This window comes from Uranotaenia lowii, chromosome 1 (genome assembly GCF_029784155.1).
Source record: "Uranotaenia lowii strain MFRU-FL chromosome 1, ASM2978415v1, whole genome shotgun sequence".
NCBI classification, from domain to species: domain Eukaryota; kingdom Metazoa; phylum Arthropoda; class Insecta; order Diptera; family Culicidae; genus Uranotaenia; species Uranotaenia lowii.
This window is the reverse complement of record NC_073691.1, coordinates 110,981,107-111,053,195: the sequence shown is the minus strand read 5'-3', so window position 1 is coordinate 111,053,195 and position 72,089 is coordinate 110,981,107. Positions and strand designations below refer to the sequence as shown.

The 72,089-nt window shown below is 38.4% G+C and overlaps 1 protein-coding gene and 1 pseudogene across 2 annotated transcripts; one reads left to right on the top strand and one right to left on the bottom strand.

Annotated features, from left to right (window-relative positions):
- Window positions 1–10,078: 10,078 nt before the first annotated feature.
- LOC129738698 (ubiquitin-conjugating enzyme E2 Q2-like) lies at window positions 10,079–16,451 on the bottom strand (annotated as a pseudogene).
- A 23,334-nt stretch (window positions 16,452–39,785) lies between these two features.
- Window positions 39,786–67,095, top strand: LOC129738695 (A-kinase anchor protein 1, mitochondrial). 2 transcript variants are annotated; one of them, XM_055729951.1, is made up of 5 exons: window positions 39,786–39,984; window positions 62,036–63,264; window positions 63,536–63,923; window positions 63,994–64,130; window positions 64,506–67,095. In XM_055729951.1, exons 2-5 carry the CDS (start codon window positions 62,053–62,055, stop codon window positions 64,563–64,565), a joined length of 1,797 nt encoding a protein of 598 aa, XP_055585926.1. In that variant the 5' UTR covers window positions 39,786–39,984; window positions 62,036–62,052; the 3' UTR covers window positions 64,566–67,095. The 2 variants fall into 2 exon arrangements, with proteins under 2 accessions (XP_055585926.1, XP_055585927.1); XM_055729952.1 differs by lacking the exon at window positions 39,786–39,984 and adding an exon at window positions 43,435–43,731.
- Window positions 67,096–72,089: the final 4,994 nt, after the last annotated feature.

Genomic DNA, 72,089 nt, shown 5'->3' with positions numbered 1-72,089 from the left:
TTTTCTTTGGCCCTTATTCTGCGCCTCGAGTGACGTGACGATAGTAGAGTCACCCAAGTCACTCTATTCCAGCAGTCGGTTTAGGTGAGGAACGTCACTTCGGATGAACTTTGTGAGTTCTTACCCAATTCTCGTAGTCACCGTGGGTGAGAATCGTCGCATTCGGGTGACGATTTTAGGTGACAATTGTTGGTACCTTTTCAGGTGGTGACGAGATAGAAATTTAATCGAGAATTTATGTAAATCACAATGTAAGGCTCTAAATGGTTAATTATACTAATGAATGATAGTTTTGGAAATAAAATTAAGCATATTTATTAGCAAATATGATTTTTAAATATATTGAAACTTTTTCATTGCTATCTCAAATATGTAATTTGGATTGGAATACTGAATGGCGAATGGTATTGTATGATCTTCTAATGAAATCCAAAATTTAGATTTAATTGAAGTTTGATTTTCGAACCGTTAAAACGATGAAATGACGAAAACTTTGGAATTCAAATATTATAGTACTTTTAATTTTATTTTCACTTTTTAATAATATGCTATGCAAAGATAAATTTGAAATACAATTTTACGGTAAATTGAAAGCCGGATTTAGGTTTATGTAACCGAAATTCGTCGTTTGAATCTGATGCTGCTGCTGCTGCTATTTCGTTGGTTCCGATAAATGCTCGGCATTCTATGTTCTCCTATCTGGCAGGCGATAACAACTTCAGGCATGCCATGGGGGTAACTTCAGTTGAGGAAAATATATAAACCGGCAGCATTCGCCATTACTGAAAACGAAAAAAAAACTTAACTTCTCTTGGATGATCGAACAGTTTCAGGTACAAAACACAAATTATTTTACATACCTGATAAACCTTTGGAAATGTTTAACTAACACCGCCTTTTTGTGCGCTGGGTTTTTGGAGCAGCAGCCGTCGGCATCTGATTTTTTTCCCCGGCAATATGACCCAGATCCGAACTTAGCTTCGATGAACGAAATTTCCACTTACGTCGCACAAATCGTCCATTTTTCTTCCTCAAGCAGCTTGCTGTAACCGTACCATCCGATGATGGCCATTTTCGAACCGAAATTCTAACCCGAAATTCTAAAAACTTAGGCTGATGTCATGCTGAAACAACTAGCAACGCAACGCAACGCAACGTTCCAATAAAATTGCGTTGCATTGCATTGGTATGTCATGCAGGCGCGACCTGTCACTTTGAAATTCCCTACAAATCATCACTTCTCTACATCTGATAATGCTTTGAATCGTCTCCTTTCTTTCCGGAGCCATCAAAAACTCATCAAATCACGACCCGGATTGCAAGAATGCCGAAATTTGAACCGACAAAATTCCTTGTTTTTTTGCCGGAACTAAGAATTCATGAAATTTTTCTCGCCGATTAAGATAGTTTTTAGTTTATTATCACAAGTTCGGACAGATCTTCGTACTATTGTGCTTAAAACCCGGAATCACTGCTTCAAATCGAGAAAAAACAATGTTCCTATTGGATTTCCTACTAGTCGCGCTACTAAACACATTGGCATCAGATTGGTCGCTCTACACAAAGCGACCAGTATGACAGGTCTGCGCGATTTCCATGGAGATCAAATGAGAGCTGGTTAGTCGTGTGAACGTTGCGTTGTAGGTCGCGTTGCTAGTTGCTTCAGCATGACATCAGCCTTACTTCGGAAAATCCGAAGCGAGAGCAAAATCCAAACAACACCAGCAAAATTCTACCATTTTGACAGATGTGTTCATTCGGTCACTCACCTAGAGTGAACCTCTGTCACTTTACCCACAACGACTCCGGGAATAAGGTGACAAATCTCACGGGACTCGAGGTGAGGTGACAATCGTCACCTCATGCGCGGCGCAGAATAACGGCCTTTGGTTGAAAGAAAATTTACTTTGTTTTAAAAGACATATGCAATTGAAAAAATGTCTTTTGAATCAAAGAATTTGTTTAAAATCAAATTCCAAAATTATTCGGTTCAAAAAATTAATTCTTTCTTTCAAAAATTATTCATTTGAATCAGAACGAGAATTCATTGATTCAAAGAAAACAGGAGTTTGATTAAAAAAACTGAGTGTTTTGAATCAAAGTCAGTTTTGTTTTGTTTCAAAATCCAAGTTTTCTCTGCGTGTATAACACTCGAGGTTACTCTCAACATAAGAATGGAGATGTTATGGTCACCCTATTTTCAGAAGCGCCGCTGGTCGGCGCAGGGCGAATAAAGCTTTAGTTTGTATTTAACCATCAACAAGCTATCTTCTATCCTAGCACATCCGAACGTCCCACCCAGTTAACTCTCGGATATAAAAGTTTGAGCGCCCCCGGGTCACGCAAAGTTTCCTACGCTGGTTGCTTCCTGTGATCTCCACTAAATAGCAGTCGCCAACCTCCAGGCGGCTATGATAAGTACCATCCACTGAATCAGGACGACGGCCGTTAAAATAAGGTAACCTCTGTAAATATAGCCTGTAAGTGAAAGGGAACCAGATAGGAGCTTACTAGATCAACAATAATACATAAACAAAATCTTGCTATAAAAGGAAACAGTTCGGATATGCTTTTTTAATACGCCGATGGTTAGGCAATTCCTTGAGTGCAAGTCTTTATTGAGCGCAAGTTTCTTATTGGAAATTTTCGATTCGGAATAGTTAAGATTTTCTGCTGTACTCCTTGGAAAAACTTGACAGGGTTGTTCAAGTTTAGTTTTACTGCTTTCACTTGGTCAACCGTGGGCCAGATTAAGATAAATCGAGCCAATTAACTAAAACCCGCCCTATTTAAGAATCTGGGCCGGCATTCATACACGGTAAACAAAGTTACTCTGTTCTGTATAAAAATCTATACAGATTCGAGAAAAGTGTCTCCACATAGTTTTATGTTTGGGCGCTTTACACAGAGCGTGAGCAAAAAGCTTTTACACATTCGAAAGCTTTCAGCCAGTTAGTCAATTCTGTATATTTTGTCATGGGGATGCCCATGCGTTTTAAAAATTTCTACGCAAAAGTAAAGATTATTGAATTTCTTGAAAAAAAGGGCTTTTTTCGAAAAATAAAACTTTATTTCGTCCGAACACATTAGTACAGGCAATAATATACAGGATTTGACGTCATAGCTTAAACTTCTTAGTTCTAATATAATTTTCATCTATCTACCTTACTAAAAGCCTACATCCAAATACTAATTTATCGACCTGTCGTCTTAAGGATTGTCCCTCAGGTTTTCTCCCTTGATATGACCATCTCCGCGTCGTTCCATCTTGCTCCACTTGTGATCATACGGTCCCTGCAAGCTAATGTGCGAGCTGTGATCGAAATCAAGAAGACCAGGCTCAGCAACGGCACCGACGACACCGCGACCTCGGACCGTGTCCCGATAAGGAAAATATTCTCCGGTGCCGTTCTTTTAGCTGAACACTCAGCTTTCCCAGGTCATCTTATCGGATGCAGTAGCGACACTGAAATACAAAAAAAAAAACAAATGAGTTGTTTTCATCAGAATTGCATTGCAAATTGCAAATATTTACGTATCAATTAAAAGCAAGCAGCCGGCGTCTTGCGACAGCTTATGCAGAAAGAAATAACAGCATCTCGATTCTCCCGGTGTTTATACCTTATGCTATGCACATCGGATAGCTCCAGACAGGGGTAGTTTTGGCGCATCCTTATCCGGTTGATAAAGAGGAAGCAGCTCGTCGAATTTTGCTCCCGAAGACATATTCCCCGTAGTTAACGTATTTTACCGGTTGAATGAATGAAAATGTTATTAGCACAACAAACAAGCATTCATAATTGAGTGTACATGAGACAATTTTTAATGTTTTCAACTTTTTGTATAATTATTAGGAACATTATTTATTATCTACTTGCGCCCCCTCAAACACCCCCACCCCCCACCCACCCCAGTGAATTGCGCTCTGGACGACTGACATATTATAGATGGGAATGAGAAATTTTTAAATTCTTAATTCGGTACGTTCATGTTTCATTGTTTTGGTTCCCAACGCTTAGAAATATGAATTAGAATAAATTCGGTTATGTTCTAGAATCAATTATTTGGATGTAACAATAAATTATGTTAAAAATTATATACCTATATGCTGTATTTCTCTTTGGTTTCCAAAGCGTTAATTTCGTCGCAAAACCTTTGTCAACTCCCGGAACGTTGCAATTTCTTCTGATCATGATGATATATTTTGAATCTGCTTCAACCGCCCGAGGAAGAACAATATGAGTTTCGACATTTTAGATCTCGATGGAAAGCTGCCTGTGATCCATCGTTTACGGCCATTTGAGCTGAATCATCATCAATCAATCAAATTTTTAGAGATAGTGTTGTTTATAAAAGCGGAACTTTCCATTCCTCCAGTGCAGTCGATAACTTTTTCCAATTCTGAACAGTTATATCGGCCAAATTCTAAAATGCGATAAACTAATTAGTTATCACTTAAGTGATAATTTTTTTATTCTTCCGCAAAGCTTCTTCTTTGCCGGATGACAGAAGATTCATTTTTTTTAGTTTTACTTACCCTGTTTTCTAGTTATTTTTCGATGCAGTACTGGATTCGGCTCAAAATAAATCATTGAGCAAACGAAAGACCAATGATCCCAAATTTAATGACTTTCGTAAACGAATTGAGCAATTCAATTGAAAACTAAAATTGCTTGCGATCAACTACCAGCGGCTACCGAAAGCTTTTTGGATAAATTTTGACATCCCCGTAGATTTCCAACAACAACAAACTTTTTATACAGAGCTGCGTAATCGAATTTTAGTTCACATATGTATATTGGCAACCCAAAACTACCCAAAATTGAATTGAGGAAACACAAATTTTGAGCAACAACCGATTAGTTATAATGAAGGTGTAATCGAAATACATTTTATAAGTAACTCATTTTTTCCATGTATCTTGTGTCAGTAACCTTCCTCTTTGGAAGTGGCGCCCTATAAAAAAGTTACTGACATTGTGGGCAAGACGCATCTGTTACAATAGTTAGCCGAGGATTAATCAGATAAATGATTGAATATAAGTGGATTATTGTTGGAAATAAATACTATACTTTTTTCCGTGATATTACGGACACCCCGAATAGAATTGCACGGTGAAAAAACCATGAAGTTCACTTTCACTTTACCATGAATTGTATGGTGGAGACAATGATTTTTATGGTCTACAATACCGTGTATACCCATTGAACTTCATACTTTACGACCATACATTTAATAGTTTTGACAAAAATAACCATGAAAAAGGGGTATTGTTATGCAGCGTGACCATGAAAAAAATGGCGATTTTCCATACATTGAAAAGCCCAAAAATATGAAGTTCATGGTTAAAACAGTTTCCATTTTTTCACAATAAAACCATGGAAATACGTTTATTTCGATCGTTTTAGCGAAGATGAAAATCAAGATTAATTGAGGGTTCAAAACCATAATTTTTACTGTACAATTTCATGGTTCATACAATGAAAAATTCGCTTTCCTAAGGATTGCATTAAAATTTTATTTATTTTTATTTTTTCAAAAAAAAATCTAATTTTAACTATATGGGGATATGGGGAAGAGCTTCTTTGTCTCACTTACAGAAACTTCAAACGCTCCAGAATAGATGCTTGAAAAACATCTTAAAACTCCCTTTGTTATTCCCTACCTTTCAGCTATACTCTTTAAGAACGCATAACGTTCTTCCAATATCTGAACTCTGTGATTTGCAAACTGTTATATATATCTATGATAATCTACACTCAACTGAAAATATTCAAAACCTCCATTTTACTACGGGGTTGCGAACTCATAACACTCGCCAGTCAGATTTCTTGCAACGAAGCCGATCCACAACATCATTAGGGCAAAAAAGAATTTCGTTTATTGGACCTACTAAATACAACACCTTACCAACTGATATTAAAAACATAACCAATCGTTCCATGTTCAAAACCAAAGTGATACAGCTTTTGAAAGAAAAATTGAACCATTAAAACAGTCGATCATCAACCAGTCTTTGTTTTGCTTACCTTTTGCATATTTGTAGCGTTAATTTCTAATATTATTATTCTTTAAAAAATTGTAGTTTGTATTTTTATCTTATTAAATTATTGAACATAACTTGATAAAATTAGTAAATATAATTAGTGTAATAGTAAATATAGTATAATGAATCTCTTCAAAGGAAATTATTTTCCATTGAGATTCATATTGTTGTCAATTTAGTTAAATAATACATTTCCTCGCACGACATTAAACAATTTTGTGTTCTCAGCATGATTAAAATTTGCTCGCGTTAACTTTTATTATTCATTGCTGCCAGACATGCTGAGAACAGTAGCGTCCATTACCAGGGGGCTCAATTGAGCCTTTTGGTGTGGGGGAGTGTGGTGGGCCGCTACAAAAAAAAAAAAAAAAACTAAAAATATCATTCACTTATTTTTCACATTTTGAATACAAGTAATTTACAGCATTACCGCCGACCATTGTGGAATGTGGAACCTCCGATGGGATGCTGGCTTCTTCCCGTTGGCCACTAGCCGGGCTATTCAAGTGCCTGGTTCGCGGCAAGGTCTTTCCGATGGCATTTTTCCCGATTTCACACCGGCCCAATTTGAACAGCACATTTCCGATGGTTGCCAATGATTTTCCCGTGCCGTCTTTGCCGATCGGGGGGAATTAACCGGGAGCGTAAAAACAGCCTGCCAATCTGATGTGTGGAACAGCATCTAGAAAAACAAATCAAAATAAAAACTATAGTTCTCAAAACCATTATTAGTATAAAAAAGCAACTCACCGCATCCAAAACATTTCGATGCCCGCCACTAAAACAATTATTTTATTTATTTACATAGTATTCCGTCTCACGACATAACTTGACGAACATAATTCCTAAAATTCACTCGGTCCATGGCAACCGTTCTCCAATTTCTCGGGCACCCCACGTTCGCCAGATCACGCTCCACTTGGTCTAACCACCTCGCTCGTTGCGCCCCCGCTCGTCTTGTTCCTACCGGATTCGTAGCGAACACCTGTTTTGCAGGACAGTCGTCCGGCATTCTCGCAACATGTCTCGCCCAGCGTATCCGGCCAGCCTTCACCACCTTCTGGATACTGGGTTCGCCGTAGAGGCGCGCGAGCTCGTGGTTCATCCTTCGCCTCCACACTCCGTTCTCCTGTACGCCGCCAAAGATGGTTCTTAACACTCGTCGCTCGGATACTCCGAGTGTACGCAGGTCCTCCTCGAGCAATATCCATGTCTCGTGCCCGTAGAGAACAACCGGTCTAATAAGCGTCATATACAGGTTACACTTCGTGCGAGGGCAAAGTCTTCTCGACCGCAGTTGCTTGTGGAGTCCATAGTAGGCACGACTTCCGCTGATAATTCGCCTCCGGATCTCACGGCTGGTGTCATTGTCTGCCGTCACCAGTGAGCCGAGATAGACAAAGTCTTCGACTATCTCCAGCTCGTCGCCGTCGATCGTGACCTTGTTATTACTGGACAAGCGGGTTCGGTCGGTCTCGGATCCGCAGGCCAGCATGTACTTCGTCTTGGACGTATTAATCATCAACCCAATCCTTCCTGCTTCGCGTTTCAGTTTGCGGTAGATCTCCTCCACCGCCGCAGATGATCTGCCGACTATATCAATGTCATCGGCAAAGCAGATAAGTTGACTGGATCTGTTGAAAATCGTGCCCCGCATTTCGCCCACCGCTCGTCGAATAACACCTTCTAGCACCACGTTGAACATCATGCAGGATAGACCATCACCTTGTCGAAGCCCCCTGCGCGATTCGAATGAACTCGACAATTCACCCGAAATCCGCACATAGCACTGCGTTCCATCCATCGTCGCCTTGATCAGTCTGATCAGCTTCCCGGAAAAGCCGTTCTCGTCCATGATTTTCCATAGCTCGTTACGGTCGATCGTGTCGTATGCGGCTTTGAAGTCGATGAATAGATGATGCGTAGGGACTTGGTGTTCACGGCATTTTTGGAGGATTTGCCGTAATGTGAATATCTGGTCCGTCGTAGACCGTCCCTCCATGAAGCCGGCCTGATGACTTCCCACGAATCTGTTTGCTTGTGGCGTGAGGCGGCGGAGTAGGATTCGGGACAACACTTTGTAGGCGGCATTGAGGACAGTGATCGCTCGGTAGTTCTCACAGTCCAATTTGTCGCCCTTCTTGTAGATGGGGCATATTACCCCTTCCTTCCACTCCTCCGGTAGCTGTTCTATGTCCCAGATCCGGATTATCAACCGGTGTAGGCAATCGGCCAACCTGTCCGGGCCCATTTTGATGAGTTCAGCTGCGATGCCATCCTTCCCAGCCGACTTGTTTCTATTCAGCTGGCGAATGGCTTCCTTAACTTCACTCATCGTTGGGAGTGGCTCCTCTTCGTCGTTGGCTACGCCGGCGATATACCTTCCCCCACCGTCTTGATCTCCTGCATGTGCGCCGTTCAGGTGTTCATCGAAGTGCTGCTTCCACCTTTTGATCACCTCACGATTGTCCGTCAGGATACCCCCGTCCTTATCCCGGCACATTTCGGCTTGCGGCACGAAGCCTTTGCGGGATGCGTTGAGTTTCTGATAGAACTTTCGTGTTTCTTGGGAACGATGCAGCTGCTCCAGCTCCTCGAGCTCCTCCTCCTCCAGGCGGCGCTTTTTCTCCTGGAAAAGTCGAACTCGCTGCCTCTTCCGCTGTCGGTGATTTTCCACATTTCGACGGGTGCCTCTTTGCACTACTGCCGCCCGCGCGGCATTCTCTTCGTCCATCACCCTCCTACACTCCTCGTCGAACCAGTCGTTCCGTCGAGATCGCTCCACATAACCGATGACGTTCTCCGCAGCATCCCAACGGCCCAACAGTCCTCGAGAGGGGCTTCGTCAAGCTCGCCCTCTGCCGGCAGCGCTGCTTCGACCGATTGCGCGTAGTCTGCCGCGACCTCAGGTTGCTTCAGTCGCGCGATATTTAACCGAGGCGGGCGCCGGTTTCGCGTGTTGTTCACTACGGAGAGTTTTGGGCGCATCTTCACCATCACCAGATAATGGTCCGACTCGATGTTGGCGCCCCGACAGGATCTGACGTCGATGATGTCTGAGAAGTGCCGGCTGTCTATCAAAACGTGGTCGATCTGTGATTGAGTTTGGTACGGTGATCTCCAGGTGTACTTGTGTGGGAGGCGGTGCTGAAAAAAGGTACTACGTACGGCCATTCGTTTGGAGGCGGCGAAATCAATGAGTCTGAGGCCGTTTTCGTTGGTCAGCTGGTGCGCGCTGAACCTTCCAATTGTCGGTTTAAATTCCTCCTCCTGGCCGACCTGAGCATTGAAATCCCCGATGACGATCTTGATATCATGTTTTGGGCAACGGTCGTATTCACGCTCCAGCTGCGCGTAGAATTCGTCTTTGTCGTCACCGGTACTTCCGAGGTGAGGGCTGTGCACGTTGATGATGCTGATGTTGAAGAACCGGCCCTTGATTCTCAACCGGCACATTCGTGAGTTGATCGGCCACCACCCGATCACGCGCTTTTGCATCTTTCCCATCACTATAAAAGCTGTTCCAAGCTCGTGTGTGTTGCCGCAGCTCTGGTAGATGGCACGACCATCTGGATACGTTCGTACCGTGGAGCCCTTCCAGCATACCTCCTGCAGCGCTACGATGTCGAATTTGCGGCTCTTCAATTCGTTGGAGAGCACGTGGGTACTGCCCACAAAATTTAGAGATCGGCAGTTCCATGTTCCAAGTTTCCAATCGCTAGTCCCTTTTCGTCGCGTGGGTCTTTGCCGATTTCCATCCGAAATTTGTTGTTCGTTATTCGTTGCTTATGTTTTTTAGTAGTCACAGGCTCGCAAGGCCCGCAGCTAACCCCACTATCTCGCAGGAGGACCGTCGTGATGTTGCTGTTTTGGGTCCCGAACACCACCAGGACGTTGTTGCACTCCGCACGCCGCCCCTAACATGGAGAACAGACGCGTGCGAAGCCCCCTGTAGCGGAGCGATAACCGGCCAACGTTTAAGGAGCGGTCATCTAATATATTACCACCTTTGAGTTCGTTTTATAACTCTCCTTTTTATTAATCGTAATTGATTCTTATATATACCCTTAAAAAGAAATGAACTAAGTTCATTCTGAACAGAACTAAGTTCATTCTCTTTCTATATCTCTTTTTGGCTACTCAGTCAACACCTGTTTTTTCTTCAATTGACTTGCCAACAAGAACTTTTCTGGGCCCCGGACCCACTCGAGTTCTTGCTGACAAAGTTGAATAAAAAAACAAAGCTGATGAGTAGCAGTGTTCGCTTCTTGGTACCCTGGCCAATAACCTTTTGCAAACCTACTTTGCGTGGGAATTGGCCTCAGGTCCGTTACATCTCCCCCTACTATCTGAGTTTGAAGCTATTCTAGAAGAGTATAGCTTCAAAACAGGGGAGTGCAGGAATCTAACTTTTATCTAGCTAATTGAAGATCCAAAATGCCGACCTTGGTTGAACTCCAAGCTTGCGGTGTAGTTAACTGAATTGCTGAGTCATCCTTTATATCGTTCCTGTTGCTGCCTTGTTATTTTTCCCAATCTGTGTGTTGGCTGGGGCTTATCTGCTATGGCTGTTGTCTCTGTGCTTCCGGTCGCTGTTTGCTACTGTAAAGATTAGGATAGTGTGCTGGTTTACTGCTGTTCCGATTGCAGCTGCTTAGCCCCGTTCAATTTGCTTTTATCTGTCCTCCTTTGGCGGAGTGAACCAGCCGTTCTTCTTGTGGATTTGGACCAACGATTTGAAACTCTGCTGTGCACGCGCCAAGCTGTCCTGGCCCTATGAATGATTCTTGGTCACACCAAATTGTATTCGGGCTGTACCCTTGACTAGAGTGGCCGCTTTCTGCATTATAATCGCCTCGACCGTGTATACTGAACTTCAGCCTTGTTCCGTAAACCACTCCATACAGATTTCACCACCCACCAGTACGTAACCACCGAATGAACGACCCGAACGCACAGTGGCTCGAAAAGATGCCTCTCCTTCAAGGTGATGTTGAGCAGGATGCTGTCCTTGTCCCTCCTTCTTCTTCAGCAGGACAAGATCGTTGTGCAACGGGCGGTCCGGGTCGACCGACATCAGCCGTATGTTCCACTCGTAAATCGAAACGTTGACCAGCTCTATCGAGTATATGTTGCTCTTGCACGAATCAGACCGGTAGATGTCCCGTAGTTCCTTCATCAACCGATCGGTCGCCTGTACCGAACCTGAGAATGATCCGTTCAGATAATCTTGTCGTTGACTTCGACTTAGTCTTTCTAGAGTTGCTAGATGTTCTACTTTTATTTCGTATTTCTTGGCTATACCCCGTGCATTTCCAGATCCTCCTCGCCTTCGCTGTCCTGATCGCTTTCGCTCGACGTCACCCTCTCTGTTTTTTTTTTCGTTTCCATGCCCATTTTCCGATTTAGCTTTTTCGCTCCCTCCGTTCTTCAGCTTCGTCCATTGGCCCAGTATAGTTTCTTCCCCTCGTTGATTTCCTTCTTGTTCTCGTTAATTCCCGAGATGGCTCCATACTTTCGGATGTTGATGGCGTCATCGACAGCATTTTGGTCTTCTTCAGCGGTTTCCCTAATTCCTAATTCCTATTCAATGTAAGTGTTCGTGAAAAGAAAATATTCTAGATATATTTCAATAAAATTCTTTGACCTAACCTCTAGCAAATTCTTTAGCCTAATATCTGTTTCCCTATTTATCGATGTTGTGTTAGTAGTTTAATGGGGTTAGTAGTGGGCGATTTAGTATTTTTTTTTCGCATCTTTTTGTTGTGTGTTTTATTTTTCTTCTTGCGAGTCATAATTTTTTTTTTCGCATCTTTTTTTTTCAACTTATGGTGCTTTTTGTTCTTTTTTGCGAGTAATTTTTTTTTCGCATCCTTTTTTTTTTTTTTTTATTTTTTATTTTTTTTTAAATTGTGGTAGCAGTGGTATTTTTTTTTTTCAGTGGTGCTGGTGTTGTTGTTGGTGTTGTTGTTGATGTTGTTCCAAAGGTTGGCTGCGGTTTCCTCCCCCTTCGCCCCTCAGGTTGAAATCGGTTGGGGGTCAGTTCCACCTCGGCAGGATGGTTCCATATCGTCTGTGAATATACTCATTTGGTTTTCTTTTAAATAACCGAATATAAGAATTTTAAAATCCATATCTAAATTTCAATTTAAACAAATAATTGCACTATCTCTAAACAGTTTGTTTCTTGTATGATAGTTACTTTCAGAAAGGGTCATCTTAAATCTCAAAAAAAAATATTTTCATCATTCTAAAAGGCATTTGAAAAAAACAATCAGTCTATTTCGCAAACAAACAATCATAATGTTCTTGGATGCGGATGTAAAAAAAAAATGAAACCTTCACTTTTTGTTATATCGCACAATGATATTCCTACGAAGGCAGTGACACACGTTGTCATCAAAACGTGTGAACGACAACGTTCTGAAATTTGAAACCTCTTACGTCGCGCCAAGAATGCAGCAACTTCACAATAATGTTTTTTTTTTTTCATTCTGGGTCAATGCCTGGCGATCATATGCCTGGCCTTACCTTAAGATACATATGGGATGGGATTATATAAGTGGAATCAAATGGATATTTTTTTTTCTTATGTTATTATTCCTTGTTTCATTATGCATTTGTCTTTGATTTCTTGTTTGTCAATTTAAAATTTTCAAGTTTTTTCTTCGAGAAGTGTCCTGAGTTTCTTCATGAATTCATTGCTATTGTCCTATGTTTCCTCCAATTTAGTTTAATATAAGAGTGTCATTTGTCTTCTCCTAGTTGTTTAATTTTTTTATTTGGAGTGTCTTAAGTTTTCTCCAAGTTTAATTATTTTGAGAGCATCTTTTGTTTTCTCCACGTTTATATATTTTTGGAGTGTCTTCCGTTTTCTCCAAGTTTATTTATTTTTGGAGTGTCTTTCGTTTTCTTCAAGTTTATTTATTTTGGGAGTGTCTTTGGTTTTCTCCACTTTTATTTATTTTTGGAGTGTCTTTTGTTTTCTCCAATTTTATTCATTTTGTTTTCTTTTTGCGCTTTTAATTCTTATTGTGGTATACAGCCCTTAAGGTGATAAGAATTTATCCCTGTTTTCCAGTTCTTCGGTCTATTCAAAATTTATAATAAAAAAATTGATAAACACATTATTGTTAAACTAACTGTAGGCTGTATAGCCACCGAATTATAACGGATGGTCATTGCTATCAAGTACATGTTTTTATCGTTAAAGTGCTCTGGTTAACAGAATAGAGGAAAAGGCAAATAGCTTTGATAGTTGATTTATGTCGTTGAGTCATTGATCCATTTTTTTCGAGTCTTGTCTGGTTTATAATTATGAAATTAATTTATTGTCACCTTTAAAGCGATTTGCCATTAAAAATGCCATTCAATCATTGAATTCATGTCTCTATCATGCTTGTTTTCATCATTCATTCTAGGTCGCGATCCCTTGTTTTTATCATTCATTCTAGATTGCACGCATTTGTCAATCTTGTTTATTTTTTTTCTTCATTCATATTTCATTTCATTTCATACTTATTCCAGTACTTATTAAATGTTCCGTATTTTGTCAGTTCTATTTTGAATTCGTCAGTGTTTCTTCGATTTTCAGTATGTTCGTTTTTCGGATAAGTTTTTCCATAACGATCCGCCAACTATAACGTTGATAAAGTCGCGAATGCCATAAAGATGGTAAAACGACTATATTAGAAACAAAAAAAAACAAAAAAAAAATCCACAGCCGAAGGATAATCATTATCATTTATCCCTTGTTGTTTCAATATATCAGATTGTAGTCCACTGTTCTATATTTTTTTCATACTTTTGTTAAATCTTGGTTAATTCAACCTGCTTTGGAACGAACAGGTCACCATGAACCACCCTAAGATGCGAAATGACCCAGTAGCAACATGGCGATGCTGCGCGCATTAACGGCGGTAATGCGCGCCAAAATCATCGGTTTTCCTCGGACACGAAGAGGTTTTTTTTCCGAAGGATCGAGCCACCGTCGATCCTTGAATCGGGCTCTTTTCCCAGCCAACCACCATCGGAGACGGACCACGGTAACAAAGTCAGCGGCTTTTGGAGCCAAGTCAGAGGCCAGCATGGCCATAGTCAGAGGTCGAAAAGGGACCATAGTTTGTAATTGTAATTTAGTCTAAGTTGTTTGAAGTTATAATACAGTCCACTTAGTTTGTAATGTTTTGAATGAGTGCATTTATTGATCCATTCATTCCATTCCACAGACAAGCTACACAAAGTATTTTCTTCATTTACACGTTTACAGTCTTTACAGTGTCTTTACATACAATTGTTGATTTTTGCGCGGAAATTGGGAGGACATTTTCTAGGGCTCCGATTATTTTTTTTTTCATTCTTATGCGCACAATATACATATTTGCATGATCTATAAAACCAAATTCACTACCCCTTTATAAAAGGGGAATAATCGTTTAATGGACGAAACTTTGTCAAAAATTTTTGGTTTTGAAACTAACGAGGGCCCTGCTGTGTGAGCTTCGTGATTTGTGAACGAAGAAAATAAAAATGGAGGGACAGCGCCGCCGATTGGTAACATAACCTTAAAAATGAAATGAAAATGGAAGCGTCGTGTGCTCTCACTATAAATGCGTCTAGTTGCTGGGAAATGTTAAAATTCGTTTCGTCGCTTTCTGATCTTTGGTTTTTTCGGTGCTGTGTGGAGCCTTATAAAATATCTGGCCAATTATCCAATAACTAAGGAGACTTATAGGATTTTTTCACTGTCACTCTGAAGCGTTTTTTTAGCATACAATTTTTTTTTGTTAAGGGGTTTTTTCTTACAATTTTACGCATCCTCATTCTCCTCCTCGCCATCCTCCTCGTCTTCACCCTCACCGTCTTCTTCGTCTTCGCCATCGAGGTCTTCCTCCTCGTTGGAGTCAAACTCGCCCCCATCGTCTTCGCCTTCGTCTTTTTTCACCTTTTTTAATTTTGTGGCTTTCTCCTCGACCGGCCGCTTGACACCTTTCGTCGCTTCCTTGGTTTCCTTGGTGGTCTTTTCTTCTCCGGCGGCAACGGTTTCAATTTCATTTTTTTCCGAACTCATTTTGATGGTTTTTGGTAGGTTTGTAACTTTTTTTTTTTTTTCTTAAGTAGACTTACTGTCCGGGACTAAAGCCGCCTTTTCTGCTTGACCACTTGTTTTATAGTTAGAAGAACAGTGCCTTTTAGAGTGTGATGGCTTGCTTCAGGTACTCTCTGGAGTAGCTTTTGGCTCTGATGCGCACACAACGATGTCTACATCGATCTGATCTCACGATTCTTCTCTTTTTTCTACTTGGCACATAGAACCGAGAAAGATGTTTTTTTTTTTTCTACAATCAATCCCCTCGAGACAAATTTAATTCCAAACATTAGCCAGTTGCTGGTCCCACCACCTCATCATAAACTCCACGACAGATGATGTTTATTCTGGTTCTTATCACTCTCTTTACACGCATGCACAGCGGTGTTGATCTTGATAACGGAAGACCCCACAACACACAGGTGTCTGCAATGCCGAGTTCTAGCAGAAAAAACACACGTAACACAACACCTGAACCGACTCCAATCTACAACGGACCGATCGCGTCGACCGACTACGATGCACTTTTCCTGTTGCTGGCTTTATTAACACAGTCAAAATCGTTATTAGCTTTCACTTAAAATCACAATTTCCAACTCGGTTTATTCGTTGAATATTTCAGAATTTTTCTTGACTCTATCGATTTTAACTGCAGCCTTATAGAGTCTCACTTTTTCCCATCAAATTTAGGATATCTTCTCAAGCTGGCTTAATTAACAAAATCGTTATCAGCTTTCCCCAAAAACCACACGGTCCGACTCGAACGCACTTAATAATCTTTTTTTTCTGGGATATTCGAAGCGATCGACTTATCGTTACGAATTAAAAATCACAACTTTAATTCAACAACGCGATGCAATTAATTGCAAACACCGGCAAACGATTCCGAATACTATTTTTTTTTGTTGGTTTTAGGCACCAGTCAGAAAAAAACGCGTACCGCCACTGCTGTGACTTTTCCGCTGTCACCATAATGTAGCGGAGCGGTCATCGAAGTAAACGATCGCGTTTTAGTTCGTTTCACAACTCTCCTTTTTATTAATCGTAATTGATTCTTATATATACCCTTAAAAAGAAATGAACTAAGTTCATTCTGAACAGAACTAAGTTCATTCTCTTTCTATATCTCTTTTTGGCTACTCAGTCAACACCTGTTTTTTCTTCAATTGACTTGCCAACAAGAACTTTTCTGGGCCCCGGACCCACTCGAGTTCTTGCTGACAAAGTTGAATAAAAAAACAAAGCTGATGAGTAGCAGTGTTCGCTTCTTGGTACCCTGGCCAATAACCTTTTGCAAACCTACTTTGCGTGGGAATTGGCCTCAGGTCCGTTACACCCCTAACTCATTCTGCATGCGACCAAAGCATCCACCGGGGTTGGGTACCCGATCTCCGCTAAGGTTGCTCGCACCCCAGCTAGTACCACGGGGAGGTAGAGAATCGGAGTTGCAGACAAGAGGTGATATGACCACTACCCGAAGGTTGGGTGTATGGGGTCTCGAGTTGCACATTGTCTACTTCACTTAGCCCCCACTAAAACAAATTAACGCGAAAACTTTTGCCAAAATGGCGCGCAGTGAAAAATATATACACGATCAATTAAAAGTGTGTAAAATAACCAAAAGTTTACCATTGTTCGTTTTGGTTCGGATTTACATTTTACCATGAAGTACGCTGTAACAATAATAATTACAATAAAATTATTGTTATACCGTGTATCTGTCATTTTCGTCAACTATGAAATATTTCGAATTAACTATATACTTCACGGTGACTTAAAAATTTATGGTGATTTCATAATTAAATGTGGTTGGCAGATATTTAGATACTACGATGAAGTTAACAGTTAAATTAAAAATCATTGTTCGGTTATTTTAAAACCATGGTCTTTGCTATTCGGGACTTTAGCTTATTTTTATAAAGCGTCCAATTCATTATAAAAATACGTAGATTTCAATAATCAAACAATTAACTTTCACTTACATTGGTATAGTTTTCAGTTCCGAACCTGGCGTGGGGTTGCCGACACAAATTTTAACGAAGTGAAGTGAAAATTAGCAGATGCTGAACCCAAGAGCGAAAAAATGCATAAGCTCACAACTACATCTTAAAATAACAATATTAGTTATTATCCGCAAGAGGTGAAATGATAACGACTTGTCTAACTCATACAATGTTGTCAATGTTGTTTTTTTTTTAATTTAATGTCTAATGCTAAGAAAATATAAGGAAACTTTGTCGTACACTGTTAGAGTCCTGGATAAGGTCCAGAGACAATATTCAAAGGTTGCAAATTTTTATTCTCTTATTATACTATACTTACTAAATCATATATCATATTGTCACTGTCACTGATACGATCCTGTCATAATTTATTGAGGTAATAAAATTTTGAACATGTATAATGAAATGATACTTGGAAGATATTTCATACTGGTACTGCTACCAATATATTAAGTTAATAGTTAGTACTATATCCCCAACTGTTTTTAATTATGCGGGGTTGCATTCACTCAATGTTCACGTAGATGTGATATGAAGCTCTTCCTCCACCAATACATTCACAAAATTATCCACTTGTTTTCTTCGTAGAATCTACACTCAGAAATGAAAATAGTTTAAAAATTATTAGTTTTCAGGTATTCGGTTATTTCTCTGACGATAATAAACTGAAATCACTAAAAAATAATGACTCACGATCATTTCTAGCCAAGAAACGATCCAATGCATAAAATTGAATAACCGCGAGATATTTCTTTCCAAAACAAACGCTTTGGATTATTTGCGTACGATTTCTGCAATCAGAAGGTATTGGTTTGGCATCACTCGCCGAAGGCGGTCGCGTTTTTATCGCTGCTAGTGAAAAAAAAAACAATTTCGTCGAAAGAGTGGTTTCAAAGTTTATTTTTGAAGTGCGACTACAATAAAACCGTGGGTGCAATATTACACCGATTGGAAAAGGATTATTCCTTACCAGCAGCCGGATACATCCGAATAAAATCTCCCGCAGCGCCGGTTGGATCTTATTGGAAGCCCGAATAATTCGGACTTTGATTGCCGTTGTCGGGGAACCAACTCATCCTGGTGACCACAATTGTTGACCATCTACGTCCTGATCAAGGCGGACAGGCAGTACGGACGGACGGACATCCGATCGAAAGAAAACCACGTGGCGGTCGGCCATTGTTGACGTTAGATATTTGGACCATCGCAGACACTGAAGGAAATCGTCGTTTTCGAATTAAGAAACAAGTTTGTAACTTCTTTTTTTTTCTCTTTTCCTACCCTATCATTTTCACTATTATATTTTGAATTTTCAGTGCTTCGTTCAAATTTTGAAAACGGAAGACACTAGTGTCTCCGTTGATAAAAATGGACGAAGGCGGGGGGTTAAACGCCTCAACCGAGGACGATGAGAATTCAACCTACGAGAATGAAGAGCATTTGGAGGATACAGATGATGCTGGTCCCTCAAATGCGATCCATTCTCAGGTGGGTGGTAATTCTTCATCGCCCTCGGTTAAGAGTGGAAGAACCCGGCTCCGAAAATACACAGAGGGCTCATCTCTCACTGGACCTTGGGTGGTTTTCATCCGGCCCAAAGTAAATGGTAAGCAACTAAATGTGGTACAGATCACCAAAGATCTGGCGAGGTGGCCCTCTGTATCTAGTATTACTAAAGTACGTCCGAACAAGCTGCGCGTTGTTGTGGCTGACCGGAAAGCCGCAAATGAAATTGTAGCCAGCAATTTCATTAACCTTGAGTACCGTGTTTACATCCCCTCTCGAGACGTAGAGATCGAGGGCGTGATCACAGAGATGAGTCTCAAGGAGGAGTACATTAAATCCAACGGCGTTGGTAAGTTCAAGAGCCTTGATTCGACTTCGGTTGAAATCTTGGATTGTCGCCAACTCAGAACTACCACCGTCGTTAATGGAGATAAAAGGTACACTCCTTCAGCCTCATTTCGTGTTACCTTCGCAGGTACCGCCCTCCCTAACTACGTCTTGATTGACGGAGTTTTGAGGCTTCCTGTGCGGCTCTTTGTGCCTCGACCGATGCAATGTAAAAATTGCATAAAATTGGGACACACAGCGTCCCACTGCTACAACAAGACGCGTTGTCCCAACTGTGGGGAGACTCATGGGGAAGGAGCGTGCTCAGCAATAGAGCAGAAATGTGTCTATTGCGGGGGCTCACCCCATGATATCTCCCTGTGCGAGGCATTCAAGAGCCGCTGGGATAAACAAAGGCGCTCTTTGAAGGAACGGTCAAAACGTTCCTATGCCGCAATTTTAAAGAGCGCGGCGCCTCCGACCCAACCCCAATGCAGTAACATCTTCTCAGTGCTGTCAGTTGACAGTGAAGACACTGATTCCACTGATCAGGATAGACCAGTTATCTTCGTTGGAAACTCCCGGAAACGGGCAAAACCTGCTCCTAAAACCCCCAAAGTTCCGGAAAAAATACCCTCAGTTAGCTCTACAATAAATAATAGACAAAAACCATCAAGTTCGAGAAATGCCAAAACAGGCCCTCCTGGATTCCCCATGAAATTTGTACCCCAGAGTAAACCAGAAGTGGCAGGATCTTCGAAGTCTCCAATATCCAACGTAGTTTCGGGAGAACCAACCTCCCAAGCGGGAATTTTCAAGCTAACTGATATAGTAAATGGAATATTATCGTTTTTCAACGTATCTGAATCCATAAGAGACATTGTTTTCGCAATGCTCCCCTTGGCAAAGACATTTTTGAAGCAATTGATGCAAACCTGGCCCCTTCTTTCAGTGTTTATCTCTCTCGATGGCTAATTTACGCCGAGAGGTCGGAGATATCACTGTTCTACAGTGGAATTGTCGTAGTCTAATTCCGAAAATGGATCCGTTCAAACATCTTCTTCATGAAATAAATTGTGACATTTTTGCGTTGTCCGAAACTTGGCTTTCTTCTCAATCGAACATTTCATTCCACGATTTTAATGTTATCCGTCTGGATCGTTACGATTCTTATGGAGGGGTGCTTTTGGGGATCAATAAGCGCCACTCCTTTTACAGAATCCACCTTCCATTATCAGGCGGAATTGAAGCTGTTGCGTGTCATACAACTATAAGAGGTAAGGACTTATGTGTTGTCAGTTTGTACTGGCCTCAGAGAGTTGCAGTGGATCGAAATCACCTAGAGGACCTGTGCTCAGTGCTCCCTGAGCCAAGGTTAATCCTGGGCGATTTCAATTCGCATGGAACTGTCTGGGGAGAACAAATTGACGATAGTCGTTCTACTCTTATCTATGACATTTGTGATAGTTTCAATTTAACAGTTTTGAACACGGGAGAAAAAACACGAATACCTAAACCACCTACAAGACACAGTGCAATTGACCTCTCACTCTGCTCAAATTCACTATCATTGGATTGCCAGTGGAAGGTAATCCCTGATCCCAATGGTAGTGATCATTTGCCTATCAAAATTACAATCACCAATGGGGTCAGCTCTTCAAACACAATAAATATGACATATGACCTTACAAGACACATCGACTGGAAAAAGTACACGGACGAAATAACATCAGCTATCGGTTCTACGAATGTTTTACCTCCTACCGAGGAGTACCACTTTCTTTCACGATTAATACATGAAAGTGCACTTCGTGCTCAAACAAAACCCATCCCAGACTCATCAGTTCCTCGAAGGCCTCCAAACCCATGGTGGGACCAGCAGTGTTCCAAGCTTTATAAGGACAAATCAAAAGCATTCAAAGATTTTCGGAAATATGGATCTCTCGCCCTTTTTGAAGTATATGTTTCCCTTGAAAATAAGTTTAAAAAATTGATCAAGGGGAAGAAAAAGGCGTACTGGAGGAATTTTGTGGGTGGCTTATCACGAGAAACATCCTTGAGTACCTTGTGGAGAGTGGCACGCAGCATGCGTAATCGATCATCTACGAATGAAAGTGAGGAATATTCACATAGATGGATATTTAACTTCGCACGGAAAGTCTGTCCAGACTCTACGCCTGTACAAAAAATAATACGGGATGTGCCTCCAGATAGGTGTGGTATGGATTCCAGCTTTTCCAGCTCCTCTCTTGCAACAATTCAGCTCCGGGTATTGATAAAATCAAATTTAACTTGTTGAAAAACCTTCCGGACGCTGCCAAATTTCGCTTGTTAAATTTATTTAATCAATTCTTGGAGCATAACATTGTTCCCCAAGAGTGGAGACAAGTGAGAGTTATCGCTATCCAAAAGCCCGGAAAACCAGCGTCCGATGCGAATTCGTACCGTCCAATAGCGATGTTGTCTTGTATACGCAAATTGATGGAGAAAATGATTTTGTTTCGTTTGGATAAATGGGTTGAAACAAATGGTCTCCTTTCAGATACTCAATTTGGGTTTCGAAGGGGCAGAGGGACAAACGATTGTCTTGCTTTGCTGTCGTCAGAGATACAAATGGCGTACGCAAAACGTGAGCAAATGGCTTCAGTGTTTCTGGACATAAAGGGAGCTTTTGATGCAGTTTCAATAGAGGTGTTGTCAGACAAGTTGCACTCCCGGGGTCTGCCTCCTCTCTTGAACAACATCTTATACAGCTTGCTTTGTGAGAAACATCTGAACTTTGCTCACGGAGATATTGCAATTAGAAGAACCTCTTACATGGGCCTCCCGCAGGGTTCATGTTTAAGTCCACTTTTGTACAACTTTTACGTAAGTGACATCGACAGTTGTCTCTCTGAAGGCTGCACTCTAAGACAACTTGCAGATGACGGCGTGGTGTCTGTCACAGGATCTTCCGAGTCTCATCTGCACAGACCTTTACAAGATACTTTAGACAGATTGTCTTCCTGGGCTTTAGGGCTTGGGATTGAGTTTTCCCCTCAGAAAACGGAGATGGTGGTTTTCTCTAAGAAACATAGACCTGCTCAACCTAAGCTTCAACTCCTAGGCAGAACGATCACTCAATCGAGGTGTTTCAAGTATCTTGGGGTTTGGTTTGATTCCAAGTGTACCTGGAGAGCCCACATTGAGTATCTGAAAGGAAAATGCCAACAAAGAATCAATTTTCTCCGATCAATCACTGGCACCTGGTGGGGAGCCCATCCAGAAGATCTTTTAAAATTGTATCGAACAACTATTCTTTCAGTGATGGAGTATGGTAGCTTCTGTTTCCAGTCAGCTGCTAAAACTCACCTCATCAAACTCGAGCGTATCCAATATCGTTGTCTCCGCATAGCGTTGGGCTGTATGCCCTCAACGCATAACATGAGTCTTGAAGTTTTAGCAGGCATACTCCCACTGAAAGATCGATTTAATTTATTATCTCTCCGGTTCCTCATCAGGTGTGAGGTCATGAACCCATTGGTGATCGTAAATTTTGAAAGGCTACTTGAGCAAAATCTTCAAATAAGATTTATGTCTATATATCATGTCTTTATGTCCATGCAGTTTAATCCTTCTTCGTACTCTCCAACTCGTGTTTTCATCCATGACTACGACACCTCTTCTGTCCAGTTTGATTTGTCTATGCAGCAAGAAATTCGTGGAATCCCGGAATCGCATCGTCCACTTTTGATTCCAAGAATTTTCGATGCTAAATATAGACACGTCGATGCTGATAAAATGTACTTTACCGATGGGTCTCTAATAGAGGAATCAACGGGATTTGGAGTTTTCAACGAAATAGCTAGCGCCTCATATAATCTCCAGTCACCATGTTCTGTATACATTGCAGAGTTAGCAGCCATTTTTTGGGCGTTGGAAAGCGTCGCATCACGGCCAACAGAACACTACTTTATTGTAACGGACAGTCTTAGTTCTGTTGAAGCAATCCGTTCAATAAGATCGGGAAAGCACTCGCCGTATTTCCTCGGGAAGATACGAGATATTCTGAGTGCTTTATCAAAACGTTGCTTTGCCATCACCTTTGTTTGGGTCCCCTCACATTGCTCGATAATGGGTAATGAGAGGGCAGACTCTCTGGCAAAAGTGGGGGCGACAGAAGGCGACACGTATCACCGTGAAATCGTCTTCGACGAATTTTACTTCTTGGCACGAAGGAACTCTGTTGTCAACTGGCAGCGCAAATGGAAAGAGGATGATATGGGTCGGTGGCTCCACTCGATTATTCCAAAGGTAAGCCTCAAACCCTGGTTTAATAGATTGGACCTGAGTCGGGATTTTATTCGTATATTCTCCCGTCTCATGTCCAATCATTATTCCATGGATGCGGTACTCTATCGTTTAAATATTGCTGGCAGCAATTTGTGTGGCTGTGGCCAAGGTTACCACGACATCGAGCATATTGTTTGGTCGTGCGAGGTCCATCTTGTCGCTAGAACGAATTTGATAGACTCCCTTCGGGCCCGAGGAAAACCACCCTATGTTCCAGTGAGGGATGTGTTAGCTGTGCTAGATTTGGACTACATGTTCGAAATTTATCTTTTTCTAAAAGCTATCGATCTCCGTCTATAATTCTTTTCAATTTCCTATTTCCCTTTCTATCTTTTTCTCCTCTTGAAACAAAAAGTGCTAGACCTAAGTAATCAATTGTTATAAACACAAAAACGAGTTTGGCTCCTTAAAACTCAAAGGTATGAGCCGTTTCAAATAAAGTAATTTATAAAAAAAAAAAAAACAAACGCTTTGTCTTTTGTCGTTTGAGTCTCTGCTAACCAGTTTGTGAGTACGTGCTAGATTTGTCAGTTGCTACATGGTCTTCAACTTGACTGCATGTTGGTTCCATCCTTTGTGGAAATGTTTTTAAATAATATTTTATAAGCATGGAATCAGCAGCAAGTCATGATAAACTGGAAAAATATGCCTGTTTTGCATGCTATGGTCAATAATGCACATTGACCATAGACCTTGTACGAAAATCAAATGATTTTCGTTTGATTTTGTTTGGCTAGTTCTGCTTTAAGCGTTTGTTATAAGCTCCGGCTAAGCTTTTTCCCCCAACCACCAGATGTCACTTCCGAATATTCCCAATGCATAAAATTTAATAACCGAGATATTTTTCGGTGAGAAATATCCCAGTAATTACACCCAGAGAAATAACTCTGTGAGTGGGCACGGTAAAGCGTGGAAATACATGAAAAATAATATTTTTATTTTTTTTTTCATTTCTGAGTGTACGTGAAAATTAATTGGATAAAAATTATGTCGTTTTTCACGTAGCAACGACATGCAAATTATTTTGGGTGTAAAATTTTGAAAGCTGCAGCATCAGGGGTGCCAGGTGGTTTCGTCAAAAATCAGGACAACGCGAAACTAAAAATCAGGATTTTTCAGGACACTTCTTCATTGATGGAAATGATGAAACAGGTTGAGCACCACTGACTTTCAGTGTGTGCTGCTCGGCTAACTTTTACCCAAAACACAAACACGCAAAACCCAAATCTGTAGCAATTATAATTATTTACTTACACACGACATTTTAAAAACTTAAGCTAGCTTACATTATTACTCACGGGCCCGTTCCTACCATAACATCAAAACAATAACAACAATCATATCACAGCTGCTTGGACGACACAGGGGTATCACAGCTTCCTTTCTTCTTATCACAGTCGTATCTGTAGAACTGGCAACCCTGCCTGGCTGCACTGCTTCGACGGGCGTACCACAGCTGCCCGGAGCACTTCCGCCTACTTCCGGCTGGCTCTCGCAACGTCCGCAGCTTGATTTCGCAAAAACGGGACTCGCAAAACCAAGATGGCGAAAATCGAGTCCCGAAAAGCGATTTTCTCAGCTCCCAAAAACGACCTATTAATTTACGATCTGACTTAGCATTTCTACTTTTCGGCACAGTGTTTTTATTACTCACCCGCTTGGGGTCGTTTCCGTTATCCAACTTCTTATTTCCACCGTCGGACGAATAGATAAAAGGGCAGCGGCTTATGCTCTGTAAAATCGAGACTTTTCAAACACCATTTCCGGGAGGGGATTTTTAGTTTGTTTCACTCACCCTTCTACCTGATTTACGCTGTTTACGATCGTTCTTTCGTGTTCGATTTCTTTCACTAAGCGCAACGCTATCCTCAACCTACGATGAGAGGTGAGTTTAGAGAATAAGAAATAAAATGACTTTTGCTGCTTTACCGTTGTTTCCGCTAAGATTGTCACCTGTAGGAGCTGGCTCGGTCGGTTGTTGCCTCGTCTCACTCAATCCGTAGCCTGGGAGCTGAGGGAATTCCAATTTGTTTATCCGATCCACTGAAAGTGGTTCTATTGGCTCACCTTTTCATCAAGTAGCTCCGGAATATCCTCCTTATTCGATGACTAAAGCTCTGGGACATCAAACGAATGCGGGCACTGTTGATTTAATGCGCGATGGCGAATCTTACCGCCTAAACGTTTTCTTGCGTCGATTGTTTTCGTACGTTGATGTTGTTTTGCTGATCTTTGTTTGTGTTGTTTTTTTCCACGTGCGCGTTTGACAGCTACACTCTTAATACTAAACACTCATTCTTTGGTATCTTTTCACTCAATCAATACACGCTCAGAACAAATTAGCTAGACAAACTTAATTATAATGCTACATACACTACCGCAACGGAAGAATTTTTCATGAATCGGAGACAAACGATTCATGAAAAATTCAAAAACCTCTATACCTAGGCAACGATCAGAGACATCGGTCTGGCCACCCTAAGGCAACCACGAAACTTCGCAAGCCACAACAATGCTTGCCAGATCGAAACTTAAAGGCCCAAATCAAAATACAACTCCAGTGACTTCTGGAAGACTTGACCGAACGCCAACGAGTCTTGGCAAATTGTCTCTGACCGTTCCTGTACCAGCTTTCAAATTCTTGCCTCCGCTACGGTTACAATCACAAAACAGTAGCTTAAACATTACAAATTTGCTCAAAAACACAAAACATTGAACAAATATAAAAATTAAAAAGAGGTTAAAAAATATGGTGATATAAAAAAGAGGGAAAAGCAACAAATCCGTGGAAAGGGAGAATTTAGTTCCCTGATCGCCAAGAGCCCGAATGGAGGATATACCGCGCCTCCAGATCGCGTTGCTTTTGAATGGAGGGTTTTCTTGACGACCCCGTTTATGCTACTTCCCCTAAAATTAGGACTAGTTCAGCATGTGGTTCGAATACTGGATTCACCTCGTATGTAGTGACACCATTCCAGATTAGTACGGTTTGTTGTTTTGTTCCAAGGTTGTATTTTGGTGGAGCATACTCTATTCGTAGCTGGTGTAGCTCATAGATGGTTTAATGGTGCTGTTGTCCAGATGTTGCTCTCCGCGGCTCGATTTGTCCCGATCGGCAAACGGTCTGTCTGTCCGGATTTTCGTGGAGTGGTCATCCATTGTTGGTAGTCGTGTTTCTACTTGCATAGCTGGATTTGCTGGTTTGTCACGTTCCAGTAACGGCGTGACAGCGCGAGGCGTGTACACGGTCAGTTTCTCTCGCCCTGACTAACGGATCGCGCTCAGGAGAGCTTCTTGCTGGTTTGTCACGTTCCAGTAACGGCGTGTTTGCGTTTAGCATGAACACGGTCAGTTTCTCTCGCCCTGACTAACGGCTAGCCCGCGGGAGGCCTTGCGGGTGTAATGGTGACGTCTTTCGGTGTCGTATTGGAGAACCTGGCCTGGCGTTCCAATACTGTCTCCTTACGAGACTCTCTGCGAACTGCGTCCAGCCCACAGTGTACGATTTATCTCGGTTCGTGAACGGAAAGCGCTTTGGCGCTGAGGAGTCATTTCCGGGTATTCTCGGTCTGCATGGTCCTGTTTGTGACCTCCATTTACTGAGGAGCCTGTCCAGACGATACCTGCACACTCCGTACTGCTTCAGTATACGTTGTCCAATTCGAAGAAATTACTGCTGTCGCTCGAGGAGCAGGTTTGCAGCGTGAGTTCCGCACTGTCGCTGCGGATGAGCTCTATCCGCTTGCGAAGGCGTTAACCAATGCTCTAGTCGGGCATACTGTCACGTTCGGTGTAGTGTGGTGATGGACGCTGTGCGTGTTTGTTGAGTCTATGAAGATCTCTTTGTTGATCACCCTTGGTGATGGACGTAGCTTTATAGTCGTCAAGCGAGGAGATAGTGAAAGGTGTTGTTGCTCTCTGCGCTTGACGATGGCTCGATTTGTCCCGATCGGAAACGGTGTTTTCGGCAGTAACGCAGTCGTTCACAGGCCTAGCCTGTCGTCATAGCTGTGATGATTCGAGGAGATAGCGAGCGATGATCCTGCTAACTGCCCTCGATGGTGGCACGATTTCTCCCGATCGGCTAACGGTGTTTTGAGCGCATTGAGCGTAGTGGTTTACAGACGGTGGTTGGTCTGCGTCATAGCTGGAACATGGCGGTATTGGTAGTTTGCGGCAGAGAGTCGATAAGGTATTAGCGGCCGTCATGAGGTCTACTCCGCACAACTTCTGCGCAAAACTGTAATCCGCGGGGTTCTTGATGTTGTCCTGACAATCCCTTTGACTGCAGCGACGTGGTGTTTGGAGCTGCTGTACTTTCCAGGATTTCCAGCATTCCAATATCCCAAGCGCAATTCAACGCTAATTCGGCGTCAGGAACGTGTTGTTGTGGTCCGATGGGATTGGAGGCGAGGTTTCAATGTGTGTATGTGGGTCCATCAGCCGTCTCAATGTCGTGTTTTGTGTGTGTGTGTGTTGTCAGCAACTGCTTACATAGCTTGAATTCCTCTAGTCGGCTTTCATGTCCTTGGCATGATACCGACCCTGCTTTCCTGACTGGACGTCTTCCAATTCGTATAGGTTGGTGCCCAGTGTTTTCCTCACGATTGCCGGTACAAACTTGGGATCCAGTTTCCGGTTGATGTGATCTGCCTTCGATGAGAGAGTGAAGTTGCGACGCCATACTAGATCTCCTACCTTGAAAGGAGCCGGTTTTTTGTTGACGTCATACCGCTGTTTCGATTTCAAATGATTGTTTTTGATTCGTTGTTGGATGAATTCGTGTATGCGCCGAATAGTTGATAAACGCACCTCCTGTGCCACTTTGGGGTCCTTTGGTGTGTTAATGTGTTGCTGCGTATACAGATCCGTATGAAGCAGCAGATCTCGTCCAAAGTTAGCGCAATGCGGACTTATGCCGGTAACTTCGTGTTTGGCACTGTTTATAGCTGCCGTAATAGCTGATAGGTTGGCGTCCCAGTCTCGGTGGTCTTCTTCAATCAACGCCCTGATACAAGTTATAAGCACCCTGTTCACTCGCTCGGCGTTGTTCACCATTGGACAGTAGTAAGCTGTAGCCATGTGTGTGATCCGGTGTCTCGCTAAAAGACCTTTAAACGCTGTCGACAGGAATTGCTTACCGTTGTCTGATAGGATTATACGTGGTTTCGAGAATTTCAGAAACACCTCTTTTTCCAGAAAGTCTACCATTTTAACGGAGTCTGCAGCGCGCATGGGATGAACTATAATGTATTTGGTCACCCAGTCTACTATAACTAACATGACTGTGTTTCCCGCCTTCGATCTTGTTAACGGACCAACAAAATCAACCGAGATCAGTTCCCATGGTAATCGTGCCGGTTTTGCTGCACCCATGGTTGGCATCATCGCCGTGTTCGCTGCTTTAGATGCCTTGCATGTATCGCACGTCCTGATGTAAGCTGCTACATCCTCCGCCATCTTCGGCCAGTAAAAGAAGGTTTGCAGTTTGTGGAGAGTCTTCATGAATCCCAAATGTGCCGATGATGTTGAGTCGTGGAACCTCCGGATCATCTCCAACCTCTCGTGCTTTGGAACAATCTTCTTCCATTTGTGCGTAACCGCTCCAATCTCATCCTTACATTTGCAGTTTTTGTACAGCTCATTGTTGATCAGCTTGAAGTCGGGAAAGTTGCTTGGGTTTTGCTTCACCTGCTCCTTCAATTGCGTGTACCATGAATCTGCTTCTGAAGTCACAACAAAAACGTCCTCTGGAACAATTCTGGACAGCGCATCAGGGACCACATTGATTGTTCCTTTGCGGTATTTGATGTCGAAGTCAAATGCATTCAAACGCAGCAACCAACGGCTCATGAGAGCTGTAGGGTTTTTCAGCGACCTAAGGTAACTCAGGGCAGCATGATCACAGAATACTGTGAATTTTGTCCCCTCAATGAATCCCCTGAATTTTTCAATAGCCCTTATTACCGCTAAACATTCTCGTTCGGTGACTGAATATTTCCGCTCCGAAGACGATAGCTTTTGTGAGAAATAGCATATCGGATGTTCTTGTCCATCTACTTCCTGCGTTAGAACTGCTCCAATAGCAATATCACTGGCATCACACGCTATAGCAAACGGTTTATTATAGTCTGGCATCGCTAATACCGGAGCTGATGTGAGAGCCTGTTTTAGTGTTGCGAATGCTTGTTCTGCTCCAGCGTTCCATTTGAACCTGATCTTTGTTTTTGTAAGCTCCGTTAGAGGTGCAGCAATTTTGGAAAAATCTGCAATGAAACGGCGATACCAGTTGCACAATCCCAGAAAGCGTTGTACCTCCTTCCGTGTTGTTGGTGTTGGGAACTTCAAAATACAGCTGATCTTCTCCTCGTTTACGTTCCATCCTGCTTCATTCAAAACGAAACCCAGGTATTTCAGCTCTGCTCTGCAAAATTTTGATTTTTCTGCCGAAATTGTTAAATTAGCTTTTTTCAAGCGGCTTGCCACTTCTTTGAGCATCAGTATATGTTCTTCGAATGTTCTTGAGCAAATAATTATGTCATCCAGATAGCAGAATACTTTAGGCTCCAGATCTGCAAATAAATAGGTCATTATCCTTGATAACGCCTGACTTGCAGTGCACAAACCGAACGGAACGACTTTAAATTGGAAATGCCCTCGCTGTGGCACCGTGAAAGCCGTGAGTGGACGCGAGTTTTCCTCCAGAGGCAGCTGCCAAAAGGCATCCTTTAAATCTAGCGATGATATGTAGCTACAGTCTCCGAGGTTGTTTATAATCGCCGAGATTTGCGGTATTGGATATCCCTCGTTCACCATTATGGAATTCAGATAGCGGGCGTCCAAGCATACTCTGTAGTTTCCAGTTTTCTTTTTTACGGCCACCAAGGGGTTGTTCCATGGTGAGAATCGTGCCTCCTCGATCACGTCCAGCTCTAACATCCTGTCTATCTCCTTGTTTATTTCGTTGAGAACATATGGCGACATTGTGTAGTAACGTTGCTTTTTTGGAACTGCCTTTCCCACATCAATGCGGTGTTCGTACAAGCTCGTCCTTCCTAGGCTGTTTTTTGTTGCTACTGGAAAACTATCGACGACTACGTCCAATTGGAGTTTTTGTTCTGCTGATAGAAGTTTCATTGGTTCCTTTTCCTGTTCGTCGTTTATCTGATCGGCCATGCAGCAAATGGCCTTCACTCCAAACTTTTCCCAAAAGTTCATGCCTAAAATAATGCAATCAGGAATGCTGGGGATGACCAAGAGTGGTAGAGTGTCCTTTCGGTTGTTGTACTCTATTGGCAATCTAACGAAACCTTCAACCGCGTGTTTTGTACCATCTGCTGTCCTTATACCTCCTTTTATGGGTTCTTCCACCAAGTTTAGTTCTTGCACAATTCCTGTCATTTTGCCTCCCAATAAAGAGCACGTTGCTCCACTGTCTAAGAGTGCGGTTAACTCCCTGTTCCGGATCTTAATTTGCGCATGTGGTCGATTATCTGTCCCGGTTTTGATGACGATAGAATGCAGATAATGAAAGTCAAATACGTTTGAGGGATTGTTAAAGAACGGAGAACTGTTTCCCTCTATTGCCGATTCTCCGCTGGCGGGTTTCCCGAATCTGTACGACAAGTGAAACAGCTGCGTAGTGAATAGCCTTTCCTGCCACATCGATAGCAAAACAGAATAGCCTGTGGTCTCGAACAGTCCATGAAACGATGACCCTCCTCATCGCAGTTCCAGCAAACCTTCAACAAAGGTCCTGAAGTTGTAGGTTGTTGATGTGGTATAGATTCAGCGGCGTTTTGTCGATTCTCTTGTTGTGTTGGTAATTGCGAGAGTCTTCCCGGAAATTGTCTCTGTGGGTATGCGACCGGCTCGTTGGATTGTGTTCGGTAAGTTGCATTCTCTGGGGGCTGCACAGCGAAATATTGATAACCAGTTTCTTGTCTGCGCTGAGGATTAAATTTTTGCTCTTGCTGTAGTTGAAAAGGTCTTGCTTGTTGCGGTGCTCTTGGCCCCATCGATGGTCCTTCTCGACGTTGCTTATTCAACTGCATCTTAAATGCACACACTTGCTGCTCGAGCTCCTCTATTTTTGCTTGTAATTCCTCTTGTTCCGATTGTTGCGCTGCCTCAGATCTGTCCCTGGACTCCTCTTCTTCTATTGCGTTTACTCGACTGTAGCGTTGATTGGTCGGTGGGCCGGTTGATCGCTGTTGCTGCACAGGGGTTGCAAAATTGGGTTCCAGCAAGCTGCTGTGTGGGAACGGAATTTTCCGTTGGCAATTCAAGAGCCTGCGCGTGTCGTCGTAACTGGAGCATATTCTTACCAACTCGTCCACTGTTGTCGGATTTGCTGCTGCTACGATGATGGCGTAATCCATGCACATGTTTTTCTTCATAATGAAAATTCTATCCTCCTCCGAAATCGGCGGAGTAATGAAGCGAAACAGCATTGAAATAGCCCGATGAAACTCTGCGAACGATTCGTTTTGCCCTTGAAAACGATAGGAGGCTTCAAGACGAAGAATTTGCGAGTAACTACTCGGTAGAAACTCCTTTCGTATTTCTTTCTTAAATTGCTCCCATGATGTTAGTCGGCCTTCGAAAAATGCGCGAGTGTACCAATCTTGAGCTGTTTTCTCCAACAGGTGTTTCACATTGGCCAGTAACGTTCCTTCGTCCACGTATTCTGAGGATGCATACGCCTCGACTCTGTCTAGAAAAACATTTAACGATGTCGTATTTTGCTGGCCCCGAAATCTGAATGGCCAATTATGAATCCCCTTGGGTATGCGACGAATTCCTTCTTCTTGGTGCGTTGTTTGCTGTTGTTGTCGGTTGTTTTGTCTCTGCAACTGTCGATTTGCTTGCTCCAATTGCTGGTTTCTGTTTTGTAGCTGCCGTATCAATTGCTGCTGTTGTTCCACCAAATCCAGTTGTTGTTGTTGTTGGATAGCCGATGCAGCGATATGTGTTGTCTGTGACTGCCTATATCGATTGATTTCCTGCTGTTGCTGCTTCAAATCTTCAAACTTTTTAAGTTCTGAACTTATATGCTCACGTTGCTGATCTAGTACCGTTTGCAGCTGCTGTTGCTGAAAAGACCCTTCGGCTACTTGTTGTCTCTGCTGTTGCTGGTGTCTCTCTTGGTGGTGCTGTTCCGACTCCCTGAAGTGGAAACCTGGTGGAGTGGGTGTTTTTCCGGATCCTGTTGATAACGCTGAATTTTGACCAGCTTCTGCTTCATTCGAACTAGTTTCCTCATTCATCGTATTCACTCCACTTGTTTTCACTGGCAACACTGGATTTACCACAAGCTCTATATCCGCTAGCAACATGTCCACTAATACACTAAGTGACGACAAAGTTTCCATCAGAAAATCTGGCGGAGCAATGATAGCCAATCGTGATTTATAATGTACTAATCTTGAGTACAAGGCTTTGAGAATATCAATATTCGATGTTGTTTTGGCTGGACCAATTTGCCGGTGGATAATATCAATATTCCTCTGACAACTTTCTATATTGTTCGTAGGAGTCATCACATGATCAGAGTTACTGTGTCGAACATTCCGTAAAGTGTCCTCTTGAACCACAGATTTCAACTTGAGCACCTTTGCTCTATGCGTAGTGAGCCCAACATTGACCACATGACGCAAGGCAAGCTCATATGAGATTTCCTCATCTGACAAATGAGTGAAATCCATGCTGAACTTAAAATAATTATGCTTATCAATAATAAAATTAAACTAAAATGTGGCTGTTGGAAAAAAAATAAAAAACCAAATCCACAAAATCACAAAACTAAGCATAAATCACCAAATCAACAAATATTAAACGTATACGGTAGAATAAAATAATGGGTTTTTGTGTTGGGCGCCAATGAAACAGGTTGAGCACCACTGACTTTCAGTGTGTGCTGCTCGGCTAACTTTTACCCAAAACACAAACACGCAAAACCCAAATCTGTAGCAATTATAATTATTTACTTACACACGACATTTTAAAAACTTAAGCTAGCTTACATTATTACTCACGGGCCCGTTCCTACCATAACATCAAAACAATAACAACAATCATATCACAGCTGCTTGGACGACACAGGGGTATCACAGCTTCCTTTCTTCTTATCACAGTCGTATCTGTAGAACTGGCAACCCTGCCTGGCTGCACTGCTTCGACGGGCGTACCACAGCTGCCCGGAGCACTTCCGCCTACTTCCGGCTGGCTCTCGCAACGTCCGCAGCTTGATTTCGCAAAAACGGGACTCGCAAAACCAAGATGGCGAAAATCGAGTCCCGAAAAGCGATTTTCTCAGCTCCCAAAAACGACCTATTAATTTACGATCTGACTTAGCATTTCTACTTTTCGGCACAGTGTTTTTATTACTCACCCGCTTGGGGTCGTTTCCGTTATCCAACTTCTTATTTCCACCGTCGGACGAATAGATAAAAGGGCAGCGGCTTATGCTCTGTAAAATCGAGACTTTTCAAACACCATTTCCGGGAGGGGATTTTTAGTTTGTTTCACTCACCCTTTTACCTGATTTACGCTAGCTTCGTTCAATCGTTAGTAAAAATCGGTTTCAACTGGTTTCTGTCAACTGAAAGATGTTCAACGAGCCAATGTTTTGGTCGAAACTAGTCAGGTCGTTGTTCAATGGAGCAAGTTGAAACTAGTCGAAACCAATCCAGCTCGGCAGCAGGATTAGTTTCGACTTGGTAGAAATCGGTCGAAATCAATTGGAAAGAGACAGATGATCAACTGTCAATCCATTTCTACTTGTTTCGACCCGTTTCGACTAGACTTCATTGAACAGGCATGCTGTTTATGATCGTTCTTTCGTGTTCGATTTCTTTCACTAAGCGCAACGCTATCCTCAACCTACGATGAGAGGTGAGTTTAGAGAATAAGAAATAAAATGACTTTTGCTGCTTTACCGTTGTTTCCGCTAAGATTGTCACCTGTAGGAGCTGGCTCGGTCGGTTGTTGCCTCGTCTCACTCAATCCGTAGCCTGGGAGCTGAGGGAATTCCAATTTGTTTATCCGATCCACTGAAAGTGGTTCTATTGGCTCACCTTTTCATCAAGTAGCTCCGGAATATCCTCCTTATTCGATGACTAAAGCTCTGGGACATCAAACGAATGCGGGCACTGTTGATTTAATGCGCGATGGCGAATCTTACCGCCTAAACGTTTTCTTGCGTCGATTGTTTTCGTACGTTGATGTTGTTTTGCTGATCTTTGTTTGTGTTGTTTTTTTCCACGTGCGCGTTTGACAGCTACACTCTTAATACTAAACACTCATTCTTTGGTATCTTTTCACTCAATCAATACACGCTCAGAACAAATTAGCTAGACAAACTTAATTATAATGCTACAATGATAAGCAGCTCTGCTAAGGGGCCGTTCAGATACCACGTGGACAGAAAAATGAGATTTTTGACCCCCTCCTCCCCCTCCGTGGACAAGCGTGGACATTTGGCAAACCCCTACCCCCCTCCCCGGTTGTCCACGTGGACAGATATGCAATTGTTTTTTTTTTATATAAATCTAATTTGACAGTTAGCAAACTCTACTTTTGCCTTTTTGTTATTGAAATGGCTGATTTTGAAAGAAACGAATAAGCATTTCCTGATATAACATAATTTTAAAATTTTAAATTTCTAAATTATCATACTTACCACTTGCTTTCAGGTGGCTACTAATTGTTTAAACTTAAACTGAAAAGCTTTGCAATTTAAAGATTTTGATTTAATCATCTTAATATCCCGCATAATCAATTACAATATATAGAGAATATTCTATATTGTCTCTAAACGTTATCGTTTATTGTAAAGTGAACAGTATATGTACAATAACACAGACCATATTAACAATCTGTATTATGATTATCTGTTAAAGTACCATATGGGGAAAGGGCTGTTAAGCATGTTTACCATTCAAAAAGAGCGATTTTTTCGAACAAATATTTCATGCTACATTATTGGATACGGTTAAAATATCATCCACTTTTGGCGAGCAAAACAATCTACCTGAATGTTCTAGCTACGTTGGAATACAAAATCATAGATTTCATCAACTTCAATGGATATAGTTTGCTTATAGTAGTTTGTAGTAAAAATAACGCTCAATCATACGTTCCGCATATTGTAAAATATTTTTAAAAAGAGCTTCCCTGTACCATAACCAATATAGTTCCAATTCTTTCCCACAAAAAATAAAATAAAATTAAAAAATTTAAATGTTGAGATTTTTATTTTTTATTTCTGATATTATACATGGATTATACAATCTTACCTATTTGTGCAGATCTGCATTGTTCAGCCTTTCAGTAGATTTTTTTTCCGCTCTCCGCTCAGCAGAGATCTTTGTTTCTGTAATTTCATTAGTTTTATTTAATCTCACTAGTTTTTATCGATAATATAATATAGTTTTACTTACTTTTCGCGTTCTGTGTGTTTTTCTCAGCGTGATTCTTTTTTTTCGGAGCCATTTTGAACACAGTTTTCAGTTCCGAACCTGGCGTGGGGTTGCCGACACAAATTTTAACGAAGTGAAGTGAAAATTAGCAGATGCTGAACCCAAGAGCGAAAAAATGCATAAGCTCACAACTACATCTTAAAATAACAATATTAGTTATTATCCGCAAGAGGTGAAATGATAACGACTTGTCTAACTCATACAATGTTGTCAATGTTGTTTTTTTTTTAATTTAATGTCTAATGCTAAGAAAATATAAGGAAACTTTGTCGTATACTGTTAGAGTCCTGGATAAGGTCCAGAGACAATATTCAAAGGTTGCAAATTTTTATTCTCTTATTATACTATACTTACTAAATCATATATCATATTGTCACTGTCACTGATACGATCCTGTCATAATTTATTGAGGTAATAAAATTTTGAACATGTATAATGAAATGATACTTGGAAGATATTTCATACTGGTACTGCTACCAATATATTAAGTTAATAGTTAGTACTATATCCCCAACTGTTTTTAATTATGCGGGATTTCTTCACCTCTAGAAAATATTATGAAAGTAAATATGTCCACTACACTGACAAAATACTTCACACATTAGTGTGTGCAATTTCACACATTCTGGAAATAAGTAGACCAACACATTAAATGTGTGAAGGTACTGCTGCACATTTTTGTGAAACACCGCTTAAGAAACGAAATGTGAGCGTTTCACACATTATGCAAAAAGCGTTTAAAACGGGAAAATGTGTGAAATAATGAAGGCTTAGAAAGGAAAATGTGTAAAATCAAGAAATAAGGAAAAAGGCCGCTATTTTTATGAATGATTGGAACCAAATGAAATGCTGGTGATTTTTAAAGTGCTTTTATTTATTTAAATGAGGATTCTAAATATTTTTTTTTTTGTGTTTTTGAAAACTCCTCTTAAGTTTCTGCCGAACAATTCCTCGCCAAATGGTACCGACAGCAAGCAGTTGGCTGAGTCCGAAATCTAGAATAAGGAACAAAATAATTCAATAGTATGATGTTTATAGATTTGAATAATAGCGGCAACTTACATTTCACTTGTTACGACGATCCAACCGTATAAATTCTTCGACGTATTATGGTTGACACCAAATTGATTGAGAAAACAACAAGTGTGATTTCACACACTTTCATCTTATAAAGACTGATCCGGATAATGTGTAAATTTCGAATCTGTATGGTGTGTAAAAACCACAAAGCGTTTTGACAGCTCCATATATTTGCCGATAATGTGTGGAATAAATTGCAAAATGTGTGAAATGATTTATCAGTGTAGACCGCTGCAAGCTTTGTATGAAAATTTCAAATTCTTAAATTTTTACACCTCCCATAACTTTTTTTGGTTGTTTTTGCTGCCAGAAATAGCAATAAAATTTTTGGAAGCGATCTATCCAGTCCTGAATTAGCGCAACGAGTTTTAATTTTGTATGGAAATTTGTATGGGGAAACAAAATTTTTCATTCCAAAATCGCCAGAGATGTTCTGAAAGTTCCAAAAAATAAAACTTTGGATGAAAAATGTTCCTTGATTCTTGCAGTACATTTCATGTGAACAAAGCACAAACCTAAATCGTACCCCAAGAAAGATATTCAATGTTTTATAAAATATTTGTTTTCAAAATTCATTTTTTCAATTATATCGTTTTTCACTGCTTGTTTGAAAGCTGTATAACAGTATGACGGAAATAAAAAATCTCAAAAAACTGATTTGCATTGCCAGAGAATTTATTGACATATAAAGCCTTTGCAAAAACATTTCATGCAATTATTAACAGCTCTAGCAAGCAAAGTCTGCCATTTTTGAATACTTTTCAATGGATTCAGATTTTTCATTTTGAAATGGTTATAACTTTTTTCATGAAATTCTTAGCTGCTTGTCATGTAAGCAAAAAATGAAGCTTAAGAATAGTCAAAACTAAAAATTAAAGACCGGCTTCATTTCAAGCTTATTTGAATTTTCTGGATGATTTAATGTGCAAAAATTTCTTCTTCCATACAAATTTCCATACAAAATTAAATTGCGTTGCGCTAACTCAGGAATCAACCAAATCATCTCAAATTTTACACTGATGCTTGGTGATCCAAAAGGCATCGAAAAAACATATGGGAGCAAAAAGTCATTTTTTGCAGCGGTCTAATGTCCACGTGGACATGACCCAAACCCCTACCCCCCTCTCCGTGGACAAGCGTGGACATTTCCATACTCCCCCCCCCCCCCTTATGTTGTCCACGTGGTATGTGAACGGCCCCTAAGATTGCGTACATAAAGGAGCAATACAGGTGCTGTAGACGCCTTGATTTATGCAACAGCAGTACGCAGATTCTTGACTAGCCTGCAGTTCATATCGAAAAACATTATTCAAATATCACCTGAACCGAAGATTAAATCTGTTAAATTGGTTTACTATTTTATTACAGATTTATTCCATTTTCTTATAGTTTAACTACAAATTTGATTATATTTGAGAAGTTTTTATTGAAATCAGAACAATTCAGGACATTTTATAGACCAATTTCCAGAAATCAGGACAACTCGAGAGTTTTTGAAAAATCAGAACGGTCTCTCGAAAATCAGGACAAATCCTGATAAATCAGGACACCTGACACCTCTGTGCAGCATGTAAAAATATCCTTTTTCAAAGAAGCGTGTACCTCAGGGGTGCCAGGTGGTTTCGACAAAAATCAGGACATCGCGAAGGTAAAAATCACGATTTTTCAGGACACCTCTGGATTTTTGAAAATATTAAGGGGTTCTGCTTAAATTGCATAAATATAGGCGCAATACAGGTGCTGTAAATGTCTTGATTTATGCAACAACAGTAAGCAGCTTCTTGGCTGGCCTGTAGTTCATATCGAAAAACACCATTTAAATATCATCGCTGAACCGAAGATTATCATCTGTTGAATGGGTTTATCTATATATTTCATTACCTATTTATTCGATTTTGTTATAGTTTAACTACAAATTCGATTATATTTGAGACGTTTTTATGAAAATAAGGACAAATCAGGACATTTTAGGGACCAATTTTAGAAAATCAGGGCAAATCGAGAGTTTTTGAAAAATCAGGACGGTCCTCGAAAATCAGGACAAATCCTGATAAATCAGGACACCTGACACCTCTGGTGTACCTCCATATATATGCGCTTCTCAATTACAGCAGACTCTCTAAATTTGAAATACTCAGAGCCCGCCTACCTTTTACTCAGACGTCGCCACATGTATGAAGCAGCCGACGGCTGATCTTAATGAACTCAGATATCAGCGGAAAAATTACTCAGATGTCAGAAAATTCGGCACTCAGAGAACTCGAGTGCTTGACGGCGACAACTGAGTAAATGTTGATCAGTTTGTGCGAAGTGGTCAGACTTGGTTGGTTTTGTGCATCAAAAACTTGAAATTTTACATGGTGAATATATTGATTTTAAAGGTAATTTCTAGATGTTGATACGGTTTTATTTATATTACAGAATTCTGCGACGAAGTAATGATGGTTCAAATAGATTTGTCATCTTGTTCGGTCCCGGCCCGGGAGACGGAACCCGACGGGCCAAAAAAAAATCAAAAAGTTTGTGGATTTTTTTTTTTAAATAAAGGTGTATGAACAATATTTGGACTTTTATTATTCATCAACCAACAAATCCATCATTTGTCTGAATAATAATACAAGTTTTCGTTATTCTAGCATGAAAAAAGCGGCCAAAAACCGCTTCAGAATTATTCGCGCATTCTGAGTAACCATGACTCAGTTGTCGTGAAAAGGGCTGTTAGTCAGTTCTGAGTAAAGGCCGTTTAGTCAGAACTGAGTAGGTGCGGTTTTGGCGACAACTGAGTAACCGCCACTCTGAACTGAGTAGCTGAAAGTTCGCGAGGAAGCTTCATTTATGGACCCCTCGGCCCATAACAACACTGCGAGAGAGCCGGTTTGAAATTTGCGGTCGTCGCGTTTTCCTATCATTCGTTCGCTTTTGCCTTGAATGCATGCACATACTGTGTGCTGAAAGCCCAGTGAGGATCGCCATATTGAATTTCTAGTAGAGTTAAAAACACTGGCCGAGACACGTGTGAAGTGAATTTTCATAATTTTGTGCAAAAATCCAGTAAAAGACAAGTGTTCACTAGCCTAGACTACTCCCTTGTGGATCATTTGATTTGGGAAAAGTAAAAATGTAAGTATTTGGGTGTTGGAAGGTGAAATAAGTCGAATTTTCCACAATTTTTGTGTTGCTGAGATGATTTTGTGGTATAACCTGAAATGCAGACGGTACCTTTTTCTGCCGATAGCAATGGATACAATTGTACAATAACTCGAGATTTAAATTATTGGAAAAGGTGCAATCTCGATAGTACTTTGAATTATAAGGCAATTAATTTCTGCTGATGTTCCGATTGGCAACCGATACCCATTCTTCAAAGAAGAAAGCAACATACAAGAGCGGTGGGGCAATCTGGTAAAAAATAGGTGACATGGACATTTTTTTCTAACTTCATCAGTATGATCCTATTCGCAGTATGTTTCACTCGTGCGGTGAATGTTCAAAATCATTCGCGTGCGCTGTATAATATAGTCATTCAGTTAAAAATGCAACTTCAACAATCACACAAATAACTAATAATAAACTTTCATCCAATGATCTATTAAAAACAATACTATTATAGGATTAAAAAAAAATAAAATTCTGGAATGCAATCACTGTTCATTCGAAAACTAGGATTGTAAATTTCGAATAATTTTTCACTCAGAAATCGTTTTTATTTATTTTTTTTTTTGTAAATGCATGTGTTTTTGTCAAAATAAATCGTAAGCTGATTAATTTTTCAAATCTTCGAATACAATGAAGTAAGTAAAAAAATGATTGTTTTCAGAAATACAAAACAATAAAAAACTATACTACGAAAGCATAGAAAACTGTTTACAACATATTTTAGCCTTTGCTTGAACCTCAATGAAAATCCCAGAAAAGAAAAGGAAATTGCTTGAACCTTATATAGAATTAAAAAAAAATAATGCTATGGTCAGCATAAAAAGAACACATTTAACCAAGATATAACAATTGCAATATTTTTAAAGGTGTATGGATCGTTCTAATAAAAATCCCTTAAAGAATAATATTTTTCAATATTTTTTTTGCAACGATCTTTGTCTATAATTCAGGTTCGATTTTTGAAAAGGGCATACACGCCAAGATCTTTGATTTGAGAAAAGCATATTCTAAGTTTCGGAAAATAAAATCAATTTCCTATTTAGCTGCGTACAATCATTTTCCTAAATAAGTCGCTAAAATGCTTTCAAATTGATTAAATTTCATCACCCGGTCGATAAATATAGCTTTTCCGTATTAATTACTTCAAAAGGGGCCGTTCAAATATTACGTAACGCATTTTTCGGTCATTTTGGACCCCCCCCCCCCCCCCCATCCCTCTACGTAACACATTTTTATCTGATTTTCTATCAAAAATACACAAACCGTAACCTGGGGAGGAAAACTGAAATTCGCTGTATCGTTTTCTATATCGTTTTTTTACTGTTCGGCAAAAACCCCGCAATTGTTGAAAAGATTTGTAATCGTTCCAATTTTAAATTTAGATGATCAGTTTCGTGTAGCGAGTCATGTAACTCAGTTGTTTAGGTGCTAAATTTAAGTCTTCTGAGTCAATTGCTCCAGATTCAAAAGTAAAATCTAAATCTGTAATTTAAACTTTTTAGATCAACCATTAATCAAACAATTTTTATTTATCAGCTTCAAAAACTTCAACGAAATTTGAGCGACTCAATACGCCTGATAATGCAAAAATTTGCCAGAGCAAAACAAAACCTAATTAAATGATTGTTTTATGCAAAACAAGTGCTTTTCAGCATCTAACAAGTTTTTTAAAAACCGCTAAATAAGGAAGTAAAATTTTGAACCTTTGCACTGGTCGGTAGATTGATGAGAGAAATTTGACGTTTGAAAGATTTTTTTCTTTTTTTATTCAGTTTTCAGACCGTAACAAACTGCTATACCCCCTCTCTTATTACGTAATATTTGAATGGTCCCAAACATTAATAAATATAATTTTAGGCCCTTTTACTTTCTCATTTTGTTCATTCGCCAAATTAGAGCGCCCTTTTGAAATGCAGAATGACTGTTCGCCTTTTCCGCCACTCATTAAAGAAGCAAAAATCAAGCAAATTTCGGCTTGAAAGCGGGTCCAAATGATCACACTAACACATTAGCACATTCAACGATCTTATAAATACTGCTTTGTGCATCTCCGTCCTAGAAAACAAATTTCAAAAACTTCAATGTCCCTTTTCCATCTTGAAATAAATATTGGCCTTTTTGTTCGCGACGAAATTTTGAGGGGAAAAAGCCTTGAAAGAAGTAAACAAACGAAATTTATGCCATATTCGTTTTCATCTGGTGGAAAGATGGTTGTGCACCAACTGCTGTCATCTTCATATAAAAAAAAAACGTTTTGACAGCACTTGGTGCACTACCGGTGCACCACCAGGATGAAAACGAATATGGCATTACTTTTCGCCCCCGGGGTGAAATGGGCGAATGAACTGTATGATTACACACTCATAAAAAAACTATCCGCCTTATTTAAAAAATTAAATTTAACTTCACTAAAATCAGAAAAATTAAAAGATCATATTTTCGGATGTAAAATAAAGAGTTTAACGCATTTATGTGATTATCTGGATTTGTTTACAGTTGGCGATACCAAATTCTTTTTTTATTTTCATATTTCCCTGTCTATCTTCCTTTCTTTTCTTACAAAGTGTTAAGTTAAGCAATCAATTGTGAACAACCAAAATCGGCTTTGGCTCCTTAAAACCAACCTAATGGCCGTTTCAAAAAAAGATATAGATAATATTTAAAAAAATACTTTTTACATGCCGTTAAAAAATGGCACTGAAATATTACTTACTCTGAATTTGTTGAATTTGTTATATTAAACTAAACGGCTGAACAACAAATCATCGTGTTTTGATTTTCGTTAAACGTTTTTTTATCTTTAAAATTCTGGAACATTAAATACAAACGATAAGCATCTACTCTAATAGGAAATTGCAGTCAACGCGACTCTTGAAGGTATCTCTTATAATATGTCATCCTGTCATCCTGTCCAGAACCGATTCGAAACCAAAGCATACACAACACAATCTTTATTTCGCACCACGCTTAGCTACAGATTTTCAGTAGTGAAGCGTCTTCTCTGTCATACAAACTGCCAACACCACCTTGCGCGCTGTATTATTGTTCTTCGCATGCTCTCCATTTGCGCTGGTACGGTAGAGGCAAATCGGCTGAGTCGTGATCTTGTTTAGAGTAAAAAAAACCAATTCCTTTTAGCTTGTGTACTTTATCGCGGATGTCATGGTGCTTCTGCGTATCTATCAGACAAAGACGTTCAGTGCTTAGAGCTTCCTTGCCGCGCGTTGGACCCGTGTATTTTTTTGCGATTCGTTTATGCCGGATGGTACAATAGATTTTGTTTTTCGCTGGAAGGATTTCACCTGCTGATCATCTTCCGGATGTGTTGCACAATTTCATCATCGATCTAACTCAATGTCTTAGAAATAGATCGATTTTGATCGAATTTAGTGCCATTGTATATGTTGTCTGTTATATAACCGGAGAAGGTGTTCCACCTTGAAAAGTGCTAAACTAGCTAATCAATCATTTCACGTGGCTACGAAGAGCCGTTTGCCTTATCAGTGCACAACGGTCTGCAAAGAACAACACTGTGCTAGTAAACGTTATTTTTTGTGTGCCATCGAATACTAACATAGAACCACCTATCGCGTTATGTTTTGATTGTTTTATTCGGAATATAGCACAAAGTATTGGAGTATTGTCAATTGATTTGAAGTGCTTAAATTTTGTCACGAATAGCCCGGCGTAATGATCATTTCAAGCACTCGTGTAAGTGATTCATCCACGTTTTATGATACCAAAACAATCTGTTTTTGTTGCTTCCGTCAAAGGTGAACCATTTTGTAAAGCTTGGGGTTTGTTTGGAAAAAGAGAATTTATATGGTAATACATTTTAAGAATTTGAATGTTAGTTAGGCATCTCAAATTTACTTTTTCAATGCGGTGGTCTATTTATTCTATTCTCTTCTAGGATGGTTCATTTTTTTACTAGAGTGGATAATTAAAAAAAAAAGAATTCTTAGTAGAAAACTTGTTTTAAGGTTTCGTTGATAGTGTGAAGACCTACAACAAATTTTTAAAAATCAACCCAGAGTTTAAAAAAATAGTAAATAATAATTTTTGCGAGTCAAGTACATAGAACGAATCCTTACAGGCCTCTGACAGGAATAATGTTATTTTTGATATTGTACAGTTCGGCAGAATGACTACGGTATGGCAGATTATTATTAAGGTGTAGTATTTTGTTTTGAGCAACTTGAAGTTTATCGAGTCGAGAATTACAAGCATTACCCCAAGACGAAATAAGATAGGTTAGTAAAGAATGGAAAAGGCAGTAGTAAATAATTTGAAGAAAATATGGCGAAATTTTATGTTTGACTTTACAAACTATGCCTATTGTTTTATTTAGTTTATGTAGAAGGCTATCTATATGCGAATTCCAATTTAGGAGATCATCTAAGATCACTCCCAAGTACTTACATTCGGTCACAACTCTAAGACTAGGGAAATTAGTTTTGGTGATTTCTAAGGAGTTTGGAGTGCATCTTTGAGAGGTTTTGAAAATTAATATATTTGATTTCTCAATGTTCAAAGTCGACTTATTTATGCGATAATAGTCTTTCAATAATGTGAGGTCAGAACAAAGATTATTATCGTTTTCTTCAGGGCTAGTGTTATTGTAAAAGAACGCAGAATCGTCAGCAAATAATCGAAGAACACCTTTAAGAGGTAGAGCAGCAATATCATTTAAATAAATAGTAAAAAACAGAGGTCCGAGAACAGATTCCTGGGGAACGCCAATATCGATTGATGTTAAAAAACTACAGCAGCCATCAAGGTTAACAAATTGAGATCTTTCTGAAAAATAGCTTTTGATCAAGTCTAAAGGGGCACCACGTATTCCAACCGAATTAATTTTTTTAAGAAGTATTTCCCTATCTACCGTGCCAAATGCTTTAGATAAATCTAAGAATAAACCGAGAACATCCTCTTTTTTATCCTAATTCAGTTGAATGCTATTTATAAGCTCAATAAAAGCATTATTTATTGGTGGAAGATTTTTCTCTGAAACCGTATTGCATAGGATAAAAATAAGAATTATTATTTAGAAACGAAACTATTCTTTTTGCTATTATTTTTTCTAGTATTTTGTTAATAATAGGTAGAACTGAAATGGGTCGATAATTGTTGCATAAAGAAGAATTGCCAGATTTAAAAATGGGCGTTACCTTAGCCATTTTTAGACTATTGGAATTAATGCTTCGTTCAAAACAAAGATTAAAAATATCGGATAAAATTGGACAAACGATATCACTGACAGCTTTCAGAACATATACAGTAATGTTATCATGACCGGGACTTGTGTGATTACTAAAGGATTTGATTGTATGTATGTATGTATGGGTCCCCCATCGGTAGCAAGGTCCTGCCTATGTCTGTGTGGCTTGGCCTTCGAATTGCTTCTAGGGCTTCCACGGCCGATGGTTCGTCGAAGGAAGGCATCCAATCCTCAGAAACCTACAATGGTTGGCAACCCACTCCGCTTGCAATGGTTTCTTCGGATTAACCCCAGATGCATTTCTTCTAAAGATATATGAAATGATTTGGTGATAGTAAGGAAAATTACAAATATAGAGGCAATATATAAAATAATAATGCATGAAATATGGAACGAATATAATATATACATAATATAAATCAAATATGTAAACCATATTTTGTTAAATATTTTCAAAAGGATACAGATCGGAAATGGTAAAAATTTCGTTAGAGTTTTTAGAGGCATGGTACTATTTGACTGTATGATGTAGCAAGAGCAGTCCTACATATAAGTAAACACAACTACCCAAGAATATTAAGTTAAGTTTAAACCACAGGATTGATAATGATTTATCTTTTACATGACTCTTGGCCACTTTTCCTTTTTGGCACATTCACCAAGCAGCTTTAGTGTATAATATAGTAATTACATAATTGAATTAACAGCAACTAGCGGAAACAACTCAATTTAAAATAAAATCGACAACATTTAAAACATCGATTAATTTTGTTTTTCGATATTTTTTTTAAAATTAGCTGACTAAAAGCTTGGCTTTGAATGAAAGATAATCGGTTTTTTGATCAGTACTTAATAGGATGATTTAACTGGCCAAGGGATCAGAGTTAAAATTTAAAAAAAGTTAAAAATATAGTATTTTCAACTTTGAATTCTTTTAAGGCATAATCATTAAATGTCAAACTATAAAACAAGATAATAATACATATATTATAAAAAATAATTTTGGATTGTTGAACTGATGATGGGCCCTTTGGGTGATTCAAACGAGATCTTCTGTCAAGCGCTTTCAAATTCTAGTCAACTTGTGATAATGAGCGGAGAACAAAAATAATTCATAATGTTCATTATGTAAATAAAATTTCGTTACTTAGCTTTGATTTTCGTGATGATTATTCGGCTCGTCCAGTTTACCACATAAAAACGCTTGCGAATTAGCAAACGCTTGGATCCGTGCGCAAGTTTATCTCAGTAGGCCATGAACATATCGATAAACATATCGATCACACAACGTAAACGAAACCAAACAAAACTTTTCACTTTTATTTACTTTGAAAACATTTCTCATGTACATTTTTCTCACTATATGCATTGCACTAACAACAACACAACAAGACTTGATGCATTTGAAAATTAGAAAACTTCACTGCCCCATATTGAACAAGCTAAAATTTGACCGAACTCACACGACGCACCTCTTGAAACTTTTTCTATCTTTTCCATTTTTATATATCCCCAAAATTCTTTCAAAATTACAATTTCTTCCTTCACTTCTCTAAATACTCTGCAAATTTCGATTATTTTAAAACACCAAGACACTGGTTCAATTTTTTCTTGTTTACCGACCAGCCGCGTTGGAACGACTTCGCGTACAACCGCTCGCGATGGCAGCACAACTCGGAATGTGTGATTACTAAAGGATTTGATTAAACAAAAAATATATTATTTTTTCTTTGTGAGAAAAAAGGTGCTATTGGAAAAGGTCAAGCTATTGTACTTATTAATCGAGTCATCATGATTTGTAATAATTTTAGATGCCATATTTTTACCTATTGTTGAAAAGTAGTCATTAAATTTGTTAACTATGGATTGTTTATCTGTGATAATTTGAGAACTAATAGTATCTCGAATATCAGTTACTGATTAAGTAGGTTTGGAACGACCTTAAACTTCATTGATTGTGTTCCACGTTTCTTTAGAATTTTTAGAATAAGTGAACTTAGTTTCATAATATGCATTTTTCAATGTTTGAGAATAATCTTTAATTCTATTGTCTAGGTCACATATTTTAGTATCAATTACATTAACCAATCTTCCTATTCTCAGTAATTTTCTTCTTTTATTTCTCAAGTTCCGATTGGTTTTTATTAATGAAACGAGTTGGTCATTCATCCACGGATTAATACTATCATTAGAAGTTTTGATTCTAATACGTTCTGTACACTCGTCTAAAGATTTTGTGAAAGTGGCGACAAAGTAATTATAAAAACTATTGGGATCATGGAAAGTACTCATATACGCTGGTGAAAAACGCATTGTGAGAAGTTGTTTTAGTTTTGTAAAGTTAGTTTTTTGCTTATACTTCGGTTCACTGCGATGTCTATTGATAGAGTATGTAAAGTGGGTAAAAATAAAATTGTGATCGCTTTCAGAATTGAATATGGTATCATTAAAAATGGGGTATTTATGGAAATGGTTAAAAAGGACATGATCTAGAAGTGCGTTGCTAGCAGGACGTGTCGTATGAAGGTTAGTAACAAAAAAGCCGAACGATGAAATTGCACTATATAGTAGTCTTGTGCTTTACCTGACATTCTTGTAATATCAACATTCATATCTCCAACAACAATATGAGGGGTACTATTGGACATATGCAAATTGTTTTCTAAATGTTCTAAAATTTTTCCAAAGTTCTGTGAATCATGAGGAGGCCTGTAGTAAGCTGAAAGGGTTAGAGATTGAAAATTATCAAGGGATATTTTAATTTGAGTAAAGTTAAAACTGGAATTATTACAAATATGCTCACTGCAATTTATCAGTTTATAGTTTAAATCGTTTAAATTTCATCCATTTAGCCCTCCTGGCTCTAAGGGAAACAAAAATTCGTTTCACTCACCCCGATTAATATAATTATTTGTAGTGGAGAAAGGTGAAAACGAGGAATCAGTTTTGTTTAGTAGAAATTCAGCCTTTAATGAAGATGTTATAACCCGGGAAACTAAATAAGTAAAGTCAAAGTCTTGTGTTCTGTTTTCTGCGTCATTTTGCTAAAAAATGCTCTTGGGATTTTCATTTTAACAAAAAATATGAAATTTTCAAATAAAGAATTTACAAAAAAAAAAAAACGCAAAAATAATTTGCATGAACTGAATGCAAGCCGTCTCCCAGCAACTTTGAACCCAGACGATGGTTTCGCACGGTGTGGTTGTGTGCCCAAGGATATTGAACAAACAATCTTTAGCTGCCTACTTTAAACAGTAAATTTCTCTTAAACTTTCCACCTACATTTTCGATAGGCTTCAGCTTCCAACAGCTATTTAAACGCAACAAAAAATAAATTGATAAGGTACACCGGGGTAAGTAAGGACGGTTCAACTTTAAAAAATTATTAAAAAGTCAGCAGTGGATCAATTTTAATAAAATCGCAGATGTGATGCAGAACATGTTATTTACACATGCTGAAGAGATGAGCTTGATGGACGAAAAGCGAAAAAAGTTATCACGTGAAGTGTTATATGGACTGCACTGGTGTCTTCACTTACCCCGCTTTATGGGGTAAGTGGGAACGGTAGATTTTCCCTTTGATTTCTCAGGAAATTTTTTACAAATTTGTATTTTCTTGGTTAAATATGTTACTTTATTGCTCGAACCTTCCAAAATTTTGAAAAAAAAATCATGGTAGGGATAATTGTGTGTACCATCATGTCACCATCTACCGCCCAGACACCATTTACCGCCCAAAATCACCATTTTGTTTGTATTTAAAAAAAAAAACTGGAATGTTTTCTTCAAAAATAAGACCTGTGTTCTGTGTCGGCATCATTGTTCGACCATTTCACTGAAAAAACATCACTTAATTATGCTGACTATAGCCAGAAATGAAATGTTTAGTTTTTGGTTTCCGGTCAAATTGTTGAATTCGACGCCTGTTAGTGAACTAAGCATTACACTGCACTCCTAGGGCTAAAAGGGTTTTTGTTGGTTTCAAGATAGTACCTATTTGACCTTAAATCGACTTGAAACGATAGTTTTATTTTTTTTTTATTTTCGTAAAATAGATTTGCATCGAAAAATTTCCGATTTTTTCAATAGTTGTTGTTTTTTGAAGCGTTTAGTGATGGGCGGTAATTGGTGTTTAAAAAAAGTGTGGCCTCATTCACGCACAATTTTTTTGTTTTCAACGCATGTATTGTGTCAAATGTGTATATTATAAGAAGAATTTAGTTGGATTATGTTAGAAAATTATGTTTATCCCTCGAAAGTAACCGGTTACTTGAGGCTGTTTGCCTGGATCATCATTTTGTCAGTCAATGCACTTTATTAAAATTTGTACAAAATTTGCGGGAAAAATTTCACAAAATGTATTCTCTCAAGTTCCTAAATATGGTTTTGACAGCTCGTTACATGGAAAATACTAAAAGGAATAGTTTCCGTGTCGTTAGATAGTTTTTCCTTAAGAAAACCTTATTGATACCCAAAAAAGTCGAGTGGGCGGTAATAGGGTCAGTTGAACAACCCAAAATTTAGTTACTTAACCCTTTCCTTCCCACGAGGTTTTTCACGTTTTAAAAATAGAAATATTGATTTACAACATAAGTTCTAGAACAAAAGATGCATAATTTAAGCCTACTTTAATGATCCATTTGATAAATTTGGGTTTTGAGATGGAGCATATGTGCTCCATTGGGAAGATAACAACACATAGGGTGCAAATGAAAAACAGGAAATAATTGCAAAAAAACATGGAATTTCATCACTTCATTGATCACAAACTAAAACGATCCTATTTGATAAAAAACTTCTTTGGTATACACATCCCTCGAAAGCCTATTTATTGAAATATTTGAAATTTTCATTTTTGCCTTGAACAATGGCCGCCATGACACTTTGCGCAAGGAAAAGAAAACATGCCGTTTTTCGAGAAAATCACGAACTTTTACAAGAATTTCGAGACATGTGGCCATTTAAGCAGATGAAATAACTACCCTGAATCTTTTTGTTGACGAAATGATTTTCATGTGTATTGATAAGAAGCTTCACAGGAAGAAAAGTACGTTTTGTTCCCAGTGTATCACCAGTGATCCACTTTACTTACTCAAAAATTTACATGTTTTAGTTGAAATCTAAGTAAACCATCAGTTGATTCTGCTTGCATAAGCAACCTTCTGCACGTCAGTATTTTTATTTGAAGGAAATTATAAAAACTTGTAAAGTTATTGAACAATCAATGACAACTTGATTTAATTTCGAAAAAAATCCGACTTTTTTGCAGTTTTTGATCTGCCAAGCGAAACCTAGCGAATCGATTTTCTTCAAATTTCGTGCAATGTTTCTTCACTCATATCTACACTTTCGGTGAAAAAATAGTGTTGATCCGAAGCGCCCAGTTCAAATGCGAGCTGTACAAAGTTGTGGATCACCTGTGCTACCATGGGAAGGAAAGGGTTAATTATTTTTAAAAGTGTACGTTTTTCGCATTCCACTAATTTTTTTTTATTGAAAGTAGAGCAGTTTGGAGCAGAGGTGCCAGGTGGTTTGTCAAAAAATCAGGACACCGCGAAGAAAAATCAGGATTTTTCAGGACACCACCGAATTGGTGAAAACAAAAACCAGTTCTGCTTAGATTGCATAACTAAAGGCGGAATATAGGTGCTGAAGACGCCTCGTATTATGCAACTGAAGCGAGAATAACCTTGGCTGACCTGCAGTTAATATCGAAAAACCTCATTTAAATGTCATTTGAATCAAAGAATCTCATTGGTTCAATTAGTTAAAATATTTTATTTGAGATTTTTTTGATGTTCTTATCATTTAATAATAAATTTAGTTATGATTTGGATATTATTTTAGAAATCAGGACAAATCAGGATATTTTAAGGGCCATTTTTAAAAAATCAGGACATTTCAAGCGTTTTTGAAAAATCAGGACGGTCTCTCGAAAATCAGGACAAATCCTGATAAATCAGGACACCTGACACCCCTGGTTTGGAGATGTATTGGAACAGAAATCGAATAAAAATCTGTCGTCGTTTTTTGTTACACATGTTTAAAGTTGCAAAACCGCTTAACTGGGCGGTAGATGGTGACATGATGGTAATTTATGTCGCAAAACACGATATCCGATTTTATCGATTTATTATATTATTTATTATATGCTTATTCCAGAAAACACAAGTACTTTTCCCAAATTAACATGATCCGAATGCTAAATAAAGCTAAAATGTACTAAATGAGAGAGAGAAAATTGAAAAAATGTGTAAACATCAAGTATATACAGTGAGCGAAATAAGAATAGCACCACTATGTGTTTTGCTTGTTAAAATATGAATGTTTGAAAATCATCAAAATTTTCTTCTATAAATTGTTTTGAATTGTTTGTATGTTGGTAATCCACCATGGGTGCACGGATTCACCGCAGTTTCTGCCAAAGTATGGGTTCACATGCATTCCTTAGATTATTAGGTTCGACAAATCTCCAATGCAGCGCGCCACCATACCCGGACCCCATGGCTTCGTATGAACTGTTATGTGGTGAATGTATTGCGTGTGTTGATGTAGGTATATTTTGGAAGAACGAATCAATCAGGTGGGCTAGTTTACTTACAGGTATTCCGGCCTCCGTGTATATACCTGGCCAGCTGGCAACTGATTGAACATTCCAATTATATAGTCAGTTATATAATGAAACACATCTTACCTGTCAGCCAGCTTATGGGATTCGAACCCAAAAGTTTTTCTTGCCGATACCGGGAATCGAACCCAGTACGCCTGGCGTACCAATACCAGACTCGCGCCAGCCTATCCACTAGACCACATCGGCGCTATAAATTGTTTTGAATTGTTTGACGGATAAATCAAGCATAAGTTTCCTTTATTTGGACGTTGCAATTGGCGTTGAGGACCAAAACTATGGAAAAAGGGTGCGAAATAAGAATAGAACCACTTGAGTTTTTTCAACAAAAACAAGATTATTTCTAAAAATTTACTTTGTAAAAGTGAATAATATTGCTTCTACGAATTATTTGAATAGTTTACTGCATTTTAAGGAGTTTTCTAGAATTACAAAGATTTTCAAAGGTTTTAGAATGGTGTTTTAAGAGATGCTCTTCTAGAACTAAGGAATTTGATATTTGAGCTGTAATTCTTTACCAAACTACTTACTTTCTTCATTAAAATGACGTGAAATGATGAATCAAACATTTTCGGTTTATTTTAAATCAGAAAAAAACAGGTTGGTATTCACAAACTTAAATTTTTTTTCAATAAACATCACTTTTTCCAGTTTCAAGTCATAGATGGCAGCACTATCTCGCCGTTAATACCAAATTAAGTCTCAATATTGACTTTTCAGGTTAATTAAGGCCCATATTCATCATTTCGATGTAATTTTCCAACACAGTTTTGTTGGAGTTCACGCTGCAAAAATCTTCTCCGGATTTGCGAAAAAAACACCAGCACAAGAATATAACACCGCCAAAATTCCTGCACATCTCAACTTCCGATTCAATTTCAAATCACACCAATAATACTGCTAGTTATCTGGTTCATCGAGCTCCATCGGAAAGTACAAAATTATTCTGATTATCGGTCCAAGAAATTCACTTTTATGGGTTCATGATGAAATTCTTATTTTTTTATATTGTGATCTTAGAATTTCCAAGGCGGTCACACGGTACCAAGTACTTGTTTCTTGACCAAAATCATCCAGCACACCTGAATTAGACCCAGATATTCGAAAATGGGCATCAATTCGGTTTAATTGCAAGATAGTGCTGCCATCTATGACTTGAAACTAGAGAAATCGCGTTTGATTATTTAAAAACATTAGTATTTTTGTATTTGAAGCCTGTTTTTTTTATTCAAATTCAGCATCAAATCTATGTTTCGTCAATTTGCATCATACTTATGAATGATAATGAAGAAATAAAGCAGTTTGATAAAGTATTATAGCTCAAGTATCAAATTCCTAAACGCTAGAGGAGCATCTCTTGAAACCCCCTTTTAAAACCTTTGAAAATATTTGAAATTCTAGAAAACTCCTTAAAATACAGTTATCTATTCAAATAATTCGTAGAAGCATTATTATTCACTTTTACAAAGTAAATTTTTAGAAATAATCTTGTTTTTGTTGAAAAAACTCAAGTGGTTCTATTCTTATTTCGCACCCTTTTTCCATAGTTTTGGTCCTCAACGCCAATTGCAACGTCCAAAAAAAGTAAACTTATGCTTGATTTATCCGTCAAACAATTCAAAACAATTTATAGAACAAAGTTTTGGTGATTTTCAATCATTCATATTTTAACAAGCAAAACACATAGTGGTGCTATTCTTATTTCGCTCACTGTATAAAGCCGTCCACACTTACCCCAGGTAGGGTTTGGAGACAACATTTAGATTTTTGAAAAAAAAACTCTTTTTTCTTAATTTTTAACCGTCGTTTCTTTTCCTAACTGGTTGTTTCTAATGTAAGAATTGTTTCAATGTAGAGTTTTTCGTCAAGAGCCAGCTAGTTTACGAGAAAATTGCGAATGAGAAAGATGCACGTCAACTTCACATCGTAGTTAAAAATAGAAAATTAACGAAAAGTCACCGTAAACATCCGTTATTGTCGGAACCGTATCTCTTTTACAGTTATTGGCTAGATTATACAAGTAAATTTAATATTCTGCCTTAAAAGTTCGAAAAAATAGTTTACAGTATTGTTTTAATAGCTACCGTCCCCACTTACCCCGCGTCCCCACTTACCCCGCGTCCCCACTTACCCCGGTGTAAAATGTGCGACATATAAGGTCATGTTGCTATATTTATTAATTCATGGGCTGTTTTCTCATTCTAGATCCTTGGATGTGTGTGGAAAATTCACAGGCTATTCTTTGTTTGTACTTTTTAATAAATTGCTGTCGCTCCTGCCGTTTAATGCTCCTTTAAGGACAACTCTGTCGCAGGAATTGCTAAGACTTTCTTACCGACGAACTCTATATGGTCAGAACAATCCTTTAGATGTATGTTGTGCAAAATTCAACGAAATTGCTAGTGAATTTGATTTTAATTTATCGAAATCTGTGTTTAAATCTTGGATAGGATATTTTTTCTCTGCAAATAATTTGAAGCATTTCCATAGATTGTTAAACCTTTTAGTTTTATCTGTATAACCTGATTTTAAAAAAATCTCATTTTAAACATAATCCGGTTAAACATTCGAGACCCAAAATGTGTAGGGGGAAGTCGTCTATGACCGGACACCTCCTATGGCCGGACAACATTGATTTTTCGAAAACGCAATATCCTAATTGGCGATTTGCAGCAAAGCTGTTTGACTTGCAACGCCAACTGGATTTCACATATAGAACTAACAAAAGGGTGACGATAGCTGTTTTTTAACACGGCTGTGAATACAAATGGCTTCTAAAATGGAGATTTCTAAAAAAAACTGCAAAATTTCAGATAATGAAAATGACTGAATCTTTTTAGAAAATCTTTAATTTAGTAGTTTCAATGCTTCTTGCATTTGTAAATAAAGGTTTTTGTGATTTTTCTCATAATAATCCATCGAGATTTTGAATTCGAATCATAAAGAATCTATTTCAGAAGAAATTGTTTTTTTTTGACAATTTGGTCCCTTTTCTATCAAAAAATAGCGTGATTTTATACCGGACAACGTTTAAAAGAACGTTAGGCCTCGTTTTCACAAAATTTATAATTGATGCGTGCATAAATGAAATGTTGCACACATTATAACAGTCGAAAAATCGAGCAGTTTGAGCTTTTGTCTTTCTTTGTCTCCCTAGCCTAAATTCACCTATGGTGGAAAGAGAAGCATATTGTTCGCCAGATTTGACAGCTCATTTGAAAGCTCCAGCAGAGCCTTTAACTGTTATACAGACATTAAAAGTCTACATCTAGGGGCTTTTTCTATTGATGAGTGCAATAATTGCACTTAAATTATGATTTTAAAAATCATTGAATATAGTGTTTTAAAACTCCTATGAGTAAAAAAACAAATTCATATCATTTAAAAAAAAAACTCTGATATTTTGAAACTCAAAATTATCTTTAAAAGTGTGTATATTACGTATAAAATTTTAAAGATGAATGCATCAATACGTATACATGAATAATGAAATTTGTAAAAACGCGGCCTTACATTCAGCACTAGAGTGGATAGCATAAAACGCTGAAGAATCTCCATTAAGAAGAGAAGACTAGAAATTGGCCATTTAAATCGTCAAAAAAAGACTAAGTGACATGACGATTAAACGGATCATTGTTTCATTCAGAGATATTTAAGGTTCAAGATTCAAAAATATCATGCGAATAATAATTCAAAATAAAAAAATGATCTCTGATCGCTCTTCCTCCAAAAACCTGATAGAATTTGTCATATTTAGGTTACTTTTACTATTTCCAATTTTGATTTTTTGGAATTTGTCACCTAATTTGGAATTTTTTTTAACTTGCATAACTAACACGCATGACGGCTTTGGATTCTTAGTTTATTTCTAGAATTTGGTTTCAAAATTTTAATAACTTCCTCAGAAAATCTCTTTTGTTATAAAACTAGTGATAAAACGTTCAACATAAAATTATATGATTTCCAAATCATATTAATAAATTAACAATTAACAATTTTCATCTCCATGATTGAATTTTTGGATTTCATGTTCCACCTTCGCTATTATGTTATTTTCTTCGAAGTTTAATGAGCGTTTTGACGAAGGGGTTTGAAGAAGTCGATGCTACGGATAGAAATTACGTGTTAATTCAACTGCATATAATTAAAGAAATCAGTGTACCTTTGTTGGAATTACGCGCATAATAATGATTCGAATTAATCCTAAGGTAGTTACTATCCAATTCTTTTTTTTTCACATTTTGATTACTTTTCATATAGCCAGTTGCCGTTAGTTTGGGAAAGCAAAATAAGTTGTTCGTTCACACACGCAATTACTTGCTACCCGAATGCTTTTGGTTGCTTTTTTTTGTCCGAACAAACGTCTTCTTGTAAACTCGGTGGATATCTACAAGTGAACGTTTCAGAAATTACAAAATAGTTTTTTAGGAACTTTATCGTTGTTCAAGAATACCAGTGATGTTATCAGCGCCTCTGAAATGCTTCGAACTAGAACATTTTGTTAGAGTTGTTTCTTCAAAAAGTTGGTCCCTTCAAATAACCTTGCTTCCAAAATTCTTCACAGAAACACGATTACCACAGGAAGACTTCCTGGCACCCAAACTTTTCAGAAACTAAAATAAGATTAAGATTTAATTTTTAACAGATCAACGTAATTCACTTTTTCTTACCTTATTGTGTTGTCAAATCCAATATTAAATATATTTGAGACCGAAACTTTGAAAATTTCAACTTTGTTTTGAAAAAATAATATGCGTTTTGACATTAGAGCTTCTAACATCATCATTTTGATCGCAGTGCCCTCTGAGTGTCGTTTCTAGCTGCAAATCGCCAATAATGTTTTAACACCATGAAAATAAAGTAAATAGTAGCCTGATATGGTGTTAAAAATATGGTAATACAATCTGAAAAGGTAAACCAATTATAAGCATCTAAAGCTTTCGTCTACTAGTTCGGCGAGGATCGCCCAAACTTTTCATTTATATTGTGATCAGTTTTTACGGCTTGTCAAATGTGAATTGCACGTAAACGTCATCGTTGGTTGGTTATCTTTCGACTTCAGTAAATGTAAGATAACAAAACGTAAGTTCAAACAAAATATTAGGAAAATAAAAAAAAATGCGATTTCTTTAGAACCGGACACCATATTGTTCTCTATGACCGGACAAGAAAATATTCAAAATTATAGATGATTTCAACTTGAAACTTTCATTTTTTCATCTCTATAAAATTGCTCCCTCAAATGGTTAACTGAAGATATGGATTCAATAACTGTTGCAATATAAATCAAGTCGGTTTTAGCAACAAATAATAAAAATAGACTTTATTCTCTGATAGAAACTTGTAACAATATAAACTTTAAAATTTGTGTGGTGTGGACTTGATGTGTTCAAAGAATGGAATGTGTGTTGAGATGTGTTGATCTGCATTCATCTTAATCTGGGCAGCATCCGTCTGGCTGACAGCCGTCACTTGATGAGCTACCAGTTGATCAAATTGGTTCGGACGAGGGAGGACCCAACACCTCCCCCGTTTTAGTAAAGCTGATAAGGTTCGTATCGTACCGGAACTTTTCTGGTCCTCGAAGAGTGGTCTGATAGAGATGGTTCAGCTCCTGGAGTTGGACGATCAGCTGATCTACAGCTTTGCTGTCGAGGTTTCCCAGTTTGTTCGAGTTCATATGAGTCCGAAAATTTGATTGATTTCAGTGATGGCTGGTTTTCAGGTTCTTCTACGAAACGTTCCAGAGTAGCCGATGGAACACCTTGGCTGCTGGGTTTCTTGGCCCCTGAATGTAGTTTCGGCATGATATTTTCGACTTGATCGTTTTTGTATCGCTTTTTCTTTACCCAAACATGGTCCTTGCCATCGTAGCTTCTGGCCTTGGAACCATGTCTGCGGTCAAACTGATGCTCTTGCTGATATGCTTCGTTGTTGTTTAAAGGCACAGGAGGTATGGAAAGATATAATGACGCTCGCCCTGGTCTTTCAAGCAAACTTTCAGCAGGTGTGTTGTTTGCAGGTGCACACGAAGCTGGACGATAACAGTGTAGAAACCCGTCAATTGCCTCGGTAAGGGCTTCTCCCTCCGTCGAAACTTTTTCCAACGTTTGTTTGAATTCATCCACAAAACGTTCTTGGAAGAGTGATTGTTGGACTTCGGGTTGGGTGCAAAAGTTCATCTGATTGTTGGGGAACTGTGACTGCTGTTCCTCGACACCTTTTGCTGGTAGGCAACCGACTTGACTGCAGAATGAATTGAATGGTACATCCCACAGCCCGAACATTTCAATCCAGTCGGTACCTAAAACGAAAAGATTAGTTTCTGGTATTGCAACACGACACAAACCTTGCTTGGACATTCCGTTGATTGAAATGTTGCACCAGAATTCAGAAGCAATCTGGAGCGGCTCGCCAGATGAGATGCTGTTACCACATTGCAGGATGGTGGTCGCGTTCGAGGCCGGCCGATTTGCTTCCACATTTCGTCGGTGATTATGCTGAGATCCGAAGCGGAATCAATTTGCAGACAAACTGGAGTTCCGTTGATCTTTACTTCGGTAAATTTTCTCCCGTGATGAAGTGAATTCACGGAAACCACTTTGATTACCTTCTTTGCGTTGAAATGTTCCTTTTTCCCGACCGGTTTGTCAGAAAAACAGGCACAATAGCCCTCTTTGTGGCCTTTTCTACCACATTCCCGACACAAATGCTCCCGGAACTGGCAATCCTTGGAGTAGTGCATGCCGCCGCAGGACCAACACGGCGACCGTGGCTGATCGGCTACCGTTTTATCGCCCGTTTGTTTACGCTTTGGCTTGGTGTTGATTTTGTTCTCCTTCACTGCACGCACTGACAACTGCGATTGTTTTTCAACCATAACGTTGTCCTTTTTCAGGTTGAAAATGTTTCGGCAATCCTCGACGATCTTGGCCAGGCTGATGTCCGAAGACTCGTTGAGTTTGTTGATAAGACGCATTCTGATGTCGGCATCCTCGGGAGATTTTAGGCCTGCCACAAATATCAGGCATTTAAATTGCTCTTCTGTGAGTGCCGAGAGCTTGAAGTCCAATGAGGTACACTTTTACTGAGGTGGCGCAAAGGAACGCACACTGTTACACGTCGGAGAGAAAAAAGAAAAATAAACATAAACAAGCCCTGGGTCGCGACGCGTCGTTGTCAGGGAGCTTCATTTATCCTAGGCAAAATGCGTCGCGAAAATGGTCGGTAGTGACGTCACTTCTGTCATGGTAACTATGTTTACGAAGAAAAAACTTTACTTCTACTTTTGCAACGTTTCTTTCTCATCACCTCTCTTTCCACCACATTGCTTGAAGTCCACACACATCTTATTTACCTTGCATGAGTAGGCCAATATATCTTCCGATTCACCTTTTACCGTCTGGAGGCATTGGTACCGACGGTGGAAGACTGATACCGGGGAACCGAAGAGTGATTTCAGCTTTTCGATGGTTTCGCCGAAGGTGAAGGCATTTGAAAGCTTAGGAAGAATGAAGCTCGTATACCGCTCGTGAGCCATCGGATTGAGCTTCCTCATTACCAGCCTAACTTTCGCGGAATCGTGCTTGCGAGTGACTTCAAAGCAACGTCATCGCGGGACAATTCTCGGAGGCATTTCTGGGTTGTAGACATTTGTTCTGTCATCTGACCGATGAGACGTTGCTGCTGCTGCAGAATCTGTATCATCGCCTGCTGGAACGATGGTTCGGTTTGTGGTAGTCCATGTGGGTCTGGCATCCTAACCTCAAAGTCTGGTTCCCGCTATAACGACCGACAACTGTTTTTCCGCAAAACTCGCGACTGCTGCCAAATTTTCTCGTCGCCACTTTGTTGGAATATAAAACAAGTCGGTTTAAAGCAACAAATAATAAAAATAGACTTTATTCTCTGATAGAAACTTGTAACAATATAAACTTTAAAATTTGTGTGGTGTGGACTTGATGTGTGCAAAGAATGGAATGTGTGTTGTGATGTGTTGATCTGCATTCATCTCAATCTGGGCAGCATCCGTCTGGGTGACAGCCGTCACTTGATGAGCTACCAGTTGATCAAATTGGTTCGGACGAGGGGTCCTCTCAACAATAATCAAACTATTTTTATCCTCTGATAAAATTTAAATTTTGCTGTCCGGTCATAGACAATTTTACTCTAGGTTTTTTCGAAACAAATCCCGCATAATCAATTACAATATATAGAGAATATTCTATATTGTCTCTAAACGTTATCGTTTATTGTAAAGTGAACAGTATATGTACAATAACACAGATCATATTAACAATCTGTATTATGATTATCTGTTAAAGTACCATATGGGGAAAGGGCTGTTAAGCATGTTTACCATTCAAAAAGAGCGATTTTTTCGAACAAATATTTCATGCTACATTATTGGATACGGTTAAAATATCATCCACTTTTGGCGAGCAAAACAATCTACCTGAATGTTCTAGCTACGTTGGAATACAAAATCATAGATTTCATCAACTTCAATGGATATAGTTTGCTTATAGTAGTTTGTAGTAAAAATAACGCTCAATCATACGTTCCGCATATTGTAAAATATTTTTAAAAAGAGCTTCCCTGTACCATAACCAATATAGTTCCAATTCTTTCCCACAAAAAATAAAATAAAATTAAAAAATTTAAATGTTGAGATTTTTATTTTTTATTTCTGATATTATACATGGATTATACAATCTTACCTATTTGTGCAGATCTGCATTGTTCAGCCTTTCAGTAGATTTTTTTTCCGCTCTCCGCTCAGCAGAGATCTTTGTTTCTGTAATTTCATTAGTTTTATTTAATCTCACTAGTTTTTATCGATAATATAATATAGTTTTACTTACTTTTCGCGTTCTGTGTGTTTTTCTCAGCGTGATTCTTTTTTTTCGGAGCCATTTTGAACACAGTTTTCAGTTCCGAACCTGGCGTGGGGTTGCCGACACAAATTTTAACGAAGTGAAGTGAAAATTAGCAGATGCTGAACCCAAGAGCGAAAAAATGCATAAGCTCACAACTACATCTTAAAATAACAATATTAGTTATTATCCGCAAGAGGTGAAATGATAACGACTTGTCTAACTCATACAATGTTGTCAATGTTGTTTTTTTTTTAATTTAATGTCTAATGCTAAGAAAATATAAGGAAACTTTGTCGTATACTGTTAGAGTCCTGGATAAGGTCCAGAGACAATATTCAAAGGTTGCAAATTTTTATTCTCTTATTATACTATACTTACTAAATCATATATCATATTGTCACTGTCACTGATACGATCCTGTCATAATTTATTGAGGTAATAAAATTTTGAACATGTATAATGAAATGATACTTGGAAGATATTTCATACTGGTACTGCTACCAATATATTAAGTTAATAGTTAGTACTATATCCCCAACTGTTTTTAATTATGCGGGATGTTAAATTCTGGTTTGTCAAAAAAACTTTTATGAATGGCTTCATAGAATGTTCAGTATTGGAAAACACGTACTCACAAGACCTAAGCAAGTGATTTCAGTCATTTTGCTACGTTTTTGTGCCATTGGTGACAACTTTGGTGATGAAATTTGTAGTGTCCGGCCATAGACAACACTTTTGGAAATGAGTGAAAACTAACACAAAATGATTTCTCTTACCACATGAATATGTTGTAAATAATTTTTTTTCTAATACTGTCCAGTGATCATAATATTGATACTCTTCAATTCAGTAGAGGAACCAATATTTACAAAAAAATATTTTTGAAGTTATTGCTTAAAAACCTTAAGTGTCAACTTCCCCCTACATCAAATGAGTTCTATTTAACATTGATGTTGAAATCTTCAGTAATGCTAGTTATATTCTTCCCGTTTACCGAAAGTAGGTACAAATTGACAGATACGTTTAAAAAAATAGTATCAAGTTAAATTTAACAAATCCCAATGGCTAACAAAAGTTTTGAATTTGTTTTCTTTGTAAATGTTTGTTTCAGAAAAAAGATCACAAGTGCTAAAAGTTCCGTCGATATTTGTTTTAATTTTTCCCCTTTTTCTCAGGGATGAAGTTTTTTTTATCAGTTGACGCTTGCGCACTTTAATTTTGTTTGCGCTGAGAAAACATTGTCTAGCTTAGATATAATAGTAATGAAAAACAACGCTTTTTTTACAGAACAATCATTATCCGCTATGGTGAGTGGACGTCCTTTACTTTACCTATCGCTGCCCAGTTTAGCCATATTGATTGGATTGGTTTGGTTTCGCCGAAAAAAATCTATTGGATTTGATTCTGGTGGCAAGAAGGATGTCGAAGAATTAGGTTCCATTGACAAGTCTAATGCAGAGGCTAACGGTAAGCTGGAAATGGATATCACCGGGACTGACTTGAAGCAAACCGAATCATTACCGATATCATCGCCTTCGATTTCTGGCAAAGGCGAATCTGGTAAGAATCAATCCTCATCATCATCGTCGTCGTGTAGTGGAAAGTCGGCACCAATCGATATAGTATCAAACACGAGAAGTCCACCGAAAATATCAGACCAACAGTTGGATGCCGAGTTGTTGAAACTTAAGATTCAGGAATCCGATATAAGAAATCTTCGCTTGATCGAGGAACAGGACGATTATTCCAGCTTTGAGTCTCCCGTAAATTTACCGGGAACAGTCGAACGTTATCAAAACTTCAATAAATTTAACAAGTCGTTAGAACCTCAAGTGGAACCGGTTGTCGTGAAAGCCACTATGGTGGCAAAAGTTTCTCCTACCAACTCTTTTGCCACTGAGCTAACACCACCGAGAGACCGAGAGATACGGCACAAGAATAGTAAAATCACATCCTCACAACAGGACATGGCAAACAATAATCTAACTTTAGATCATTCCGAACAAAACGGAATACTAGATAAAATGCATGTAATAACAAAAGATGATACAATCAATAACAATAATGATGAGGGACAGCAGAATGGCCATACCGCTGTGGATGAGAATAAAGAACATTCTCCAGCCGTGAGCCCTCCACTCAGCGTTTGTAGTATGCATTCGGGAGATTCCGGGAAAGGTTCCAGCCCACCTCATTCAGAATATGCTCCTGCTACCAGCTACGATTTCCTGCTTCCTGTTTATCTGGTAGCAAAAATTTTGGGTCGAAATGGAAGATTCGTACAGAAAATCAAGAATAAATCCGGCGCCAACGTCCTAATTAAGCGGAATCCCGAGACGCATGAGACCAAAATTTGCACTTTAGAAGGAACACAGGCTGAAATAGACAAAGCACTGGCGCTAATTCGCAGAAAATTCCCCGAGAAAAGATTTAAGTCTCTTACCCTGCAACAGGTGCAAGTTGGAAACATCGAAAATGTTTTTCCGTTACCAATTATCGACACAACATACGTTCATGTGAGTATTCATAAAATTTTCGCCTTGGTGATAAAAATTTACTCGCAAATAAAACAATTACCTACTTTCCAAAACATTTTTTAAAATTATTTTTATGAGGAGCATGAGAAAAGTGTGCGTTATAGGACAGCTATTTGAAACTTTTATTTTATGTGTTCAGTTTTTCGTGTTTTAAAAATATTTAAAACAAATATAGAGTTCAATTAGAAACATTTCCCGATTGCTGAAAAAAATTGTTAATTTATATTAATTGTCATCTTATTGCCTATAGCTGCAACTGGTCGAAGGAATCAATAATGACGTGGCGGTCAGTGCAATCGTGGACGGTGGGCATGTTTTCCTGCAACAGCCACTGCACCCGTCCTTCCAATCATTGAATGCAATGCAACATTGCCTGAACCAGAGCTACAACATGCTGGAAACACCACAACTTTTGAACGTTTTCGAGAACGCCATCTGCGTAGGATGCATTCAAGGTGTATGGTACAGAATACAGATAGTCTCGCACCAACCCACGGAGCAATACTGTGTTATCAAACTATTAGATTTTGGAGGCTATGAGACTGTGTCGACTGCAAGCCTAAGACAAATAAGAACCGATTTTATGACCGTGCCGTTCCAAGCCATCGAGTGCGTACTGTCCAACGTGCGACCTGTTGGTATGTTATCTAATTCATGTACCATCTGTTCAAAGGTTTTGAGGTATTGGTATGATTCATTTTTTTGTAGGTGAAAACGGCTGGTCACCTGAGGCAAAAAGTGTTATTTGTAGACTATCCCACGGGAAGATACTTCAAGCGCAGGTTGCTGGTCATACTGCTGAAGGATTGCCTGAAATATATTTGTTCACTTCATTAGCTAGAGATGTAAGTAATATATTTTTTTCTGTCAAGTATCTAGTTATTTTTTTTCTCTTTCTTGCTCATCTAGTTCCAATAGAAATAACCTTAGCGTTTGGTTTAATGTATTGCAAAGAAAGTAGGAGGAAAATGGGCCAATATTGCAGTTCTGCAAAACTCGCATTTAAACTTTTACAGCTACATAAACTTTCAGCACTAAGAATTATTCGTTTTCTAAACATCTTGGATACAAAAATCTATTTGATAAGTAGTTTCAATCTAGTTCTAATACATCGATTTGGCGCATTCACCCTTTTCAACATGTGATACCGAGTTGTTTTTAATTGACTTGGATTATATCATTTTATAACTAACTAATTCGTTGCCTTATTCTTCTTTCAGAACATCGTATTCATTAATCAAGAGCTTGCAGCTCTCAATCTGGCAATTTGGGAGGATTAAAACAACCAAAACAATGGCACATCATTTCGATTGCGTGCCGGAGTACCACAAGAGTGGCTCATTATTTATTAAGTAGAAAACAAAGATTACAATTTAACTTAACAAAAGTTTCCATGTCAGTAGGAATATTGAACCCTATTGATAACAACAGAACAATATGCTACAGAAGCAAGCAATAGCGAAAAGTTAGTAACAGTGCTAAACAATCAACATCCACTGCTAGATATATGTAGAGGAAAAGCACGATATGGCAATGAGTAACATCTAACATGGAATGCTAGGAGAGAAACTGATATTTTTTACAAAGTAAACTAGTAGGTTCTAATGTACTCACAAGGTAAGAAGCGGCTCCTTTCTCAGAAACAGTGTCGTTTATCCAAAAGAGCATCCCATTCCTATTAGTCTGTTAGATATTCTCGTACACTGAAGAACCCGTACGAATTTGCACATTTTTATATCTTTTTCATAAAAGCCAACAATTATCATAGAAGGAACATTCGTTGGTTATTTATTGCGTATTTAATTTTTTCTTCTTGAATTGGATGACATTATTTTAATGAATTGAATTAGATGTAAGTAGAATGGTTTTAAAATTATTTCCATTAGTTTTGATTGAATTTACAGTTGATTTCAAATAACATTTCAGCGTAGAATTTTGTAGACCCTTCAAAATTACTATTAAATGAATGCAGATTGTTAAAATATTTTAAATGGGATTTTTTCTTCCAATATTGTGAGGTTCAAAAATACAGATGAAGATTCCAACAGATTTAATTTTCAAAACAACAGTTGAAGCTTGTTTCTGCTGCATCATTAATATTTATTAATTTCTATTCCTAATATAACATTGTACAGCCGCAATAAAACTATGGGTTTAAACTATGAAACAATCTTAAAGATGAGGTTTTTTTTTTTAATTCATTACAATTATAGCAATTCGTACGTTAAGTTTTTTTCAGTAAAGATATCACCTAAACAGTTGAATCCATGGCTAACTATTTGAATAATGGAAAGATAGTAGCAGACATAAATTTTCGATATCTAACTAGCAGAGAATGAAGCATACTATCTTATTTCATCAAAAGGAGCTTTCGATGAACCAACGTTTCTAACTATCGTAAGTTTTAGAAGGAAACCTGTACTGATTTGTTAGGATTACATGTAATAAGCACTCACTAAAATGTTGTGAATTTCTGAATTTCTTTTCAAAAATTGTTTGATTCTTGAATTTTCAGTTATTAACACGTAAATTAATTTTCCTTCGGTAAAGTGTCAAATATGAACTCAGGCAATAAGGATTTACAGCTTCAATACTCGTGACACCATTATATTAAAACATATCCTTGTGACGTTTTTCTTAGCAACAAAAAATCAGTGTTTAAATTTGTTTTCATTTACTTTTGGGGATGCATAACTACCAATAGCACACTTGTGTAAATAGATTCAATTCCCTGAACGAATAGTTATAGATAAGGTTTTTCAAAACGATAGGTGAACAATGACAAATTGAAAATGGAAAACGCAACTTTCATTCAGTCCATTTCATTTCAAGCAAACATCCTTAAATTGTTTCGTTGTAACATAGCTCTTACACCAGGCTTAAGTAATAATTATTTTAATGTTAAGATATTCTGTGATTATTATATAAATTCATAAAAGAAGAAATACGCGAAACGAAACAAGTTGATATACATACATTTGTCGTTATAAAATTAATCCATCAGACAAAAATGACCTATAACACAAACAGCCACGCCGAATTAAAATCCTCCGGGTGCAACAAATTAAATTACATGAGTGTACCTACAGCAAAAAAACGTTCAGTTCATTTTGAAAACTAGTTCCTCAATTAGATAAAACTTCCAAATGCTGTTAAACAGTCAAAATAATAAGCAAACGTAAAAAAATACCAATATAAACGGTTGCGTATTTTAAGAAAAAATAGTCTGTGTGTGTAGGTAGCATGTTTACTAATTTGAAGCAACACAAATAAATGACGAGAACAGAAAAAAATAATCATTCGCTCGCATCGTTCGCTTCTACCGGCAATATCGTTTGATGGTATTTGCTCGCAGCAGCTGGCCGTTCTAAAAACCCGTGGGCATAGATCAAAGATCCTAAGTTGCAACATATTAAAAAACTACTTTATACACTCATTAACTAAAAAACAACTGCCTTGAAGTCGACGAATGACGAAAAAGATATAAAAAACAAAAATAGCGCAAACTCTAATTACAAACCAGACCTAGATCAAAAAACTTTAAAAAAAACTTACTCGAAAGAAAAATAAATAGCAAACAATGATAAAAGCGAAGTATATAGCATTTTGAACAACAAAATCAACTTAAGAAGGCTGCATTGCTTGAAATAGATTCTACGAATTCTGCTAAGGATACTAGTTTTTGATGATTTACAATTTGCGCTTTCAACAATTTCGAAAAAATGTTACGAATGGTTTTGAAAAACCTGTGTTATGTAAATAGAAACTGAATATACAATAAACCAATTCAATTGATTGATTAAAATATAATAGTTGGTATTATTTTTAAAAGATATCCCTTCGGGAAGAGTTTGTGTTCAAATAATTGTGTGTTTCGCATGTTGATCTTCTCCTTCTTCTTCCTTTTACTGGTCCTTTAAGAGCAATCGGTTCTATCAAAGCAATCTTTTTAAGACTTTTTTTTTATATTTATAATAGAAATTTTACCACGGTTATGGCTTTCGTGTCTCAGGGTTTTTTAAGACTGCCAGCGTTTTTTTTTCATTCTACCAATAAACTTCATTCAAACTAGACACGTTTACAAGTTATTCCTCAAGATACCATCAAAAGTTTATGGGCACCTGAGGCAATCGGACTTTCGGATCACTGATATCTTACTTGGTTTGAAGTTGGTTTCAGATTGATTTTATTTCTCAAACGTACTTAGGTGGTAACTTAAAGTTAAGCCGAAACGAGTAAAGCGGAATTCAGGAAGACGACGCGCTATCTGATTGGAAAACATGTTTGTAAACATGTGGTAGCAGTTATTTGTTTATGACCGAGTTCTTCTCTGGGTCATGTTTGGTTTTTTACGGAATGGCTTAAAAAGTTCTTCTCTGGGTCATGTTTGGGTTTTACGGAATGGCTTGAAGGAATGCTGGCAATGCATAATTTATTGCTCGGTTCAGGAAGGGTAACATTTAAAGTGATTGTTATGTTTATGATTACTGTAAAGGAAAGCAAAAAGGTTTACTTGCTAAGACTGTGAGGTCTTGCAGTTGAATAGGTTTTTACTGCTGCGTGTGGGGTCTTGCAGTTTATGATGATTTTGGAAATTTGAGGATTTAGGGATGTGTGTATAAAGATGATGGTTTGAAATGATAGGATGAATGAAGGAATGGTTTGGAGGATGCCACACCTCCCTCCTTTCGAAGAATGGTGTAACCATTCAGACTAATTATAGGGCCCTATTACATAAGACGAGTCACGAGTCATTTTACTCGATTGACCCATTTTGGCATTATAGTAGTCGAATCGAGTCAAACTTCAGTCGAGTAGCTCGACTGAGTCGACTGCTTGAAAGTTCGTGACTCAGCTGTCACGATCAAGCGAGCTAAGATTGTTTTGATCTGGCCCTGCAGCAGAGGTGCCAGGTGTCCTGATTTATCAGGATTTGTCCTGATTTTCGAGAGACCGCAAATTCTAAAACTTTCAGTTATTCGGTGAAATCGACCGCAAAAAACCCGAATAAATGAAATGTGCAAAATGAACGTCGTCTCCCAATGCATGGAAAAAATTGAACTGACTGAGAAAACTGCATGCCTCGTGGATTTCACGGTACCGTTTCCTGAGAGCTGCATCGAATTCGAAATGCTTTAATTAGCTAATGGTAAATATTTTTTGTCTTTTGTTTTGATTTTCGTTCGATTTCCATATTTCTTTTATTGTAGACCCCTGGACAGTGGGCAGATGGGGTTAAAATAATCCAAATCGAGAGCTGATCCTCGGCAAGAACCTATATCGGAAAATGCTGGCAGCAGCACTCCGAATGTGTGGCGCGCAGCACGCAACAGCAGGACCTTTCCGGGAGAGTGCTAGCAGCAGCCAAATAATATTCCCAATAATGTGTGGTTCGAAAGGAACGTAACAACTGAATCCTTCCGGGAGAGTACTAGCAGAGTTTGGCCTGTAATTAATTGATAGTCTCCCGAACAACTTAACTTTATTACTGCAACCTGTAAAAAGCAGTAAAACACACGCACGCATGCACACACACACACACACACACGCACACAATCTTGTAAAATTTTAAATAAAAATATTTTTTTTCATTTCCCAATCTGTAGCATTGATGCATGGTATGGTTAAGTGTTATTGAGGAATATTTTCCATCTTTCTAATTTAACGATTAATTCGAAAGCATAGGAAGTTGTCTTTGTTTCAAAAGGATTAATTTTTGCTTTGTACAGCCACAAAAACAATTTCTGTTCAAAAAATTATTGAAAGGTATGTGTATAAGAATATTACCATTTATTGCAACTAATCATAAGTAAAAATAAATTATTTGATATAATTAATAAAATAAGTTAAACAATCTCCATCGTTTATGGAATTTTTCTAGGTCATGACTTTGATATCACAATATCAGGCCTCTCGAGAATCAGGACAAATCCTGAAAGATCAGGACACCTGACACCCCTGCTGATATTTGACATGACGAAATATTTCAAGCGGTTCGAAAAATGTCAACATGACAGTCGCCATTCGAGGAGTTTCACTCGACTACCATAATACTAGCATAATACGACATTTTGCTCGACTCGTCAGTGACTGGAGTCGAGTCGAATTGCTCGACTCGTTTTATGTAATAGGCCCCATAGTAATTAAAATGTTGCGGTCGTCTCCTGTTTAACTATTGAATTGGATAATTTTTGTTTAACTATTTTGATGTTTTATTAATCTGGTTTTATGAACAATCGTAGTATGATTTGTAGCTTCGTGTTTTATTTCTGCATTACTTCCGTTTAATTTTATAACTCTATACGGTCCGATTTGAACATTGTCTAGTTTTTTTCTACCCTCGACTTTTAAGTATACAAGGTCATTGATGTACAATGTTGTAGGATTTATAATGTTATTAATTTTTTGTGTTCTAAGTGTTTTGGTTTCTTCTATTTTCCTAAAAACATGTTGATGTATTACTTGAAGTTTGTATTTTAGCTCATGTAGATATGAGTCATGATTATATAAAGGTTCAACTGTATTCCAATTGATATTTTCAAATTTATTTACGGGTTTGCCAAACAAAATTTCGAACGGTGAGTAGTCGTGAGATGAATTTGGAGTTGTATTATAACAGTAACTGTAATATGGTAGCCAACTGTCCCAGTCTGTTTTAAGATCATTTATGAAAGTTCTTAGGTATTCATTAAGACACCTATGATTTCTTTCTAAAGATCCTATTGTTTGGGGGTGGTATGCAGTGGAGCAAGTATGATTTATTTTGAGAAGGTCACAAATGTTGTCAAATATACCTTTGTATTCTGTCCCTTGGTCGGTGCGAATAGCACTCATTGGGCCATAGATTAGAATACAATTCTCTACTATTGCTTTGGATATTGTTGATGCAGTTTTGTCAGGAATGGGAACTAAAATGATGTATTTACTGAGATCGCATTGCATCGTCACAGCGTATCTGTTGCCATTGGGTGTTAAACTAAATGGTCCAATTGTATCTATTGAAACTATATCAAAAGGTTTAATAGGTGTGGTTGTTTTTACCATATTTTCTTTTACAGAAGAAAAATGTTTATTAAGTTTACACAGTTCACAAGATTTAACGAATTTGCTAACTGTGTATTTCATGTTTGGAAAAATATAAGAATTTCTTAGTTTTCTATACAATCGGGATATGCCAATATGTCCTCCTGTGGGTGAACAGTGGTTATGTTCCAAAATTTTCTGTATTTCTGTAGGATCTGATACTATTTTGGGTGGATCAAAAATAACTATTTGAATCGTTTTAATAGTTTTGTTCCCAATTTGTTTAAAGTCATTGATGCTTATGTAATTGAATACAGCGTCGCTTTTTGAAATTGCTATAGTATTGGGTGATTGAAAAAAATCATTAATAGTTTGAAAAATATTTTTCAAATTTTTTAAATTGAGTTCTAGTCCTAACGCTAGAGTTAGACCATTTTTATATCTTTTATCGAAGATTGTAACATTTACTACCGGTAGTTTTTCATTGAATAAGATTTGAAATGCAATTTTCTTTAAATTTGTTACTTGCGCATTATTTGTTGCGTCATATATTCGAAGTTGATCAGGCTTCGTTCTTTTTATATTTTCATCGCAATTGGCTAAACAAGGTTTGCTATCCATGGACCTTGTCTGCACTTTCTCAGGCTTGCGTTGCATTGACCTGGTTTGCATTCTTAAAATTTGAAGGTTTGATAATTCATTACTATCTATTTGTATTCTAGATAACGCATCTGCAGCTACGTTCTTTTACCGGGTATATATTCTATTTTAAATTGGAACTCCTCTAGGTCCAGCCTCATTCGTGTTAGTTTTGAACTCGGGTTTTTCATTCCAAATAGGTATATAAGCGGACGATGATCAGTTCGAACTATGAATTCACGTCCATACAAATAAGGTTTGAAATGCATTACAGCCCAATGGATGGCTGCTAATTCTTTCTCAATGATGTGTTTGTTTCGTTCGCCTTTTGTAAACGCGCGACTTGCGAACGAGACAGGCAGATCATCTTGGTTATGTAATTGAGATAATACAGCGCCACAGGCAAAGTCTGATGCGTCTGTAGTTAATATGAAGGGTTTTGAAAAGTCGGGATATTGTAATATTTGGGGCTCTAGTAATGCACTCTTGAGAGTTTCGAATGAATTTTGGCACTCTGGAGTCCAATTGAAAGGAGTATCTTTTCTTAAAAGTTTATTAAGATTAAAACAAATTTGTGCAAATCTAGGAATAAACCTTCTATAATAGTTTATTTACAATGGTGCTGGCATAAAATACACCAGGTTGAATCTGTGCCGATTCAACTACCATGTCGGAATCGATATTTAAACTTGATAGTTGTCGAATGACTTCCGATCTGGCTGGGATGACAAATGATCCATTCAGGTTGTCATATATAGGTAATTGGATACATACGCTGTTATAATATACGGTCAACATCCATGAGTCGTAATTAATTTCACATTTATACCTAGCAAGGAAATCTCTTCCCAAAATACCATCAGTTGGTATAGGGAAATCATTTCCAACAAGGTGAAAACTGCTTTCAACAGCATAGTTTTCAGTGTCGATTAAACAATTAATTGTGCCATAACTTACTTTTAAGTCTTGTTTTTACAAATTTCACGGCAATAATTATGTGTGCCGGAGTTGTGGTCAGTTCTGCTAGTAGATTAACTGAATCCACAAATGCGTCTAGACCAGTGGTTTTCAAAGTGGTCCCTACCGCCCCCTTGGGGGCGTTGAGAGCTTCGAGGGGGGCGGTGAGCTTAATTTTGAAATTT

Coding starts and splice junctions, on each gene's coding strand:
- LOC129738695 (XM_055729951.1), top strand. CDS start 62,053: ATGGTGAGTGGACGTCCTTTACTTTACCTATCGCTGCCCAGTTTAGCC. Junction 63,924..63,993: donor GTCCAACGTGCGACCTGTTG/GTATGTTATCTA, acceptor ATTTTTTTGTAG/GTGAAAACGGCTGGTCACCT. Junction 64,131..64,505: donor TCACTTCATTAGCTAGAGAT/GTAAGTAATATA, acceptor TTCTTCTTTCAG/AACATCGTATTCATTAATCA.